The following is a 70,737-nucleotide window of genomic DNA, read 5'->3' as shown; positions in this document are numbered from 1 at the left end:
TTTGGTAATCAGGCGCCCATCTGGAGAACAAGGGAATACAGTTCAAATATTGGCAATCAAGCCCACCTGGGGAATAAGGGAATTCACCTTAGAATGCAATTCAGGTTGGCAACAAAGGAAGCTCACCTGGAGAATACAAGTCAATAGAGCGACAGAAATTGTAAGATCAAGTTTGAAGATATGTAGATAGGATTCTTGTAATTCATAAATTATAGTTTAGTTTAGTTTCGTTGTAATAAGGAGTTCAGCAAGCAGTAGCAGCAACAGCAACAGTGAAATCACAGCTTCCTGGTAGTCTCATCTACTGAAACTTCTCGAACTACACTAACCTGATTCCTTTATAGCCAAGGATATGTAGGCAACCTCGGAAGCAGGGTGCGGTTAAATCTTTCAAAAATGCTTCCCACGGAGTATTCAAACGGGCAAAAATCGCTCGTATCCGCTCACTTTATCTTTGCACGAAAACTCTTCGTGTTTCCGAGCAAAGAGGGGCAGCTGTGAGCACGTGATTTTTTCCCTATAGGAATTACTCCTAGAAAATATAAGAAAATAATTTTTTCCATTTTTTTGCAATGTTATAGGATTTTGTGGAAATTTGTGCTAATTGTTTGCATTTCTGTGCATGTTTAAGTTTTATTTAAATTATGAAAATACCAAAAATACCATGCATTGAATTTAAGTTTTATTTTTACATTTTTAGGATTAATCAGTAATTACTTATTTTATAAAAATTGAAAATTACAAAAATAGATCATTTTTACATTTTTACCTTTAAATCTTTAGGTTATTGATTTTTCTCTTTAATTTAGAACTAAGTGATTTTTATAATTTTTATAACCAGACAATTAGCTTAATTTTGTATTTTAGATTAATTTCGGGATTTAGTTTTGGTATTAAAAAAAAGGAAAAAGAAAAAACAAATAAAGAAGAAAAGGAAAATAAGAAAAGAATTGAAGGATAGGAGATTTGTTTTGAATTTCGGCCAATTCAATACCCAAATCCATTCCCAAAACTGGCCCAGAACACATTTCCTTACCCATTCCAGTCAAGCCCAATCCCTCCAGCCCGGTCCGGCTCCCATTCTCAACCAAACGACCCCGTTTCGAGTCTATGTCATCTCAGCCGTTGGATTTCAATAATCCAATGGCCCGGAACTGGGGCTTCATTTGTATTTAATTATTCTAACATCCCCCCATACCCCATTAACCCCCCCCCCCCAATCTGTCTCTAACCAAACCTAAAGAAAACTCTAGCCGCCTTAATATCCTCTCAACTCACCGGCCGGTGGCGCAACTTTAATCAACCCCAAGTTCATACCACACAATCACTACCCACCCCTGTTTCTAATCCACCACCAAATTTTCCAAAATCCACATCAAATGCTCTCAGAGCCGGATCTAACAAAAACAGAAAGGATCGAGTTTGTGTCTTTTTTAACCGTTTATTGGTTTTACAAGGCTCGTGTTGGCTCGAGATCCATGCTAGTCGATTGTTCTTGGCAAGAACAACCGATTAGCATTGATTTCGGGTCATCCTAGAGTTATTCGAACCCTTTTGTTCGGTCAGTGCTTGTCAAAGCTTTCTTCCACATTTGTTTAGGTAATAACCACTACCCCTTTCTATTTTCCTTATTGTTCGTGCTTTAGCATATCTAGGTTTTGATTTTTTGCTTTTCATGATTCCAGTTTTAAATTGTTCTGTTAATTTTATTGTTTATTTAAGGTTGCTTGAATCTCATCTCAGTAGCTTAACACTTAGTTTAATTGCAGTTGTTGATAAATTATTGTCTTTCGGGTGTTTCTTTTAAAAGTCCATTTTCATTTAAATTCAGAGGATGCTTGCTTAAGTTTTCAATTGAATTCATTCCTCATTATGGTTTGGGATTCAGTTTGGGCTTGTTAATACAGAAGCCCAAAAGGCAGGTTGAGCATGTTTGGCTATATAGCCCAATTGCTGGTACTTTTCTAAAGGGTAAATAACAGAAAGTCAAAGGGTATTTAGGGGATTTGGATTGAAATAATCTTTCATAACTACCTAGGAAAGTTCTAGGAAAGTGGGAAATAGGCTGATTTAACAAATAGGTTTAAAGTTTGGGGTTTGAATTGAACAAAAGGGAATTGAAGAGAGGTAATAATGAATAAATAAAATCAGGTGATGCTGCCCTAGAATCGTTCTATATAAGGCCTATTTTACTCATTCTTTAGGGTAGAGGTCTAGAGTCCAAAAATAGAAACAGCTGAGGATTTTCTTCAAAAATACAGATTTTTAAAGTTCATTCTCTGCAAAAAGTATTGTCCTGAGTCCTTTTTCTAATCTCTCACAAGAAACTAGAAGCAATTTTCTGAAATTTTCAAACTCCAAAAGTGATGATACATGGTTTAGTTCTGGAAAGAAGCTGTGATTGCTTTGTTGTTGCTGTTTTGCTCACAATTTGGCTGAAATCCTCACTTTAATTTTGATTTGGCATCCAAGTATTTCTTGGACCCTAAGTGGCATGGAATGACAAGTTTGAAGTGTGTAATCCAAAATGAGGAAATCTACTGATCATGTTGCCTGTTAATTTTTATCTCCATGTTCTCTAAGTTCATTCATTTTATGTAATAATTCAGCTTTTCTTATATGCACTTTTGTTTGCTCATTTATATACTGATGTTGTATCACATTTGTGAGCTTTGAGTTAATAGTTAGGTTATTATGTTGGGTTGTAATCTGATTTAAAATCTTCTCATTGGGTATATAGAATGCTCCAACTATCTGTATAAGGAAACTGAGTCAGATGATGAATGTTTTTCTTTGGTTTTGTTCAAACATGTTTAAGTCTGCCTGAGTAAGATGTTGATTTCATGTGTTGAGTTGATTCATATTGTAATTTTGTGGGTTTACCTCTTGTTGAAGTATGGTTTTGAGCATCTGGGCCCTTTTAAGAGTCATAATTGAGTGAGAAGGTTTTTGAGCATTCGGAGTGTTGTATTGGGCTTGGGCTTGTGGCCCACTTGAAAATGGGTAGTCGTTTTCCTGGCCACAGTTTGGGGTTCGTATTGAACCCAGTACCTCCTTTCAGCACTATCTTTAGAAGTAGGATAAAAACCAGTCGGCTTTTAATGATTAAAGGGCCGCTTTTTTTATAAGATTTCCTAGACAGTTTAATCAAATATAGTCCTTTACAAATAGATTGAGGTGTTTCATTTTAATTCAATCGCCTATGGCCCTCATACTAATCTCATAACTTAGATATAAGAAAAATGAACTTCGTAGTTTGTTTTAGGCGCGTTAATTATATAATTATCACGGCTATTACTAAAATCTGGGGGTACATTTTATGTGACCCGGTTCTAATTTCCAACAAGGTTAAATAGAATGTGTCGTGACTCACGGGTGCATTTCATGTAGCGTGGCTTACGATGTGTTTTAAATAACCCTGAAATAATTCTTTAAATAAATAAAAATGATTTTAAAGTTAAAAATGCACATAGGTTTAAAAGTGTTTTAAAATCAGATAATTAGGCCAATAATAATAGTTGAGCGACCGTGCTAGAACCACGGAACCCGGGAATGCCTAACACCCTCTCTCAGTTTAACAAAATTCCTTACCCGGATTTTTGTGCTCGCGGACTATAAAACAGAGTCAATCTTCCTCGATTCGAGATTTTAAACTGGTAACTTGGGACACCATAAATTATCCCAAGTGACGACTCTAAATAAATAAATAGTCTTGTTTCGATTGTCACTTAAATTGGAAAAAATTCCCATATGCCCTTCCGGGGGTATAAAAAGGAGGTGTGACATGGAGAAGTGGTGACTATTTTTCCTTAGGTCGTTTTTATGGGGTGGCAAAATTTTAGGCGATTCGGGTCATGTCGCCCCGATGCGTGCAGATGGTGAGGACTATAATACACGAAAATCTGGCAATCGGGCAGAATTCTAATTTTACGGCCCTAAAACACCAAATAACGAGGAACGATCAAGGCGAAGCAGTGAATATTATTCCTTAGGTCGTTTTTGATGTGTCGGTAAAATTTTAGGCAATTCAGGTCCGGTCGCCCGGATGCATGCAGATGGCGTGAGTTATAACACACGAAAATATAGAAATCGCGAAATTTCAGGTTTATGGCCCTATAAGACTAAAAAATGAGGAACAGTCATGGCAAAGCGGTGGCTATTATTTCTTAGGTCGTTTTTGATGGACTGGCAAAATTTTAGGCAAATCGGGTCGCGCGGATGCATGGCAATGGTGTGGGCTATAGCACGGTATTCTAGTTTTATGGCCCTAAAACGCAAAAAAAAAAAAAAAAGAGGAGGAACTGTCATGGTGAAGCAGTGACTATTGTTTCTTAGGTTATTTTTTATAAGCAGATAAATTTTTAGGCAATTCGGGTCCGGACGCATGCAGAGGGTGCAGGCTATAGCACATGAAAATCTGAGAATCGAGCGAAATTCTAACTTTATGGCTCTAAAACACCAAAAAGAAGGAACGGTCATGGCTAAGTGATGATTATTGTTTCTTAGATCGCTTAAATTCTAATCTGTTCGCTAGGATACATGCAGATAGCGTGGGCTATAGCACACGAAAATGTGAAAATCAGGCAAAATTCTAATTTTATGGCCCTAAAATGTCAAAAAATGTGGAACGGTCATGGTGAAACGCTGGCTATTATTTGTTAGTCGTTTTTTATGATTCGGCAAAATATTAGGCGATTGGGGTCTGGTCGCCCGGATGCATGCAGATGGCGTAAGCTATAGCACACAAAAATCTAGGAGTTGGGCGGAATTCCAATTTTATGGCCCTAAAATGCCAAAAAGGAGGAACTGTCATGGCAAAATAATGACTATTGTTCTTTAGGTCGTTTCTTATGGACCGGCAAAATTTTAAGCGATTCGGGTCTGATTGTCTTGATGTATACATATGGCATGGGCTATAGCACACAAAAATATCGAAATCGGTCAAAACTCCAGTTTTATGGCCCTAAAACGCCAAAAAATGAGAAACGGTCATGGCGAAGTGATGACTATTGTTCTTTAGGCCGTTTTGATGGACCGATACAATTTTAGGCGATTCAGATTTGATCGTCAGGATGCATGCAGATGGCGTGTGCTAGCGGAATTCCAGTTTTATGGCTCTAAAATACCAAAAAACGAGAAATGATCATGGCGTAGCGGTGACTATTATTCCAGGCTATTTTCTATGAGCCAGCAAAATTGTAGGCAATTCGGGTCTGGTCGCCCAGGTGAATGAAAATAGTGTGGGTCATAGCATATAAAAATCTAGGAATTGGGGAAATTTTAGTTTTATGGCAATAAAATGCTAATAAATAAGGAACGGTCATAGCGAAGCAGTGAATGTTGTTCCTTATGTCATTTTTGATAGGACGACAAAATTGTAGGTGACTCAGGTCCAGTCGCCCGGATGCATGCAAATGGTGTAAGCCATAGCACACAAAAATCTGAGAATCGGGCGGAATTCTAGTTTTATGGTATTAAAACGCCAATAAATGAGGAATGATCATGTCGAAGTGATGACTATTTTTCCTTAGGTCATTTTTTATGGGCTGGCGAAATTTTAGGTGATTCGGGTTAGTTGCCTAGATGCACGCAGATGGCGTGGGCAATAGCACACGAAAATCTGGGAATCAAGCGGAATTCCAGTTTTATGGTTCTAAAACGCCAAAAAACAAGGAATGGTCATGGCGAAATGGTGACTATTTTTTATTAGATCGTTTTTTATGGGCCGGCAAAATTTTAGACGATTCGGGTTTGGTTGCCCATATGCATGCAGATGGTGTGGGCTTTATAGCATACGAAAATCTGGGAATCGGTCGGTATTCCAGTTTTATGGCCCTAAAATACCAAAAAATAAAGAACGATCATGGTAAAGCGGTGACTATTGTTCCTTAGGTCGTTTTCGATGGGCCTGTAAAATTTTAAGTGATTCGGGTCCGATTGCCCTGATGCATGCAAATAGCGTGTGCTATAGCACACGAAAATCTGGAAATCGAGCATAATTCTACTTTTAAAACCCTAAAACGCAAAAAAACGAGCAACAGTCATGGCGAAACAGTGACTCTTATTCCCTAGGTCGTTCTTGATGGGCCGACAAAATTGTAGGTGATTCAGGTACGGTCGCCCGTGATGCATGCAGATGGCATGGGCCATAGCACACGAAAATCTAGGAATGAGACGTAATTCTAGTTTTAAAGTCCTAAAACGCAAAAAAAATGAGCAACGATCATGGCGAAGTAATGACTATTATTCCTTAGATCTTTTTATGGGCCGAAAAAATTGTAGGCGATTCAGGTCTAGTCGCTCGGATGCATGCAAATGACATGAGCCATATCACACAAAAATATAGGAATCGAGCGGAATTCTAGTTTTATGTCATTAAAACGCCAAAAATGAGGAACAGTCTTGGCGAAGCGATGATTACTGTTCCGTAGGTCTTTTTTTATGGTCCAGCAAAATTTTAAATAATTTAGGTTTGATCGCCCAGATGCATGCAGATGGTATTACTCTGTATAACAACAAGTATATATTTTGTAACATTGTACAAAGAGTAAAAGAAAAATAACACGTAAACCATATCATAATCTAGAGAAGTATTACAAACAACACAAGAACCTCTAATTTGCATGAGTTTAATAACCAAATATTTGCATGCATCAAGAGTCTCAACAAAACATCACAATACATTAATTGAATCTATATCTTTTATTTAATTTTTTCCCCACAAGTCTTAAGTTTTTCAAAGATCAGGGCGTGATGTTCTAAATTGAATACTATATTTGTATCTTTGAGTTATCAACCAAATATTTGAGCATGTATAATACGAGATGAACAAATCGACAATACGAGAAACATATTATGATATACTAGTATTAGTACTCACGATGCGCGAATAATTAAAAAGAATGATCTACACCGTAAAGTTTAATATGTTAGTGTTAATACCATCTTTACAACCAAACATTAAAAATATTTTGAGACTCTAGTAAAACTTTCTTTCCATCTCCTAATAAACGTTCCATAAAAAATAATGAAACTATACAATTTGCTTGATATGAATGTTCCACGAAAAATAATGATGCTATACAATTTGCTTGATATGAAGCATATACTTAATGGAATATTGTAGCAAATGCTCATGAACATATTATAGTGCATTTTCCATAAATTGTCCTTTGTATTGAGGTTTATCACTACAAAAAGACATGGGTAAAAACTCAAGAATTTCTGGTCCTTGGGCGGCCATTTTTTACGGAAATAAGAGACAACATATATTGTATTACTCATGAGATAACGAAGAAGATATGCCAGAATGATCCTTCGGAAGGAAACTTAGTTGGCATCTAAAATTGTTGCATACTTTCCCCATTCAGTATGAGAATTCCACGTTGATAGAAACAATCAGTCTTGGCATTTCCTAAGCAGTTTCTCACAACAATATATTTTATTGCGAATTTAGTAACTCCAGCATCTTTATAATGACAGTCAAAATCATATATCTGCATGAAGAAATAGCATATTATATTCCTTTCAACGTCAAATTGAACAGAATGAATAGCAGTGCAAGTGAAATGGTGGCTCCTGTGTGCAGCAGTAGTCCCATTGCGAAAACAAAAGTATATTGTATATTGAATATAAAAATTTTAATAAAAAATACATATAGAAATATATATTTTACCAAAATAAGGTCAGTTATAAAGCTTGTACTAAATATAGAATTATTATTTCAACTTAAAATTAATGTGTAAGATACAAAACGAAAATTTAATTGATTCTTTCTCAAAAAATGATACCTACCATAACTGAATTATACACAAAATTTTAATTAAAGATACCTACAGTAATGCATATTGTACTAAAATAAGGTCAGTTACAAAGCTTGATCAATTAATTAATTAATTCGTCCCTACCATAATTATACAAAAAAATATTAACTAAATTATACTACTATATGTTATTTATTTTCCAGATTAAAATCTTAATAATATAATAGAGATTTGTATCATAATAAAAAACAATTCTTATTGAACTACTACTTTCATTAATTATGTTTCCATTTATAATTCAAATTTTTAATGTTTTCTTAAAATTTCCAAGTGGCTTCTTTTTAGCTTGTCACTTGGCTTAATGTCATGCTTCACTACTCTTCTTTTAATATAATATAGATTAGTACCCGCGCGATGCGCGAATAATTAAAATGAACGATCTACACCGTAAAGTTTAATATGTTAGTAATAATACCATCTTTACAACCAAACATTAAAAATATTTTAAGACTCCATTAAAACTTTCATTCCATCTCCTAATAAATGTTCCATAAAAAATAATGATATTATACAATTTGTTTGATATGAATATTCCACGAAAATAATGATGTTATACTATTTGCTTGATATGAAGCATGTGCTTAAGGAAATATTTTTGTAGCAAATAATAATATATTTCATATGGGTATAAACAATAAAATACCAACCAGGAAAGAAAAAGTTCTAAGCAGAGAAAGATGGCAAACAGAAAAAGAAATATGACTGGAAAATTTTTTGATCATATCCTGTACCAAACCTTCTTGCTGGTGTTGCAGCGTGTGGTTCCTGTATACAATATTTCATAACTGACATTATTCAAAGTACCAACCTTACTGTTACTCCCTCTTTCCTAATTAAACTGGCATATTCGAGTGAACACAGTGTTTAAGATCTGTTCCCAATATCAAAAATCGCGGAAAACTCTGAAATGACAGTGTTATCCACAGTTATCCCAAAATCCCTCGGAATGAAACTTTGACTAATCAACTCTACATCAAAAAGCTTGGAACTTTGTGGATTAAGCCACAAAAACGACGGAGGACTAATATGCGACTGAATCAACCCAGTGACTCCTTGAGCAAGCTTATCACTCTTTGTAGTGATAAACCTCTAGTGAACTGCCACATAACATAGTTATACCAAATTAAAAATATTAATTAAAAAATGATACATAAGATCAAAGGATCAGAAGACAATAACAATACGTAATAATATAATTAAATGATAAATTATTTAATAACGTATTAAATTAAATTATGGAAAACTTCTTTGTACACTACATTTCTAGCTTCATTTGTTTTTTGTCCATCATCATCGTAAACTAAAATCTTTAACCCTTTTCTACTTGTCACTCGTGAAAGAGCAACATACAACTGTCCATGTGTAAATACTGATTTCTTCAAAAATAACCCAACATGAGACAATGACTGGCCTTGACTTTTATTAATTGTCATGGCAAAAGACACCACAATTGAAAATTGTCGTCGTTGGAACTTAAAAGGTATTCTCGCATCAGACGGAGTCAACGTCATTCTTGGAATAAACACTTTTTCTCCAGCCATATTACCTGATAAATCCTTGGCTTCAATAACTCGATTTCCAAGTCTTGTGATGATCAACCTTGTACCATTGCATAATCCCGATGACTGGTCTATATTTCTCAGTAACATCAGATGAACACCAACCTTTAGAGTCATGGAGTGATTTGGAACTCCAGAACATTTAATATTGTTCAGGAATTCTGGTGTATGTACGTGGTCCAGAGCTGTAAAAGCATGATCAGACATACAAATCGTATCAGAACTCAAATATGTCTTCTCAGGATTATGATTGAGTGAAACAATATAATCATTGATAGATTCCACCATGTCAAGAGTCGGAGCAAGAATTGCTCTTTGCTGGAGGTAATCTATGTCATTGGAATGTTTAAAGAAATCAGGATAAGTACTTTCTACAATTGCAGATATTGTATCATCACAATTATGTATGAGAAGATCATCGGGGATTCGAACCTTTTCAATGCCATCAACAGAACTTCCAATTCTCCCATCACCAATTGCCAAAATCCAGTCTGAAAATTCTTTTAACTCATCTAAATGTGGCCCTAACTGATTTCCTTACAATCTCATATTCCTTGTTAGTTTTAAGATTTCACAGTAGGGCCATAAATATGAAGAGTTTAGAGCAGCATTAATAATATCTTGTCGAGTACCTTTTGTAATGACTGGCAAAATTTGTCTGAAGTCACTACCAAGAACAACTGTTTTACCTCCAAATGGTCGATCTAGACTGGATGTGTCTTTAAATATAAGAATATCTCTAAGAGTTTGATCAAGAGCTTCAAAACAGTATCTATGCATCATCGGTGCCTCATCCCAAATAATCAACTTTGCCTTAACGATCAATTTTGCCAAAGGACTACCTTGTTTTATATTGCATGTTGAATCTTCAATTGGATTGAGAGGAATTGCAAATCTCAGATGTGTTGTTCGACCTCCCGGTAACAAAAGAGATGCAATCCCACTTGATGCAATAGTTAACACAATATCTCCTCGAGATCATATACCTGAAGATAGAGTCTTCCAAATAAATGTCTTGCCAATTCCTCCATAACCATATAAAAACAACAATCCATCTTTGGCCTCATCCACTGCTGCCATAATTTTCTCATAAACTGACTTTTGTTCAGCCGTCAAGTTCCTCAATAATTGTTGATGTTCCTCTAACATTGAGCGCCTATTATAACGCAATTCATCATGGATTAATCTATTGCTATGGTCACCTTCTCCTTCGTTGTAAAGAGGTCCTGGCATTGTTGGAAAATCCTAAAAACTTCTTCCGCAATCTTTCAAAAAAAAATCCAACTTTTATGAGCAACGATTTTTCAATTCATCATCTGTTAGTTCCGCCTCTGAAAAAACATAAATATTGTGGAACTTAAATAGAGTCTTTAAGTTAAAAATTTTAACTTAAATTTATGTTCTAATATTTTTTAATTAAGCATAAATTATGGTCAAACCTTTTTAGAGCAGAATAATCAACACGTTCACATTTCTTGCAGTAAAACTTATTTCTAATTTTATCAAATTTCTTCGAACATTTTTTGCACCCTACATATGACCATCCCCTTTCAAGTTCTAAATTCACTATAGTAGCAACAATCCAGATTTGCCCTTCCTGTACAAAGAAAGTCATTACTACTATTACGTATATACTTCCAACTGATTGTAAATAAAAAAGCTAAAAAATGTGCACCTAACCAAAACTAAATGTAATGTCATTCATTATATTTAATAAGCAAAGAAAATTGTTTACAGAGCTATATTTGCTAGTCATAGTTTATCTAAAGAACATTTTACTTACTTGCAAAAAATCAATTAATTCTCCAATGCTTTTAACTTCCACATTCCCAGCAGCCAGTTCTTCAAAAACAGAATAATTACGTTGAGAAGTTGTTTGACTAAACCTCTCAAGGTTAACTTCACGCCCACTTCATAATCTGCATTAATCCAAATTTGTATTAGTTCTAAATATGCTAAAAAATTATGTAGTACATATATAAAATTTATATTATATATAAAAAAACCTGGATATAAATTCAGCAACTTGTGGAAGATCAGGATTAATCCAAAGCTTCGAGGAATGAAAAGTATTACGCACAGAATATTTGTCTACATATAAAATTAATTTTAATTTACACACAAAAATAGAATTTAAATCTAATATTACGATCCGAGTACCTTGAAATTTGTGAGCTTTTATTAGCTGCATAACCACTATGACACGTTGATTGGGTGATCCATCCACGTGGGACAAGATTTCTTCTACAAATTCTCCCCAAAAATGTTGCTGAAATATTGGTCCTCCTATATGTAAAATACACAAATTAATAATGAGAAAATAATAGTGATTGATTCTATAACTAAGTCAATTCATGGTTGCAAGCGTACTCATGATCCTCGAGCTCCAAGTTCATAAAGGTACTTGTTTTACCACCTTGGTTATACGATTCTACGTTACCATGACCAATAACTTCTCCTATGACATTTGTCACATTTAAATAATAGTTATGATTAAGGTGATAAAACATTCAACAAAAAATAGCGAAAGGTAAAACAATTACCGAATAGTTCATTCTCATCAACCTCAACTTGATTTGTGAGATGCTGAAAAGGCTTAAAGTTGAAAATATTCAAACTAAACTGTGGATCACTAATTTCATCCACACTCGTCCTATGAGGAAATGTCAGTTTCAATTTATGTTTGTTGGTCTTAATTTTCAGATTGTTTGGTCCAACCACAAAGTTTTTCATAACATACAATCTCATTTCATGTATTTTTATTTTGAAAATACGCATAACAACTCTCTCAATAGTTGCATGAATTCGATCGCCCTAAAACAAAAAATGTGAAAAGAAATTTAAGTTAGTAAGGCGCATCAGTTGAAGAAAATACATCACAACTCAAAAAAAATAACAACATATAAAAGAATATGCACTTTTTCATCTTGAATAATTAATTCGATTAAATTGGAATTTTCTGATTTCTCGCGGTCTGGAATGTGCCACAATCTAATAACACGGACTTTCAAATTCCAACTCATTTTGGACATTGCTATTTTGCTGATATAATTATAGTTTGAAGCCATACTTTGCAAAAGTTTGTGTGGGAGCTAAACCATAAGCAATGTAGAGAAGCCAAACCTAAGTAAAAGTTGCTTAAATACAGATTTGTAAGAAAAGACTATAGTAGTAAATCAATTTATAAAGATCTTTGCAGAAGTTTCTAACGTATGATCTTTCTTGTAAGATACAAAATATGGATGTAAGATACAAAATTTATATTTAATTAATTCTTTCTTAGAAAATAATACCTACCATAACTAAATGATACCTATATTAATGTATAATGTTCGCAAATAAGGTCAGATACAAAGCTTCTACTAAATATAGAATTATTATTTCAACTTAACATTAATGTGTAAGGTACAAAACGAAATTTTAGTTGATTCTTTCTCAAAAAAAAAATACCTACCATAATTAAATTAGACACAAATTAAATTAAAGATACTTGCAGAATATTTTTTTGCTTCGTGAAACTGCATTCATTTTTGTGTATTACGTCCAACAGGTTCTCAAAAGAGAACATTTTTTGTTTAAATCTTAAAATATTTGGCTTTGATTATTTTATGATCTTTTTTAGTTTATTTCCTTTAATATAATATAGATGTAAGATACAAAATATTTATTTAGATACAAAATATTTATTTAATTAAGTCTTTCTTAAAAAGAATTCCTACCATAACTAAATTATACACAAAATTTAATTAAAATACTTATAGTAATGTATATGATATCTGTATTAATGTATATTATTTGCAAATAAGGTCAAATACAAAGTGTGTACTAAATATAGAATTAATATTTCAACTTAAAATTAATGTGTAATATACCAAACGAAATTTTAATGATTCTTTCTAAAAAAAAAAAAGGATACCTACAGATTCTGAGAATATTTTTGTTAGCCGAATTGATGCTTAAGAAAGTTTATTTTTTTTCTTTCTAGTGTAATTAAATTTTGTTTATAATTTTTAATTTACAGAAAATCTTGAACTACTACTTTCATTAAATATTTTTCCATTTATAATCCAAATTTTTCTGTTGTCTTAAAATTGCCAAGTGGCTTCATTTTAGCTTGCCACTTGGCTTAACCACATTGCAAAAATTATAAATATTAATAAGAAAAATAAAAGAGAAGAGGTTGGTGAGAATCGAAGAGATATAGGCAGTTGGGGTTTTTTGGTAAGTAGGTGATAGTGGTAGTTTTAATTGAGCTAAATAGTTGCGATACAAAATCCAAGACTTTAGTAGTTGTGCATTTTAATTTGTAGTATCCCACCTAAAGGAATTAATGCAAAATTGATTAGATGAAATTGATGGGCTTATTATTATCCTCATTTTTATGGTGGAATATGGTGGAAAGGTCTCGGGTACGAACTTCAAGAATAAAGTTACATTTGTTATAGACAGCACTTTATCTTCGATGTAAGACTTTTCTATGTGAATTCGTATTTAGTCGGGCTATATGGTCCGAATAAGACATTAGCCTAATAATCTATTACCGAAGAAACAAAAAATTGTTGTCCAAATATATAGGACATAAACCTAATGTATAATTTTCACTTTGACACCTTAAGGTCCGGATAATTGACACTTAGCCCCTTAATGAATTTCCATAACTTTGCAAAATGGAGGAATTAACTTTTCTATAATTTTGGGGTTCATTTAGGGTTAAAAAGGGTAAAAGTAGCACGGGATAGCCAGTTTTCGGATTGGTCATTGAAAAATAGTCAGTGTTTGCAAAGTCATTGAAAAATAATCACTATTTTGCTGCAACACGGAAAGTTCCAGCATAATATACTGGAGATTGGAGCATCTGTGTATAAACTTCCAGCATATTATGTTGGACCGTTATATTATACTGTAATTCCAATATATTATGCTGGAAGTCCAGTATATTATACTGAATCTCCAGTATAATATACTGGAGTTCCAGTACACTTATGTTGGAAACTCCATGCTGGAGTTCCAGTATATTATACTGAAATTTCAATATATGATGCTGGAGTATTTTTTGGATTTTGAACAGTGTTTTTGTTCAGATTTATCTTTACACAAAAAGTTATTAAATTTCGATTACTTTTGAAACTGTGACTATTTTTGAATGACCACTTGCAAATCCGGCTATTTTTTGAATTTCTCTATTAAAAAGGTGGTGGGTTCATGGTTGTTGTCATCCACATATTTTTCTTTTCGTTTTATTTCTATATTTTGTCATTCACATAATTTTTCCTTTTTTCCTTGCTTAGCCAACTTTTTATTACTTCTTTCGTTTCATTTTATTTTCTTGCATTAAATTGACACAAAATTTAAGAATATAAAAAAGACTTTAAATTTTTGTAGGTTTAAATTAAATATCTGTGCATAACATATTAAAAATATTATTTGAATATTGTGATCTTAAATATTTCATGTTACTAATGGCACTGAGACCAAGAATTTATATAAGAGCATTCAAAAGTAGCAATTTTTCAACGTCTTTAACTACCTTACTAGAATTTTCTCTTATGTCAAGTAGATTTAACAGTTTATATATAACTAAAATAATTATTTTTGCTTTATTTGCACTGTATATTTTTGCTTATGTAGGTCTATTATTTGTAAATAATAGATCTTAAATATTATTTGTAAGTGACTATTGTTAAGGGCAACATGAGAATATTAAAATTAAAAACTTAAAGCGGATATTATTTTTAAATCAAATATAATTAAAAGACAAAATAAGAGACATAAATTAAAAGAGAAAGAATATGTGATCTTATTATAATTAGATCTAGGGGTGTCAATGGATATTCGAAAACCGACTAAATCGACCGAACCGTACCGTACCGAACCGATTTTTAGGTTTCTTTTTAAGAAACCATAGGTTTTTATATAAATCTATAACCGCACCGATAATTAGGGAAGATTTTTTATTTTATAAAAATAAACCGAAAAAATACCGAACCGTACCGAATAAATTTTACATGTAGAAAATATATTTATTTAGTAAGTTTAAAAATAATAATGCATTAAATTTTCTTTGAGCCTTGGAATTATGAAAACTATTACAAGCCAACAAGTAATTAAACTCAAAATACTAATTCCTAAAACCTATTATGTTACTTCTACTTAAACTAAGTTATTTCAAGTATCTTTATAGCAAGACACAAAGTATTCTAGCGATTATGAGTAGCAAACTACAATGTATTGAATATATTTCCTTTCATATAATTTAGATTTATCTTTTTGAATATTTAATCTTCTATAGAATTTATTCTTGAGTCGTCCCAGCTTGGTATATTTTTCAACTCGTATGATTAATATTTTATTTGCCTTTGTTTGATTTCTTTTATGATGTTGTAGAATAGTTGATGGATCTATACTTTAGCCATCTTTTTTTTAAAATTCATCACCCTTTAAACAGTAAAAATGTCTAGAGAGTTTTGTTAAGTCCTATAAAAGAACGTATATTATTGCAATTCTACTTCTACTGGTGAATTTACATGATATTAAAAAAATACCGAAAATTAACCGAACCGTACCGATACCGAAGAGAAACCGATATGATTGGGACGGTTTTGAAAAGTCTAATTTTGGTTATACATAATAGAATAACCGAAAAATTAGTATGGTACAAATTTTATAAAATAATCGATCGAACCGAACCATTGACACCCCTAATTAGATCATTGCTCATGTGGTTCCAACTTCTCCAACGTTGTCCTCTTAAGGAACGCACCTTTTATTCTACGTTTTTGACATAAGTTTTATAAAATTATAAAACAATAGAAAAGACAAGAATATTGCAATTAAAAGTATATTGACTAATTGACTATTTTCTGTCTTTTTCTTTTAATTTCTTTTTATTTATAACGAACCTTAGACTTTGACTTTCCGAATAGCTTTTATTTATTATATAGTAGCAGTAATAAAAAAGCAACAACATATACCTTCTTTTAGGACTCCTTTGCTTTCCTGTGTAAGAAAAATAATTTTACAGTAATTACCAAAAAGAAAAATTACAATGAATTTTGTATAACTAAAGTAATACTAATATATTTATTTTTACATATAGAACTTAGCATCATTATATACTTCCTCCGTCTTATTTTTATTTTAGTTTGATTTGACGCGAAATTTATAATTATAAATGTAAAGGAAGTTTTTTGAATCGTATAGTCCTAAAAAAAGATGTATATAATATATTAAAAAAATTATGAATCTTGTAATTTTAAATATGCCATGTCATTCTTATAAGGGAGTATCATCAAGGGGAAAATAGAAATATGAACATGTACTTACTCTTTAGGGGATATAAAATCTATATATGTAGGGGAAAATTTCTATTTGCGCTGTATAAATTTCCGACGAAGATTTTCATTGCATGTAACTCCTGCCTTTTCCACTGATTCCAAGTAAGTTACTCTGATCGATTATATGAATTTTCACTATCTATATCGCTCCATTAAACGCAAAAAAAAAAAAAAAAAAAAAAAAAAGAGGACCACTAATAGGTCATCAAATACTAGAAGACAACAAGGCATCCATAAGAAAAACAATAGCATACTGTAATAATGACCAATCATAATATAATGAAATATTTCAGGCTATAAATATTCCTCCTCATTGAGCCAAAGATTCACCTTCATCTCTCTTTTGTAAGGAAGAGTGTCTAACACTTTTCTCTTTGCCTTAGAAAAAATTCACACGTGGCCATCGCCTTTTACAAAATAAGGAAAAATCTACTATTTCTTGCTCATAGAAACATCCGACTTATACTGTAGTCAAGTCGTTCACCTATTTTTCTGATCGTCTTTCCTTATATTCATCAGATTTTTGGCTTTGATCAGGTGAGAATTTAGATGAAGATCGACATTAAGGAATCTATAATGGTGAAACCATCAAAGCCAACTCCTTCAAAAAGGCTATGGAACTCAAATTTGGATTTAATAGTGGGAAGAATTCATCTTTTGACAGTATATTTCTACAAACCAAATGGAATTTCTCCAAATTTCTTTGATTTTAGAATTATGAAGGAGGCTTTAAGCAATATTTTAGTTTCATTTTATCCAATGGCTGGGAGATTGGCTAAGGATAATAATGAAAAAGGAAGAATTGAGATAAATTGTAATGGAGAAGGGGTTCTTTTTATTGAAGCTGAAATTGATGAATTTATTGATGATTTTGGTGATGATTTTACTCCAAGTTTGGAAATAAAGAAGATGTTAATTCCTAATGTTGATACTTCTGGTGACATCTCTTCTTTTCCACTTGTCATATTTCAGGTACTCTATATTCTATATTACATGCCTTTTTTGAGTTATAATAATTAAATATTTTTGTTCTTTTCTTTATTTTATTTTGCCTTAGATATATAAGATTATTGGTTTCAAGATACACATGGTACAATTGCACAAAAAAAAAGTTTTTTTTTTAATGTTTTATTATATGGTAGAAGGGTAGTCTTGGTGTAACTAGTAAAGTTGCTGCCATGTGATCAGGAGGTCACGGGTTCGACCGTGAAAACAACCCCTTCCCCGGACCCTGCGCATAGTAAGAGCTTAGTGCACATGACTACCCTTTTTTTATTAAATGTGATAGTATTTAACTGGTCGTCAAATTTAAAGAATAAAGTAGTTTTATATATGCTTTTAGCTAACAAATTAATGCAAGTAGTTTCGGTCGACCAATCAACTTTATTTTTTGCCCCATAATTATTTGTTGTTGAATTGACACTTCTAATACGTGTCTTTTTACGTTCCTTATTCTAGAGAGTGGCTGTTATTTGTATTTGTCATCTTGTCTGTATTGTTCATTTCATTTTCAATGTGAAAATAATTAAACAAACCTTTAAAAAAAAAAAAAAAACTAATTTTAATTTTTGCAAAAAACAGCTTTAAAATTTTTATCCGGAAGTAAGTGAGGTAAAGCACTCTCTATCAAAATATTTTTTATTTCTATAGCTCGAACACGAGACTTTTAGTTAAAATATATTACAACCATATCACCGTATCCTCGGGTGGTAATTGAACGAATTCGAACTGTTAATTAACTTTGGTTATTAATTTAATTTTTCTTTAGGTAACTCGTTTCAAGTGTGGTGGAGTCTCTTTAGGGTGTGGCGTTTTCCATACATTATCTGACGGCATTTCATCCCTTCATTTCATCAACACATGGTCGGAAGTTGCTCGAGGCCTCTCCGTCGCCGTCTCGCCGTTCATCGACCGGTCCCTCCTTCGTGCACGGGACCCACCAACCCCCGCTTATAAACACGTCGAGTATCACCCCCCTCCGACCCTAAAATCATCGTCAGAATACGTTCATGATCAAGTTAACGGTCCAAAATCCAGCATCACGGCCATGTTTAAGATCACAAGTGACCAGCTAACCCTACTCAAGACCAAGTCAAAAAAAGAGGGTAGTACTTATGAAGTACTCGCAGCCCATATTTGGCGTTGCACGTGCAAAGCACGTGCCCTAGACAATGACCAATTGACAAAGTTACATGTTGCTACAGATGGTAGGTCAAGACTTTTTCCTCCTTTACCACCAGGTTACTTAGGAAATGTTGTTTTCACAGCTACACCAATTGCCAAATCTGGTGAAATTTTATCAGAGCCATTGATGAACACAGCACAAAGAATTCATAGCGCGTTAGCAAGAATGGACGACGAATACTTAAGATCAGCGATAGATTATCTCGAATTACAGACAGATTTATCTAAATTAATCCGAGGACCGACGTATTTTGCTAGTCCTAATCTTAATATTAACAGTTGGACTAGGTTGCCTGTTCATGATTCAGATTTTGGATGGGGAAAACCAATTCATATGGGACCTGCATGTATTTTGTATGAAGGGACAGTTTATATATTGCCAAGTCCAAGCAATGACAAGAATTTGAGGTTGGCTGTGTGTTTAGATGCTGATCATATGCCACTTTTTGAGAAGTACCTGTATGACTTTTGAAAAACTCAGCCTTGAGTTGTGTGTGGTTGGACTAGATATGTGTCACTTTTTTTTCCTTTTTTTTTTTTTTTTTTTTTGGGGGGGGGGGGGGGGGGGGTTTTGTTGTTAGTTTTTCCAAATTGTTACACTATCCTCACAGGGTAGGGGTAAGGTTTGCCTACACACTACTCCCGGGGTAAGGTCTGCGTACACACTATCCTCCCCAGACCCCACTTGCGAGATTATACTGGGTTGTTATTGTTGTTTCTGAATTGATCATGTAGTTGCAAATGTCTAAGGTTACTCCTTATGTCCTTGTAACAATGCATGTTGTTCAATTGCCTTTTCTGTGTAAAAATGGAAAAAGAATGCAGCATTAAACTTTGAGATGTTGATAAAGCAAACATAAAATAAGAAATGTAAAACAAAAGGAAAAAGAACATGTATATATCCAATCTATTTTTTCTAATGACGGTGGTCCTGGAACTAGCTCGCGCGCACCTGAAATATGAAGCTGAAACTTCATGGTCTTCCTCCTATTTCATTGACCATAGGGCCACAACACCCTCGGGTGCCACTTAGTTATCCAATCTACAAGGTAAGAGCCAGGTTCTTAAATTTTTCAAACTTACATCTTGTTCATAACAAGCTGAAAATACATCATTGGACTCCAATCACAGCATAATGTAGCTCACAAGTCACAAGGATCATTCTCATAAGTACTTTTCCTTTCAAACAACATTTCAAACCAAGATAAATAAGTGAAGTTCATGCAGTTCTTGTGTATAGGAGCAACTGGAAAACAGCCTTGACAATTGGCTTCTACTAAATCCTATTCCTCTAGCTGCAGACGATCTCGTCATTGACCAATATCATTCCAATAAAAGAGTCTTTGTGTAACTGGTAAAGCGAAAACATTCATCGGATTGCTTCTGGATAATTGAAAATTATTCACCAGATACTAGAAGGAAAGTCTTGTCGGAACTGGTAAAATTGTTGTCATGTGACCAAGACGTCACGGGTTTGAGTCGTGAAAACAGCCTCTTGCAGAAATGTAGGCGTCGGAACTAGTAAAATTGTTGTCATGTGACCAGGACGTCTCGGGTTTGAGTCGTGAAAACAGCATTTTGTAGAAATGCAAGGTAAGACTGCGTACAATAGACCCAAGTGATCCGGCCCTTCCTCGAAACCCGCGCATAGCAGGAGCTTAGTTCATCGGGCTGCCCTTCATCTATCTCACATCCCATTCCCCTTTTCCTGCACCCAGTGGTATCAGAACTAATCTCAAGCAACCAACCTGTTTGAAGAACTCGTCTCGACGGTGATGAGAATCCAAAAGGAATATAGTAAACTATTCCAGGTAGCAGAAAGAATAACAAAGAACACCTAAGTTGAGTTCCCATGTCATCAATGTGGAATCCAACAAACAGAGAAGACCAAATCCCTTGCTTGTACAGAAAACTTCTGAACAACATATGCTATTTTATGTAGAGAACGAATTATACTGACTATATCTCGTTGCTCGCGATCAACATATAGTGTGTGCACATATTACATGTATAAGAACTTCCTATACACAAAAAGGAAAAGATTAAGCCTACATGTCAACAGAACAATTGACCTAGTAAGGCCAGTTCAGGTTCAATAACACTCAACGCTCCCTCAAACTTTTCTTACCACATTTAACTGAATAGTGAAAGACAGGTCAAACCCTCAAAGCAACAGGGTCTTGCCATGATAATTTTCGCTTTCCCACCTGGGAAGTGCCTTCTCCAACATTTCTGCAAACCAATAACTTCAAATCGTTGTGCTGATCATCACTGAGGTTTCGGATAAGACTTCTCCTTGGCTCCTCAAACTGCACCTGCTCAAAATTTGCTTGTGTTTCCTCGTCCCCCATCTGTAAAAATTAGAAAGTCTAGAGGTAAATGATGTAAGACGTATAGCTCACAAAATAAATGACAAGTGTACTAGATGTTTATTTTGATACTTACCGAGATTTCATTCAAATCGAAGACTGGAGCACGAGTAGGCAATGCAGCTTCTTTGCCACTATGACCAGTTTCCTGATTTAAATCAAAAGCAGGTGTGCTGCTCCTCCGTAAGACAGCACTGTTCGCTATGTATAATCTCTCGTTTTGCTTCAAATCAACAGCTAAAGCTCCTTTTCGGGGTGGAACTTCCTTTCCGCTATATACTCTTGCTTTAGGGTTCGAACCTAAAACTGCATTATGTAAAACATCATCTTTTCCATCGCCTAATTTGTGCTTTTGCCTCACCTGAATATCAGGTGTCTTCTTGGAAGCGACCTGTATCCTTCCGTTCTGTTTCGGGCCAGGAAGTGGGGTCAGTTTTTTAAGCTCAAACTCCTTTTTGCTGTAGACTTTATCCTTTGACCTGCTTTTGTCGTAAGTTTCTGGATTTGGCATTGGTACTAGCTGTTGCCCTTGTGGACGACTTAAGGACTTCAACTGCAATAAATGCGTGCGCCTCTGGCGTAAGAAACTGCACAATTATGCGGAAAAAACTGAACTTAGATTCAAATACTAGAAAAGAAACTCAAGCGTTTTCGAAACCACTGGAATCAGCATATGCACAGAAGTGCAATTCAGTCAAGGTTACATTATCAATTGAATGAATACTAAGATGCTGAAGATAATACCTCTTAACATCATTACCAGCGAAATTCTTTTTCCTTAATTATATTATCCAATTATATAGTTTCGAAGTCTAAGGCCAAAATTCTGATTTCAAGAAAATCTTTATTTAAATTACATAAAACTATATCAAGTAAATATGAAAACGTTTTTTATAAAGTTAAACAAACTTACAGAACTTCAGCTAGTAATCTTAGTTTCCTCAGTTTTGAATCCTCCAATTTGTGCCTCATGCCATCAGTTTCCTGTAATTGTAGGTTACATGTAAGCAAAATGATTAATCACAAATATACATTACTTTTATTTTACTCGATTCCAAAATCTAAAACAACAGCTTTCTATCATCTTGCAATTCAAAGTATAGCATGAGAATATTGAAACAAGCTAAGAATTGCTCCCCTATCACTTTCATTGGTAAGAGCACAACACGTGATGTGGGGATGCGTGCGAGCTAGGCGCACGTCACGAGTTCGAATCCTCTCGGCAATCCAACTCTAATGAAGGTCCGAGAGGCGGCTCACATCCACTGAGTTTCGAACCGTGTGCTACTGGCCATTAGGAATTCTAAGTCATAAAAAAACAAGCTAAGAATTATTCTAGAGAGAATTCCTAACAACTCTTGAGGACACAAACACAAGTAGATTAAACCAAAGGGAGACACTAAATCATGGTAAAAGCCTCAATAAGGGAGAACTAAAAGGGTAACTTGCATCCAAAATTTCAACAAAGAAACAGCAAATAACAAGCTCATAAATCATTGATAGGAAACATATCAAACACCAACCAAAAGTCATCAAATTTCTATCAAACAAGAACACAAAAAAACTCCAAAATAGAAAAATCAACAGACTATTCAAAGACAGAAAAATACAACAACAACAACAACAAACCCTATAGATTCTCATGGGGTCTGAGGAGGATAATGTGTACGTATACCTTAACCCTGCCCCGGGAAGGAAGAGAAGCTATTTCTGATACACCCTCGGCTGGAGAGTAGATAAAGACACCAAAATACACTAATAAAAAAAATCATAGATCTTCAAACAAAAGGCTCAAACAAACCCCAAAAATAAGTTTTTTCTTTACCTTGTGGAGATCTTGATAATCCTGAAATAGTATCTGACGCTTCAACCTAGCCTTTGAATCTTCAAAAACACCATAAGATGAGGATTCTAAAGACACCCCTTTCATCTTTTTAGACATCAAATCACAAAAAGATCAGATCTTGGAAAATATGAAAAAGAGTCAAGGCGGCAGAAGAGAGAAAAAAGAGAGGAAAGAGAGGCGTGTAAGTGACAAAACAATAATAATACAACAAAGAAAAGAAGTACTAGTAAATAGGGAAAGAAAGGAAAAGAGAGAGGTGGTGAGAAGGTTCTTGACAAAGAAAGACAAACCCCAAAAAGCCCACATAAATGGAGAAGAAAAATACTATAGTAGTAATACATTGCTGTTTTTGTTTTTTTAGAGACAGTGAAGAAGTGATGAAAGATTGGATCTTTTTAGGGGTGTTGCAGAAGGGTATTTATGGAAAGATTGTGTCTTTATGGTTAAATGGTGTGTATATGAGGTGGGTTTTTAGTTAACAAGACATATGAATACTTCTCCTCTTTGGTTATAGTATAAATTTTGGTCCACCTGGGCCATTACAGAGAAAGAAAGAGTTGATTTTTGGTGTGTGTGTGTGTGTGTTTTCTTCTTCTTTCATCATCCTTTGTTTGTGGGCTGATGATTCTTTGCATTGTGACATCTGCTGAAGATAGGAACAGTGAAAAAGATAAATACATTTAATACAGACATAGTACTAATATATATAGTTATAAAACTTATAGCAGACATAGACATAGAAAAAAAGAAGGAAAAGGGTAAGTGTGATGACTCAATGATATGGGTTTTTGGAGAGAGAAAGAGAGTATTTTTCTAGAGAGAGAGAGAGAGAGTGACTGTCTTGTGTTAGCCATGAATTTTTTCTGAAAAAGTAGAGAGAGAGAAAGAGTTTGCAGTTGTTGGTAGTGCCTTGTTTTTAGGCTTTGGGGCTGCTGTTTTGATGGTGATGGGGTTTTTCATTTTATTATATACACCTCCTTATGTGAAAGTACAATTTTGACCTTACCTTTAGAGTCCTCAGCATTTTTTTAACTCTTTCAGGTTTCGAGATACATGACATGTGTGTTGCATATGGACTTCAATCATTTAATTACGGTAAATTATATACATTCTCATCTAATTAAATTAATTAACTATAGTGAGTTAATATAATTTGGTGTAAACACCCGGTGTGGATAATTATTTACCTTTATAAATTATTATCACAAGCCATTGAAAAAAGTTTGGAAGATAACTTTTGGGAGAATTTTTAGTCTCCCTAACTCGAGGAACCCTCAATTTAGTTTTACAAATGTAAAAGTTAGACTCATTGGTTACCTATTAGTTATTTATTTTCTAAATAGATAATATGGTTCTTATCCATATTTGACCCGTTTTTAAAAAGTTCATTATCTAACCCATTTTTTAGTGGATAATATGGGTGATTAACTGTTTTCTTTGAACAATTTTGCCACCACTACTTGTGAAGATTTCTTACTTTAGTCATATATTAAGGACCCGTTTGGCCATAGATTTTGCCAAAATATATTTGGAATTTTTTGACAAATACATATTTGGTAATAGATTTTATTTACATTTTGGCAAATTCCCAAAACCCAAATCCCAGAGTTGGTTTTGGCCCAAAATATCACTATTACATTTTTTAAAAATTGCCCAAAACTTTTATATTTTATAAAAGAGCCCACCATTTATATTTTGTAACAATGTTGTTTCATCTTCTCGGTCATCTGATAGTGTATTATGTAGTTCATTATAAAAATGATAATTTTGTACCAAATTTATTTATGTTCAGGACTATGGTTAGCGTTAATATAATGAATGTTATTAATAAATGTATTGTAGGGTATTTATGATAGTTTTTAAAATCTGTGAGTATAAGTCATGTTTCATGTTTTTTTTTTTAAATGAAATATGTTTTGAAAACTTGTGTTCAAACACATTTTCATCTTCAAATCAAACTTCACACAAATCAGATTTTTTAAAAGAAATTTGGGAACTATGACCAAACGCTAGCTAAATTTGTAAGTTTTATGGCCTCAGCTAGTGATTGTCCTAGATTATTGATTGGCCTTACTATAAGTAATGTTGCTTTTTTTACGGTGATGTTCGCGTCAATTTGCGTGTGTCTTAATTATTACGAAATATTTGTTATCCTTCACCATCACAAGTACATGATAATTTTGTTCATCAAAGCTTTTGGCGGAAGAAATTACCTAGCGGTTTTAGCTTCCGCTCGGATGCTAACCATCAAAAGATGTAGTGGAATAGTACATATTCTTTCACCTTTAATTAGAACTTTCCGTTCAAGCTTTAAAAATAATTATTTTGGCAAAAACACTAAAACATAGTACTATAATAATTTTTTTAAGGCGCGAACTCGAATTAATGGGACAAGTAAATTTTGGAAACTAAATGATTAGGTAAAAAAGAACAATATGCTGACCGGGGGAAGAGTCTATTTTATACCTTTTTTTTTAGTTTTTCATCCGGTGTTCGGTACCCGCATTGGAGCTCGATTATATTCAGATTTACACTGTGTAGGGCCCCATTTGGGGGGGAGCGCTCCCTACCCAAGATTTTTTTATACCTGGCGCTCGAACTCGAAACCTCTGATTAAGAAAAAAATAATTTCATCCACTGTACCATATCCTTTGGCGGTTATTCTATACCTAACTTTTATTATTGTGTGACATCATTCCAACTCCACCTGTTTCAGCTCTCAAAATCAATGCTAGGCCAAGACAGAACAATTATTTTGCTAGATCCCATCTGTGTTTGAAATTTGAATGCAGAAAAGTTAAATTCTTGATTTCACCTTTATCCAAATGTGGGGTATGAGATTACTGAAGTTTGGTTGCCTTCTTCAATAATTCTGTTTGTCACTGACCATTATCTTCCTTACTACATTTTATTGTTATTTTTTGTTATATACAATCAAATCTCTCTATAATAGCTTCGTTTGTTTCGAATATTTTTAGATGTTATAGCGAAATGTTGTTATAGAGAACATATATTATAACATAACATAATAATTGGTTCTGAAAAAGCGTGGCTTTTATAATGAGGTGTTGTTATATAGAGATGTTGTAATAGAGATGTCTGATTGTATATACATGTGGGCAGAAAAGGTGCAAAAACTGGTTGTATACATTGTCGTGTGATAGCCTGTCTTGCCAAGTTGCAAAAATCAGTTTATTTTGAGAAATATTTTTTTTCAAAAGTAATTTTGATGAGAAGCAGTTTGTGTTTAGCTAATTTACTTAAAAAGCACTTCTGAGCCGCAATTAATATTTGATCAAGCTTTTAAAAACTGTTTCTAAGTATATTTTTTTCAAAAGCGTTTTTCAAAATAATGCTTTTGAAGAGAAGTTATTTTTTTCTACTTCTACAAAACGGTTTCTGCTTTTACTCAAAAGTATTTTGTTTCCTTTTAAAAGCTTCACCAAATACTTCAACTTAAAATAACAAAAAAATATACTTTTTCCGAAAAAAGAAAAAAGTGCTTCTAGCTTGAAAAAACTTGATCAAACAGACTATCAGTACGTGAGAGAGAAAGAAAGGAAAGAGGAAAGGTGAACATCAAGTTGCATTCTTGATTAATACATAAAAATAAAAATAAATAAAAAATATTGGACGACAAATAAATTATTCTCATTAAATGTTTATTTTAAATTATATTTACTTAGATTACTTAAAAAGTATATATCATGTAATTCTTATTTTGACATAAACACCGACTATAATAAATATTATAAACAAATATTGGTTGAACACGTGAATAAAAAGCATACAACTTTTTCTTCTCTATCCTTCTTTTTTATTGTTCTTTCTGTTATAAATAGAATTCTATTTATGGTGAATGTCTATATTTAGAGAGATTCTAGAGTTTATTATTTGGTGACTAAGTCAACCTCTCCCTATAAATAGAGGGTTTTATTCCATTATAATTCATCCCAATATCAATAAGAATTCTTTCTCTACTTTGTTCTGCAATACTCTTCTTCTTCTTTTATTGTTTCATAACACGTTATCAGCACGCGACTCTACCGTCTCAAAAAGATTAAGAAACATGTTTTATGTTTTCAATATCCAGTTGCGCCTATGTTGAAAGGTTGTGTACGTAAGTCAACAGTGTTCGTTGTCTTCCCTTACTTCTTAGAGAAGAATTAGCAAACAACAATTGATCAAGACCTAGAAGACCTTTCAACTGTGAATCAAGATTAGAAAACGTTCAACAGTCTTTATTCAATGGATCAAACAAATGTCGATATCTCTCCAGGTAAATTTGGATCAAAGTTCAATTGTAAAAATATTTGTTTAATTGATTCATGTACGACCCATACAATATTCAAAGAGAAGAAATATTTCTCTCATTTAAATATGTGTAAGGCAGATGTTACTACAATTTTTGGTAGTAGTAAATTAATTGAAGGCTCTGGAAGAGCTACTATAACTCTGCCTAAGGGAACAATACTTATCATAGAGAATGCAATGTTCTCCTCCAAGTCCAATAGGAACTTGTTGAGTTTTAAAGATATCCGTCGAAATGGATATCATATTGAGACAATAGATGAGAATAATCTTGAATATCTCATCATTACCAAGAATGTCTCTGGCTAAAAGAGGGTTATTGAGAAGTTCTCATCTTTATCTTGTGGCCTGTATTGGACAAGAATTAGTGCAATTGAGGCACATTCTATTGTAAACCAAAAGGTTACTGATTCCAATACTTTTGTACTTTGGCATGATCGATTGGGACACCCTGGATCGATTATGATGAGAAGAATTATAGAAAACTCAAATGGGCATCCATTAAAGAATTTAAAGATTCCTTTAAATAATGAATTTTCTTGCACTTCTTGTTATCAAGACAAGTTAATTATTAGACCATCACCAACAAAGGTTGGAATTGAGTCCCCTGCATTTTTGGAACGTATACAAGGGGACATTTGTGGACCTATTCACCCATCTAGTGGGTCATTTAAATATTTTATGGTCTTAATAGACGCATCTTCTAGATGGTCCCATGTGTGCCTATTGTCATCTCGCAACCTCGCGTTTGCAAAATTAATGGCACAAATAATTCGATTACGGGCACAATTTTCCGATAATCCAATTAAGTCTGTTATACTTGATAATGCTGCTGAGTTTTCATCCCAAGTATTTAATGATCATTGCTTATCAATTGGGATAAAGTGGAACATCATGTAGCTCATGTTCACACTCAAAATGGTTTTGCAGAGTCTTTAATTAAACGTCTGCAATTGATAGCAAAACCATTACTCATGAAAATGAGGCTGCCCACTTCTGTTTGGGGTCACGCCATATTGCATGCAGCAATGCTAGTTCGTCTCAGACCGATAAATTATCATAAATATTCCCCGTTGCAATTAGTTTTGGGTCATAAACCTAATATATCCCATTTAAGAATTTTTGGATGCGTAGTATATGTGCCTGTAGCACTGCCATATCGCACCAAAATGGGTCCCCAAAGAAGGTTAGGAATATATGTTGGATTTGAATCGCCCTCCATTATTCGCTACATCGAAACATTGACGGGGGATTTGTTTACTGCTCGATTTGCAGACTGTCGATTCGATGAGACACTTTTCCCAAAATTAGGGGGAGAAGTTGGTGAAACCAAACGGGAAATTTTGTGGAAAAATCCATCATTATCTCATCTTGATCCACGTGCCTCTATTTGTAAAAAAGAGGTGCAAAAGATTATCCATTTGCAGAGAATAGCAAATCAAATGCCAGACGCATTTACGGATTTGAAAAGGATAACAAAATCACATATCCCTGCAGAGAATATTCCAATCCGTATTGATGTCCCTATTGGACAATCTTCTAGTGTCATAGCTAATGAGTCAAAAGCACGCCTAAAACGTGGCAGACCATTAGGTTCAAAAGATCGAAACCCTAGAAAAAGGAAAACAAATGATCAAAATGACACTACGAAAGAATCTCATGAAGAAATCCACGATTTAATAAATTCTGAGGTTCATGAGGAATCCACTGAGCCCGAGGCTCAAAAAAATAAGGAACTATCAATAAATCCAATCGATATTGAGACAAATTTGAATCGAGTGGATATAGTGGTGGATTATGTCTTTGCATATAATGTTGCATCTAGCATTATACAAGAAAGTGAGGATCTTGAACCTCAATCTGTTGGAGAATGTCGACAAAGACTTGATTGGCCAAAATGGCAAGAAGCAATCCAATCAGAGTTGAATTCACTTGCAAAACGTAAAGTTTTTGGGCATGCAGTCCAAACACCTAATGGTGTTAAGCCTGTTGGCTATAAATGGGTCTTTGTACGCAAGAGAAATAAGAAAAATGAGGTACAAAGATATAAGGCACGCCTTGTTGCACAAGGATTTTCACAAAGGCCTGGTGTCGATTATGAAGAGCCATATTCACCCGTTATGGATGCTATAACTTTCCGTTATCTCATTAGTTTTGCTATCCATGAAAAGCTTGACATGAATTTAATGGATGTGGTTACCGCCTACCTTTATGGCTCACTTGATAATGAGATATACATGAAAATTCCCGATGGATTTAAAATGCCAAACGCACATAATTCAAAGTCCTAGGAAATGTTTTCAATCAAATTGCAAAGATCTTTGTATGGTCTAAAGCAATCAGGACGAATGTGGTATAATCGTCTTAGCGAGTATTTATTAAAGGAAGGCTATATAAATGATGCTATTTGCCCATGTGTTTTTATAAAGAAAACAACATCGAAATTTGTTGTACCTGCCATATATGTTGATGACATAAACCTTATTAGAACTCCTATAGAACTCCAAAAGGCAATTGATTATTTAAAGAAAGAATTTGAGATGAAAGATCTCGGAAAGACAAAATTATATCTTGGTTTGCAAATTGAATATTTGGCAAACGAAATTTTTGTTCATCAATATGCCTACATAGAAAAGGTATTAAAACGGTTTTACATGGATGGAGCACATCCATTAAGTATTCCGATGGTTGTTCGATCACTTGATGTGAATAAGGATCCATTCCGACCTCAAGAAGAAAATGAAGAGCTACTTGGTCCTGAAGTACCATATCTTAGTGCAATTGGTGCACTAATGTATCTTGCCAATACTATAAGGCCTGACATAACTTTTTTAGTTAATATCTTAGCAAGATATAGCTCTGCTCCCACAAAGAGACATTGGAATAGAATCAAACGCATATTGCGGTATCTAAAAGGGACTACCGATATGGGCTTATTTTATGGCAATAATTGCAGTCCTAATCTTGTTAGTTATGTCGATGCTGGGTATTTATCCGATCCACACAAGGCTCGATCTCAAACAGGTTATGTGTTTACCTGTGGATACACTGCCATATCTTGGCGATCGACTAAGCAATCAATTGTGGCTACTTCATTTAATCATGCTGAGATAATTGCTATTCATGAAGCAAGTCGAGAGTGTGTGTGGTTGAGGTCTATAATACATCTTATTCGAGACAAATGTGGTTTGAAATGTGACAAACTACCCACGATTTTGTATGAAAACAATGCAACATGCATAGCCCAATTGAAGGGAGGATTCATAAAAGGAGATAGGACAAAGCACATTTCACCAAAGTTATTTTTCACACATGATCTTCAAAAGAATGGTGATATCAATATGCAACAGATTCGTTCAAGTGATAATATGGCTGATTTGTTCACAAAATCTCTACCAACGTCAACCTTCAAGAAGCTAGTGTACAAGATCGGGATGCGAAGGCTCAAGGATGTGAATTGATGCTCTCATCAGGGGGAGTTAATGTGCGTTGCACTCTTTTTCCCTTACAAGGTTTTGTCCCACTAGGTTTTCCTTGAAAGGTTTTTAACGAGGCAACCAAAAGGCATATTATTAGAGATGTGTACTCTTTTTCCTTTTCTAGAATTTTTTTTTCCCATTGGGTTTTATTTTAGTTAAGGTTTTAACGAGACACATTACTTATCGAGTAGACATTCAAGGGGGAGTGTTATAAATAGAATTCTATTTATGGTGAATGTCCATATTTAGAGAGATTCTAGGGTTTATTACGTGGTGGCTAAGTCAACCTCTCCCTATAAATAGAGGGTTCTATTCCATTGTAATTCATCCCAATATCAATAAGAATTCCCTCTCTACTTTGCTATGCAATACTCTTCTTCTTCTTTTATTGTTTCATAACACTTTCTTCCTTTTAACCCTTTTTACTTTCACTAAGAATTTTCATATACATTCTTCTGTAGATATAAATATAGAAATAGAATAGAAATAAATTTTTTATTTTTTAATAAATTCTGCAAATAGGTCGATTGGAAAAATAAAATCTCCACCCAGAAACGGATCTAGGATTTTCAGTATATGGGTGCACTACTAAAGAAAAGGAGGAAAAAATATATTAAGTGAAAATTGATCCCTATTCCTCTTGGTAAATAACCCAACCATTAACCAGGTGTGCTATTCAACCCCCTTGTAGCATGGGTGCCAACAGTTAATATTATACTAATTTTAGAAAATATGTACATAAAATATTTAATTTTGAGGAGAGACCATGGGTTCACGTGCCGCATAATATCGCCTATATATCCGCCCCTATCTCCACCTTGGAATAGAAATAATATTTATTTTTTATCAATAAAAAAGTTATTACTTAGTAAATAGAGATTTTTCTAATTATATATATATGGACCTTGAAATCACGAGGAATAGGAGGAAGACGGCGATGTATAGCCAACATAAGATCAAGTGGGGAGCCTTGACGGAAGCTAAAGAGCATGAGTTGTTGGACTATAGGGGCTTGGAGGAGTACCGGGGATGCAAGCGCTATGCGATGCATTAGGGAAGCCGCGAGAGAGGTATTAGGGGTCTCAAAGGGTTACTCTAGCGGTCACAAGGGATATTTGTGTTAAAATAGAGAGGTGCAAGGAAAAGTGAAAACCAAGAAAAGCAGTGTATCTGAAGCTAGTGGAAAGTGTAGACGAGGAGGAGAAGAGGCCGAATTGAGAGAATTATAAGTTGTCTAAGAAAGAGCCAAAGCTAGCAGTTATGGCAACTAAGACTGCAGCTTTTAGTCATTTGTACGAGGAACTCGAGGGCCGAGGAAGGGATAAGAGGTTGTTCTGGTTAGCTAAGGAGCGAGAAAAGAAGGCGCGTGACTTGGAACATGTGAAGTGCTTCAAGGATGAAAAAGGTAGAGTTTTGTTGGATGATAGGCTTATCCGTCGGAGATGGCAGACCTACTTCCATAGTCTCTTGAATGAGGAGGGGGACAAGAGCACTGTACTGGGTAATTTGGAACTCTCCGAGAGTCATTGTAACTTTGGGTATTGTAGGCAGATTAGAGTTAATAAAGTTGATGGTGCTATGTGTAAGATGAGCAGGAGTAAAGTGACCGGGCCGGATGAAATTCCGGTGGAGTTTTGGAAGAGTGCGAGCAAGGTAGGCTTGGAAGGGCTCGCTCGGTTATTTAATATCATTTTTAGAACGAAAAAGATGCCCGAAGATTGGAGGTGGAGAACGATGGTTCCTGTATACAAGAACAAGGATGATATCCAAAATTGCAATAATTATCGGGGTATCAAACTACTTAGCCATACTATGTAAGTCTGGGAAAGAGTGGTAGAGCTAAGGGTGAGGAGGGGTATAGCTATTTTCGAGAACCGATTTGGATTTATGCTGGGGTGTTCGACTACAGATCGTCCATCTTGTTAGGAGATTGATGGAGCAGTATAGGGAGAGAAAGAAGGACTTGCATATGGTGTTCATTGACTAAGAAAATGCGTACGATAATATATCGAGGGAGTTTTTGTGGAGATGTTTAAGGCTAGAGGTGTACCTGTTGCCTACGTTAGGTTGACTAAGGATATATATGATGGAGTAAAGACCCGAGTGAGGACGGTAGGTGGGGACTCAGACCATTTTCCGGTTATGATGGGGTTGCATCGGGGGTCGACACTTAGACCTTTTTTGTTTGCTCTAGTGATGGACGTATTGACGCGCCATATCCAAGGAGAGGTTCCGTAGTGCATTCTATTTGCAGATGATATTGTATTGATTGATGAGACGCAAGACGGTGTGAATGCGCAATTAGAGGTATGGAGACACACCTTGGAATCTAAAAGTTTCAAGTTGAGTAAGACCAAGGTAGAATACTTGAAGTGTCAGTTCAGTGGCGAGACTCAAGAGGGGGAAGGGGAGGTGAGGCTGGACTCGCAGGTCATCCCTAGGTGATGGAGTTTTAAGTACCTTGGGTCTATTATTTAGGGGGATGGGGAGATTGATGAAGATGTCACACATCGTATTGGGGCGGAATGGATGAAATAAAGACTCAATTCCGGTGTTTTGTGTGACAAGAAGGTGCCACCGAAACATAAGGGTAAGTTCTATAGAGTGGTGGTCAGATCAACGATATTGTATGGGGTCGAGTGTTGATCAGTCAAGATCGCTCATGTCCAGAAGATGAAAGTAGCAGAGATGAGGATGTGGAGATAGATGTACGGGCAGGCCAAGTTAGATAGGATTAGAAATGAGGTTATTCGCGACAAGGTGGGTGTGGCCCCTATTGAGGACAAAGTGCGGGAAGCGCGACTTAGATGGTTTGGTCATGTGAGGAGGAGGAGCACAGACGCCCCCGTAAGGAGGTGTGAGAGGTTGACATTGGAGGTCCTATGGAGAGGTAGATGTAGGCCAACGAAGAGGTGGGGAGAGATGATTAGGCAAGATATGACGCAACTTCAGCTGACCGAGGACATGACCTTTGATAGGAAGGTATGAAGGTCGAGGATTAGGATAGTAGAGTAGGTAGTCTAGAGTGTTTATAACAGTAATATTGGCACACAGTCTCATTTTCTATTGGTAGTAGATTTTATGACTAACCGTTGTCTTCTTTCATTGTTAATCACCTTACTATCTTGTTGTTTTTATTCTGCTTGTATATGGATTTTTGGTACTGTCCCTTCTTATCTATATTTTCATTAATGTGATGCTTATGCTTTACTGAGCCGAGGGTCTATTAGAAACAATTTCTCTATCCTCACAAGTTAGGGGTAAAGTCTGCGTACACACTACCCTCCCCAGATCCCACGGTGTGGGATAATACTGGGTATGTTATTGTTGTTGTATGTATCAATCAAAAATAATTTCTTTAACAAAAATTCTTCTAATACTTTTTAAAGGTTATTTCAACAAATAAGTTACTAAACTCTTATTTAGAAGGGTGATAGTATAAGTTATTAAAATATTCGGCATCATGCTAATACTTTCAAAACCTGAGGGGGCAAAGTAACGTTTATCCAGAAGTCCAAACTGCAACCTCGTAAAGATGCATATAGATATTTTTTTCAGAATAAACTGATGCAATATCGATAATTCAAAAAATCATTCAATCTTCTCTGAAACAACACATTTCCCTTTAATTCTTTTTTGTGAAAATGGCGTCAACGAGTGCTCTCTCAGCTGGGATTTCAAACCTCCATAACTTCTCCTCAGTAGCCTTCTGTAAGCTCTTTTTTTTTTCCTATAAGTTATTTTATTCTAATTAAATTTTAGTTATTTTTTTATGTAGAGAACTATTAGTTTGCTATAAAAGACAATTATTTATTATTGGAATGAACATAGAGGATTCATGTAGCTGATTGTTAATTTGTTATTATTGGAATGAACATAGAGGATTCATGTAGCTGATTGGTAATTCGGAAACATCCTCTCTACCGGGTAGGGATAAGGTCTGCGTACACACTACCTCCGCCGATCCCACACGTGAGATATTACTGGATTGTTGTTGATTTGTTGACATACAAGGTGGTAGTAATTCTTTGCAGAACAAACTGGCAATTTAATTAGTACATCCAATTTATTTTACTTTGGTTAGTGATGATGTGTGAAGTGTAAGTAATTTACAAAATGAGATGGCATGACATTGTTTCCTTTTTAGTCTGTTTCATTAACTATAAACATCCAATTTTACCCTTAATAACATGAATTTGTAGATGCACAAATATCATTACATGTTTAAGTCCACAAGCGCCAAAAGTCTTTCTTTCTTAAACTCGTACCCAGTCGAACAAGTTAACATAAAATGAAATGAAGGTACTAGTAGTTCTTTGTTGCTAAGGAGTTTGTGTTGATATTTTACACAAAGCCCTAGAAAAGATAGAGAGAGCTAGTAGGTAGAAGCTATTAGCTTTCTTGATGTAAAGGTAGCAACTTTCTTTGTTGAAAGAGGCCAATTTTGATGGTAATCACAAAATTTTCCAACCTTTGAAAGTTTTTCAACGCGCATGTGCCCTTCCTGCTGAAATGCGCGCACGCGCACATGAGCAGTATTGAAATATAGCAGCCATTGCCACAAAGGAGTAGTTGTATGGTGGCACTTTATACCCCACTGACTTAAAAATCCTATATCCGCCTTTGTCCTGACATTTTTCTTTTGATGTCCCATATGCAGACGAAGATATATTTAGGTAAACCTCTAATAACAATGGGAAAATCCTATCAATTTTTGATGGCGTGTAATTGTTAGTCATTTACAAAAAGAGATGCTGTTATGGCTTATGTTTATGTTTATAGTTTATAGAAGGCCCTAATAAGATAAAGAGAGCCAGTAACTCGAAGCTATTAGCTTTCTTGATGTAAAGCTAGAAATTTTCTGGTATCGACAAAATTTTCCAACTTGTGGAAGTTCCTTAATGTGGATGTGCCCTTTCAACTCAAAGTATTAAACTCAAAGTACACAGACACACTCTCCCGATAACAGGTAAAGCCCGAAGGTTGTTCCTGTCCCAGTCAGTGGAGATGCCAACCTTCTCTCCTTTCTACGAACGCACACACACTCTTATACTAACGATTTTGAAAAAAATATGTTTGTGTAAGCTTGCGACCATTGCCACAAAGGAGTAGTAGTGTGGTGGCACTCTATACCCACTGGCTGATAAATTCTGTAGCCGCCTTTGCCCTGACATTCTATCTTTCCATGCCTATTTGCAGATAAAGATATATCTTAGTAAACCCTTAATAACAATGGGAAACTCCTATTAATCTTTTCAATTTTTCCAGCAACTGCCACCGAATCTGACTGTCTATGCAGATTATGTGTTTTTCATTTCCTTAAATGTGTGATAATGTTTATGAAGGTTTGATTCAGTAATAAATAAGTTGAGGGTGAGTACTTCTGTTTTAAGCTACGAAATATATTAACCTTCCTATTACATGTACCAATGTGCCTTTACTATCGAGAGGAAAAGCTCATGCTTAGCAAAAAGGTTGATGCTTTATCATCATGTTGTGTTCCAGACATTGTTTCAAACTTCTGAATTTAGAGGGAAATGGCTTATATGAGTGTCAATATTTGGTCAAAGTTTCTTTCCATTTAGACATTTCTTTGGCTAAAAGATCAAGCACGTCTCAGAATAATGGTTTTCAATGATTGAATATTATTGTTAAAAGACGTCCATCCTTGATTGATTATTACTGTTAAAAGACGTAAGAGGATGAACGTGGACTTCTGGCTCTGTGCAGTTTGGGTGTTAATTTTTGCTTTCTGTATGTTGTTTCAGCACTGTGAAAATTAAGCACCTAATGAAGTATATGTTATTTCACAATTTTGGTCTTTGCAGACAATCCAAGTCCTAATGTGAATCAAGTTGGCATGTGGACTTTATCAAGATCCGGCTGTCGAAAGGTTTCAGATAATCCCAGACCTATGCAAATACGTGCTCTGTTTGGAGGCAAAAAGGACGACAATGAGAACAATAAGGTATCTGAGTATATTCCCTTCATTGTAGAGGATTTTGTTACTTACATTGACATTGGATCTATCTTGTTCACTGACTTGTTAAAAATTATTTTGAGCTATATATGCGTGCAAAGAACACATTGCAAAATCTTCTTCTGGTAGCTTGCTAATATTATCTCCGCAGTTAAAAGAATCAAGTTCATGGGCCTTTTATTGGTAATAACATTGACAATAAACAGAAGCTCATTCAAGAAACATGGTTGTTTGGGAGTTCCCTGTTTCTTTTTTTGGTATTTTTATGATACCCCGGAGGGTCAATGGCGCACGGTTCGAAACTCGGTGGATAATGGGCCCGCCCCTCTACTCTCTGCTTAAACACCAAGCTTTTGTTAGTGGCATTGTTTGGGAGTTCTAATTTCAAAAATATTTAGCAAGTTTAAAGAAATTCCTTGGGAAAGAATGATTTCAATTCTTGTTCACGTCATTATTACCCTTGATAATGGTTAATGGATTACATGATACAAAGGTGGACGGAGAGCCTTGAATTCATTTCTCTTTGTTCAAATTATCGTGATTTGAAGTGGCCCCTAGGGTTGGCAATAGTTGACCCTTCCATGACCTAACTACAACAACACCAAATCCAGTAAAATCCCCCAAGTGGGGTATGGGGAGGGTAATGTGTATGCAGACCTTACCCCTACCTTGAGGGTAGAGAGGCTGTTTCCGATAGTTCTCCGGCTCAAGGAAAACTTTTTAACAATGAACTGGCTGATGAGCCTTGATTAGCGTCTATTTATGAAACACGAAGGGGTTGGTTAATGGTTACAAACAAAATGAAATACAGAGGGGTGTTCAGACATCCAAGACCATATCTTTCTTGGGTGCTGAAATTTTCGTTCAAGTCTCTTCAGGACTTGAATAGACTTAAATACCCCAACATATTCGTAAGGTTTGTTCATGGACAGAAAATCAGAGGAAATGTCTCTGTTCAGTTTTAAAGCTCGTTAGCCTCAAACCTCGGGTAACCATGAGTGCAAGTGTTGACAATCTAATGAAACAACAAACTCAACTTTGTTATCAACGAAAAAGTAGAGGAATAATCTTTTTTTTTTTTTGGATTTTCAGGTGTTTGACGTGGGAAGATGCTTATTCATTTGACATGTTTTTCCGTTTAACCTTTTTTATCTACGCTTGATGGGTTAGTATGTCACAGAAGTGTCACGTCCATAGGAAGTGTCATGGTTCTAAAAATACCTGGATGTCAAATGCAAGTTTTTTAAAAATCTCTCTTGAAGTCGCACTGAGTTAGCTGAAAAGAACACATAATAGACGCTTAATATCCATGTATGAGGTACCAGCTAGTGGTATTAACACATAGTCATGTTGTTACATTTAAATTAGTTATAGCTTTGGCACATTAGTTGTGATTACTTTGCTAAAAGGCAAATTATTGAGTCCTAATAGAGCGGGATGAATATTGAGGATTCGTATAATGGACCCAACATGTATGAATTTGAGGCATATTTGTTTATTGTTTTACCTTCACGGGGCACTTCGGAAATGGGGTTTGATGTTTTGGTTCAGCTATATAAGTAATGCAGTCATTATCAAATGTATAAGCTGCTGCTCCTCAGCCTAAGCATGCTTGTAGTTCTATCTTTCTTATGCTTCACCTGGTGTTCACTCGTAAAAAGTATTGTATAATTTTGCTTGACCAACCTCAGTTTGTGTATCTTGATCTTAGGCAGGTCTTCTGGGAAACATGCAAAACTTATACGAGACAGTGAAGAAGGCACAAAATGTGGTTCAAGTTGAGGCAGTGCGAGTGCAAAAAGAGCTCGCTTTGTATGTTTCTATATAGTACAGTTTGTAGTATGTTTTTACCTTCTTATAAGCATGCTTTATGAGAATACCGTATATCATTTTTCTACTTATTCTATTTTTGGTGGTTTGTATTTTCAGAGCAGAATTTGATGGTTACTGTGAAGGTGAACTAATCAAGGTATGTTCTTTTCTTGTTTTATTTTGGTGTCATCTAACTGGAGAGATAACTTCTAATTGACCTAACTGAAATACTGATTCAGCTGCCCCTGAAATTAAGATGCAGTCTGGTGGCCGATCTTACTGGGCAACTAAAGTGTTGGGTCTGTTTTTTGGGTTTAGACATAGAATGCTCAGTCTTGGCCAGCATTTCTTGCCAAAAGTTCAAGCTAACATTATTAGATCTTTTATGTCAGAGTCCTTCCGGTACCTCTTATATTGTCTAGTGTCTTCTCCTCTCTTTCACTCGTCTCTCTGGATATGATTAATATAGACATATGTAGACAGAAATGATAACTTGGAAACATTTTCTTATGAGCAACATTAGAGACTTATCCGTATTTACATCATTTGCAGGTAACGCTGTCTGGAAATCAGCAACCTATACGTACTGAAATTACAGAGGCTGCCATGGAATTGGGGCCAGAAGTGAGTATATATTGCATAGAACATCTGAGTTATCTACTTCTATACCTGTCAAAATCTGTTACGTACTTAATACTTGGTGATTTAGAGATGGATTCTCAATTGTTAATCGTCTTTTGCTGTATGATTTAAGCAACCAATTTATCTGCAGTTTACCGGGAAGCTACCTCCGCTTATTGTGCCAATTGAGATCCTTAGATTCTTTAACTTATTCATGCTTGGCCTTTAACATACTATTTCATTGAACCATTATTTTTTTCCCTAAAAATCAAGATGCTTTTACTTGGCCTTAAGCGAGTAAACTATGCAAGTGGCATTTGCTGTATACTCCCTTGTTCTGTCAGAACAAATGAAACTATTCACGAATGCACTATACATTGTCAGTTGGTCTTCTTGAGCAAACGTTTTTCGGAAACAGCCTCTCTACTACCCCGCTCTACTCCCTCGGGATAGGGGTAAGGTCTGCGTACTCACTACCCTCCCCAGACCCCACTTGTGGGATTACACTGGGTTGTTGTTGTTGTTGTTGCACTATACATTGGCACTTTCCCCTTTCAAGGAGCCATGTGGAATATAACAATATAACAATATATGCACAAGAGTCTGAATGTTTTTCTTGTGCAGAAACTTTCACTTTTAATTACAGAGGCATACAAGGATGCACATCAGAAAAGTGTACTAGTAAGAGCCTTAAACTTCTTCCTTTTCATTTTACTCCCTCGTTTCATTTTGTTTGACACTCCTTCCTTTTTAGTCTGTTTCAAAAATAATAACTCCTATCTTCATTTAGATACTATAAATTTTAAATTTTCATTTTACCCTTAGTAACATAAATTTTATAGCTGCAAAAATATCTTCGCATGTTAGAGGCCACAAGTTCCAAACTATTTTCTTTCTTAAATTCTGTGTTTGTAAAACACCATCATGTGAGATGAAACGTAGGGAATATTTTTCGTGCAAGATAAGGCTGCATACGTAAGACCCAATATGGTCCGGTCCTTTTTAGACCTCGCACTAAGCCGGTGCTTAGGCCCTGCACTGCGCATTTTATCCACCCAAAGAGAATCAACAATGGTTCTCTATCTACTCTGTGTGACCCGAACCTTTGGGTTAACAGTTGGAGGTAGAGACGCTTCACCATCAGTGGCATATCTACCAAAGAAGCTGTGGGTTCACCTGAACCCATTGTTTCAACTGACCTGTATATCTGTCAGAAAAACTCATTAGATATGTATAAATAATAGATCTTAAATTGGATGAAATATGGTAGAATTTCAAATCTGAACTCATAAAGTTCAAATCCTGGATCCGCCTCTGTTCACCAATAGTCCATTAGTCCTCGATCGTCATCTCAAACATATAACTAAGCTCTTATGTCTCAGGCAATGAAGGAAAGAATGAGTGATCTTGCACAGAGCTTGGGAATGCCAGCAGGCCTCGGCGAAGGATTTAAACAGTGACATTGTCTCGTGAAGAATCATCCGTCACTGAGTTTCAATTTTGTACTCTAGACGATGTTAGTATATTTGCATCAACCTTATGAATACATGTTTAATTAAATTGTAGTTTATGAGTAAAGATTATGCATTCAAAGATTTGGTTTGAACGTTCAATTTCTTTCACAATGAATAGAGTTGTCAAAGATTTGAATCATCACTTTGAGTGCTCCTTCTTGAGATTTATTGTCAAATATAGTAGAAATGACACCAGGTAGCCACTCTAATGGGTTGTTATTTAGGAATTAGCCAATGCGTCCTGAATTTAAATTTCTCAGTAGAGCTGTCAAAATAGGCTTGGCCCGTGAGGCCAGCCCAACCCAGCTCGCTACTTGGGTAGGGCCGGGTTGGGATTGTTTTAACCCATTTAAAATTGAGGCTTATAAGCCCGGCCCAAGTCAGCTCGCTGGCCCTTGAGGCTTGACCAAGGCTGGGTCTGGGCTAGCCCGTGGGCCAAAAATTAATTAAATTCATATTTAAATATTTAAAAAAAGTAAAAACTAAAAAAATATTAACTATAATCCATATTTTTCACCCTTAGAATTCTCATTTATCCTTCCATATCAACTAGAATTTATATTTTTAATATGCATGTAGTATGACAAGATTAGTTTTTCTTTTGCTTAATTAACAACGAACTAGAAAAGTTTTAAGTGGCCAATAGTAATTTTTTTCAAAAGAAATATTATTTTAAGTGTCCAATGATCAATTTGGTTACTTTAATATATTATTAATTATTAAATTGCTCTTCAGTATAGAAAAATATCAAGTTTTAATACCTAAAGAAAATTGGAAAACACTAGCAAATTTCATGAATTTTAAAAATTTCATGGACTATAATGATGAAATCAACAAATAATGTTAAACCTAAATTAAAAAACCTTAACATATAAACTTATCGAAGCACTACCTGAATCTAAGGAAAGTGTAAGAAAAGTATTAAAAAAAATATTCATGTAATGTTAAAAAAGAAGAGCTAGAGATATAGAGAATTTGCATTTCAATTACGAGATTCCTTATCAAATATCAAGATTCTTGTACACTCTAAATAAACAGAAGTCGTTCATATGATTAAAAGATTATGCCACGAAAAAATATCTAAAAATTTGAAGAAATATTTTTCTAAAAAAGTTGAAGGGCCGACCCGCCCTAGCCCGCGACCCTCTTAAGGCTGGGTTGGGCTGGCCGTTTTAAGGCCCATATAGATGGAGGGCTAGCCCGCCCTAGCCCACCAAATTTAAAAGCCCACGAGGCTTGGGCTGGGCTAGCCCGTTTTGACAGCTCTATTTCTCAGTTCAATTTTTCGGGACAAAAGTGTCCTGAATTGTCCTGAAGTTAAGATTTTTTAGTTTAAAATTTCAGGACAAAATAAGTACGGGCTAATCTCTAAATACCATCCCTGAAAATGGCTATATGTCCACTTGCCCTGACAGTGGAGAATTTTTTTAAAAAAACTGTATTTTACATGTCAATACATAAACATTGTACACTTTATTCTTTTTTCTAATGCCATAAATGTTTTATATAAAAATAAATATAATGATAATACTCTTTTTAGCCACTGCTTAGCCTTTTTTCTTTTCTCATCCAATAACAATTTTATTTGACCAAATGAAATAGAGTAGACATAGAGATTGGTGGCAACTCGAGACCTCTGGTTAAGGGAAGAACAATCTCATCCACTGCAACACATTCTTTAATGGTAGGCTCATTTAGTCTTGAGCATGTGGATCGCCTTATTATTCTTCATTTATAAAGTTTATTGAGCAATTATTTTTGAGGTTATAAGAAACGATATATCACAGCTATTTATATGCATCAAGAATTTCTTTACAGTGAATACTTGCACTTCTAACCAACAACAACAACAACAACCCAGTGTAATCCCACAAGTGGGGTCTGGGGAGGGTAATATGTACGCAGACCTTACCTCTACCCGAGGGGCAGAGAGGCTGTTTCCAGGAGACCCTCGGCTCAAAGAGGCAACAAGAGACACTATATTAGTACTATCAATAGACTCATAATAAAACAACATAAAATACCATTAAATCCATAACATAACATAAATACCATAAAAACAAAGTAACAGCAATATAAGAGATATAAGAAATACGAGAAAGATGTAAGGTATTAATACACAGCAGATAAAGTCCATCATCAGTAGTTGATCAATAGTATCTTAAGACTAACTCCTAACTGACTAGTCTCACTCTAGTACGCTGTAAAAAAGACATCACAATTTTTCTAACCTACAACCTTAATGCTCGATCTCCACAATTCCCTGTTTAGGGCTATGTCCTCACTAACCCTAAGTCGCGTCATATCCTGCCTGATCACCTCTCCCCAATACTTCTTAGGTCTCCCTCTACCTCTCTTCGTACCCACCACCGCCAGTCGTTCACACCTTCTCAGCGGTGCATCAGTGTTCCTCCTCTGAATGTGCCCGAACCATCTGAGTCTTGCTTCCCGCATCTTGTCCTCCATGGGGCCACACCCACCTTCTCTTGAATATCTTCATTTCTAATCTTATCCTTCCTTGTATGCCCGCACATCCACCTCAACATCCTCATCTCTGGAATACTTGCACTTCTAACCAAATATTGAAATTGGAAGCAATATCTTCTTCATGATGAAGATTATAGTAACTAAATAAAATTGACAAACTTAAGAAACTAGATCTGAATTTTAAAGTTAAATAGGTAAAAAAATTTAATACACTTAATGAACTTAACAAAGTTACTATTAGTCAGTGTGAATATAATTTGAAAAAACATTAGTTACATACCAAAATCTTTTAAATTTTTTATAACAACCAAATCGAATTCATCACCTACATGAATAAAATAAATCTAAAATTTTAACTTGAAAAGGAAAATATATTAATGTGCTTATTTAAATTCATGAGTTCTAATTTTAAAGTAAATTATATGGAACTTTCTTTTGTATAATTATTCGGTATCTGAAAAATATTTAGCGAGAATTTTTATAAGTGATCCAAATATATTTAGAATTGAAACATGTTAGTTATTATAATTTTGTAATTATATAATTATTCAGTAATCGAAATCTATTAATTCGGTTAATTCAAATTCATATCGCATAAGACATATTAAAAAGAAAGCGGTTTACTATAGTTATTTTCATTCTCAATGCTTGAATACAATTCAAGAAACCCTATTACACTTTATCAACAAAAAGTTATAGTTGAGCGGTAAATACTCATTTATCATTAATCAAAAGTCTCGGATTCGAACCCTAGGTGTATATTATTTTTATTAGAAAACGTTTTACCCTTAATATGAAACTTTTCAATGTAAATATATTTAATCGGTCCCAATACGAATACCGAACATATTACACTTTTTTTTTTAGATGAAATTCGTTACTCTAAATAGGAAGTTACGCATTAATTTCGTGATAATAGAGGACAATTTGGTCTTCACACGGAGAAAAAAGTCAAAGCTGACGTCTTTTTCATATAAATACTCCAAAATTAGCATCTTTGCCTTAAATTTTTCATTTTCGTTTTTTTTTTCCTTTCAATTCATTCCTTTGCCTTTTCCTCCTGATTTCACAAATTGATAGGTATGAATAATTAACATCCTCTTTCTTCTAATTAAAGTTACTGATATTATTTATTTATTTATTTATTTATAATCCTTGCCTTCTTCTTTCCTAGTTTTTGGGTTAGCTGGATTTATTATGTTGTTTTCGATCTGGGATATTTTTTATTGTTTAAAAGGTGCCTGGATTTGGGGTTTTTGTGGTGCGATCTGAGTTTTTTTTTTTTTTTGTTTAATTGAGGAAATGATTTTTTACTTTTATTTTTTTATAGGTTTTGGTTGTAGTTTGATTGTTTGAATTATGAAAAAGATTTGGTGGGTTTATTGTTTTTTTAACTTGATTTGGTTTGAGGATTTGTGGGATTTTCATAAATTCTGATACTTTTCTCTTTTAAGTCAAAGTTCAGATTTTTAATTCCCTTGTGTATGCGCAGGACGTTAAATTTGATACATGTGCCTTTTCTTAATCTATAAATTTTAGTTTAGGAAACTCTTAATTTGCTTTAAAAGATAAATTATTTACTGGTTTGAGAAAGAAGTGGATCTGAATAGAGCATATTAGATATGCCCCTAGGGCTTTGGTCTAGTGGTAAGAGTGTAGCTTGTGATGTATGGGTTAGGCGTACTTCACGGGTTTGAACGTTGCTGCTGACAACAGCCTGGCATTTAAGTGGAGAAGTGCGGGTCTATTATACATCGAGTTCAGAACTAGTGGCGGAGCTAGGAATTTTACTAAGGGGTATCAAAATATATAGAAGTCAACACAGAAGAAAATAAGAGGAGTGGACATATATTATATATACATAAAATTAAAAAATTTGACTGAGTTAAACAGTGTAATTTTCCTACGATACCCCTTAGTATTAGGTGGCTCCGCCACTGTTTAGAACCATGCACCACTTCCCCGTTCATTTTAGTCGAACTAACAAGTTTGTGATTGTGGTGTAGGTAATTGAATATTATTTTGTGATTTTTTAGCCCTTCTCCCTATCCTTTGATATGTGAGCTTTCAAAGTCTAGAAAATCTTAAAGCATTTTTATTGTTGCCAAGTTATGTTCTTTAAGAATTTTGGTTCTTAGCCGACCCCAACTTGTTTGGGATTGAGGTGTAGTTGTTGTTGTAAGCTTTTTCTTTCTTGATTGCTACACTTTCCTCTTTTAGGCGAAGAAAAGTTCTTAACTTTTCCATACGTTGAATCTGTTATAGGACCTGGATTTTGGTTCTCTTTTCCAGCTACATTCATCAACAATGCAAGTTTTATTTTCACTTGTTTTAAGGGGTTTAATTTGCCAGCTGAGAAGTGACGTTTTTTCTTAAAACTACGTCTTTTGTTTGCAGGGGTATATTTAGAGTCCAAAGATGTTAGAGCAGTTACTGATATTCACTAGAGGAGGCTTGATCCTCTGGACATGTAAAGAGCTTGGAAATGCTCTCAGAGGTTCTCCAATTGACACGTTGATTCGTTCATGTCTTTTGGAGGAACGTTCAGGTGCTGCTTCATATAATTATGATGCACCAGGAGCTGCATACACTCTTAAATGGACGTTTCACAATGAACTGGGGCTTGTGTTTGTTGCTGTGTATCAGCGAATTCTTCATCTTTTGTATGTGGATGAATTGCTTGCTATGGTTAAGCGGGAATTCTCGGAGATTTATGACCCCAAAAAAACTGTTTACAATGAATTTGATGATGTTTTTCAGCAGCTTAGGAAGGAGGCTGAGGCGCGTGCTGAGGAAATGAAGAAGTCGAAGCAGGTCGGCAAGCCTGTCACCAATAATCTAGGTAAGAAGCAAGGACAAGTGCAAAAGGGCATTACGAATGGAGGTAATAAAAAAAAGAGTGGTTCTGAATCAGGAAGTGATGGTGGTGATAGCGATAAAGTAAAAAGTCGTGCCATGGAAAATGGCCATTCTAACAGTAGTAATGGAAATGGAGTAGTACAGGCTAACGGTAAAGAGAATGGAAGTTCTGATTCTGGGGCTTTTGATGTAAATAAGCTACAGAAGCTTAGGGCTAAAGGTGGGAAGAAAACTGATACTGTTATAAAGGGTTCGAAGGCAACCGATACTGTTGTAAAGGGTTCCAAGGCAGAGCCTACAAAAAAGATAAAGAAGAACAGAGTCTGGGATGATTCACCTACCGAGTCAAAATTGGATTTCACGGATCCTATGAGTGAGAATGGGAATGAGAATATAGCAGTTGTGGCAGCAGTTCAAGGTGAGAGTATGATGGACAAAGAGGAGATTGTGAGTAGTGATAGTGAGACCGAGGAGGATGAGGAGCCAGGGAAAGACAGCAAGGTCGAGGGAAAGAAGAAAGGTTGGTTCTCATCCATGTTCCAGAGGTAAAATTCTCATCCTCCCTTGATTTCAGAAAAGGGAAAAAGTCGTTTTACCAGTATTATTATATCTTTCTTTTGTTGATAACTTTATTATATAGTCTTGATCATTTTCCTCTTGTTTGTGAAAAAAGAGGAAAGTTCATCTTTATGGAAATTTAGTCGACGGAATGGCTGATATTTGTATCATAGAGTCCTCACACCATTCGTAATCACTATGAAATTGGTCTAATTTGCTTAGCGGACACTAAAGAAGTACTATAATTTGTTCGGGTTTTATATGAGAAGCTGAAAAATATTCCAGAATGATGGGAAAAGACTGACAGATACAGTTTCTCTTTCAAGATAATGGATCTCTATTTTTGACTGTTGAAATGTTGGACATAACCTGTGTTGCTGTTGTTTCTCCAGTATCGCAGGAAAGGCTAATTTGGAGAAGGCCGACTTAGAACCAGCTTTAAAAGCTCTTAAGGACAGGCTGATGACCAAGAATGTGGTAAGTTTGCCAATTGCTTCTCTCTTCCCTGTCCCCTTCCTATCTCTTTCCTCCTCCCAAAAGATGGAGAAAGATAAGAAAAGAGCAAAATACTTTGATTGGTGACCATATTTGTCTCAGCAGTTCTTATTATATAATTGGTTGACGGGTGTTATGCATGTCTTACAGGCCGAAGAAATTGCTGAAAAGCTTTGTGAATCAGTCGCGGCAAGTCTGGAGGGTAAAAAGCTTGCCTCATTTACAAGAATTTCTTCAACAGTTCAGGTAAGAGAATTGGAACGTTTAATCATGTACAGAGTAGAGTACTTATAGTCATAGCTTTAATATAGTCTAACTTGGAGGAACAATGCCATTTGAGAAGTGTCCAAGGTCTTTGGAACTGTATACAACTGCCCCCCCCCCCACTCACACACACACAGCCCCAAACGAAAAAAGAAGATTAAAATTGGAAGGATGTTTTCAAAATCGAATAATTGCATGCCAAAACTTCAAAAGTCTCATCAGTCTATTTTTTCCTTATTGGTTTAGTTTGGACATACTAATATGGGGTGTTGAATTGATTAAACCACAGGCAGCAATGGAGGAGGCCCTTGTTCGCATCTTAACTCCTAAACGTTCCATTGATATTTTGAGGGATGTTCATGCCGCGAAGGAACAAGGAAAACCATATGTTGTGGTTTTTGTAGGAGTTAATGGAGTTGGAAAATCTACCAATCTTGCTAAGGTAGCTTATTGGCTTCAGCAGCACAACATCAATGTAATGATGGCTGCCTGTGACACATTCAGATCAGGAGCTGTAGAGCAGCTGCGTACTCATGCACGCAGACTTCAGGTACATCATGGTTGGAAAGTTTATGCACGCTTCGTTGGGAGAGAGTTTATACGTATTAGTTTCTGACATTGAGTTGTCTTATCCTCAGATCCCCATATTTGAGAAGGGCTATGAGAAGGATCCTGCTATTGTTGCTAAGGAAGCAATTCAGGAGGCTAATCGAAATGGTTCAGATGTTGTTCTTGTTGATACAGCTGGTCGTATGCAGGTAAGAGTGAATTTTCAATTTATTACCTTGTATCATTACCAATGCGCTTCTCCAAGTCCCTTCTGAGTTCTGGCTACTTATTATGTGACTCCACTTATTGATACGTAAAACAGTAGTAGATTTTCTTGGATGCTGTATATGTTGTATTTGGACAGGAGTTTCCAATTGTTTGTTACAATATTCACCCTTAAAAGCTGAGCTACTCTTTTTTCTTGTTTTAACTTTATGCACAATTGTCTTATTCCACAGGATAATGAGCCGCTGATGCGAGCACTTTCCAAGCTTATATATGTCAATAGTCCAGATCTGATCCTGTTTGTTGGTGAGGCACTTGTCGGAAATGATGCTGTTGATCAGTTGTCAAAGTTCAACCAGGTTTGCCTATAATGGCGATAATAAACATCCTTTTTCTTCAATGTTGTCCCCGCATTAGATTCACCACGTTCTTGTTTTTTTTTTCTTGCAGAAATTAGGTGATCTTTCACCCTCACCAAATCCAAGGTTGATCGATGGAATTCTGCTTACCAAGTTTGACACCATTGATGATAAGGTACATGGTCATTGGTCTTCTGCATAAATAAGTTTGATGCCTGGTTATTACTACACGAGCTTTTAGTGCTAATATCTTCCTACTTATTCGAGTATCATTACAACAACAACAACATACCCAGTGTATTCGAGTATCATTACAACAACAACAACATACCCAGTGTATTCGAGTATCATTACAACAACAACAACAACATACCCAGTGTATTCGAGTATCATTCTGATATTCAACGCTTGATTGAGTATCAGAATATGTTTTAGTCATGTTAGTACGTTTACTTTAGGCCCTAAGCTTTCTAGTCATACTAGAGATTTATATACCAGTACACAATAGAGGGATTTTCTAGAGTTTTGTACTTCTGCGTTACTTTTATATAATATTGGCTTGTTCAAGCTTTAAATGGAGCGACACGATTAGTGAAGGTTCATATAGCCGATCCCAACTTGAGTTTGGCATTAGGGTGTAGTAGTTGTTGTATTCTTATATTCAACGTTTGTCGCAGGTGGGAGCTGCATTGTCCATGGTTTATATATCCGGTGCCCCCGTCATGTTTGTGGGATGTGGTCAATCTTACACAGACTTGAAGAAGCTGAATGTTAAGTCCATCGTGAAAACACTCCTCAAATGAGAGCATACAATCTGTCTTGTCATTTGGTTTGGTTCTAATGTGTTGTTTAAGAAGTGTGAACACTTTGTATCCTTGCTGCTACAGTTTGGTTGTGTACTTTCCCATCTGTAATCTCTCACTATTTTGATTTTGAAGGTGAATCACTTGACTTAATGTAGTGTAACCCCCACCCCCACCCCCACCCGGGCTACACCTTTATTTCATTCTTTCCTTTTTTTATGACAAAGAAATCAGCTAATTATTCGAGTTGTTTCAAAGGATCAAAACGGTCAGTTATTAATGAAATTCCTTGTCGGCCTTTTATAAATTTTCGTTATAGAACATTTAAAGAATGCAAAATAGTTAAGATTGGAAAATTGGAACAAATTTGAACAGATCTACTTTTTGATTTTTTATATCCATTCAAATCTAACTACATACATTCCCCAACTACCATTCCAACTAGATTCAAGTATATTAAAGTCTACATTTTTTTTTCTAAAATTAAAAAAATGTCTATGGAAACCACCGTGTATTGATGCGACATGTTAATAAATGCTATTAGAAGGGATAATACATCTACTTCAATTCATATTAATGGTGAATGTTGACCAAAATCATTTTGAAAACTGATGTTAATCTTGATTTATTATGGAATTTTCAATTATTCACGTTAAACTTTTCAAAACCTTTATATTTTTTTCGTCTTCCAAACTTTTGATTTTTAGTTGTTAAAAAACTAGACTCGAACTGTAGAAATTGACGATCCATAATAAAAAGGGGTATCTAGAATATTTTTGTTCCCGTACATAAAATATGAATAATAAAAGATGAGGAAAAATATACTCTGATAAAATTTGAGATGCTTTTTCCTCGATTGACAACAAAATAGAGAGTTGTGTGTTTACTAGCAAATCCGTTGTAGTCTAGTTGGTCAGGATACTCGGCTCTCACCCGAGAGACCCGGGTTCAAGTCCCGGCAACGGAATTCCAATTTTTCCCAATTGGTGAAAAGATAAATTCTAAACCATCTCTATAAATAGCAATCAAAGACATAATTTTTTTTTTCTCTTTGCAATTAGAGTTGTATTTGTTTTTCTAATTTATGAGCTAGGATTAAACAAAAGGATTCGTAAATAAAAATGCTAATGCTATAAGATGTTCATAAAATGTTAAAACTTCCATAAAAACTAGAGTTGACAATAGATACCTCCTTTTTTTAATCTTATACCTCATGTTATTCGCGAGTACCCTATACAATTTGAGCATTTACGTATTAATACCGACAACAATAAAATTCATAATAAGAGAAAAATCCGTCAACTTTAAAACTCACCACGGTTCAAGTCCCTCTATTATTATTGGGTGAGAGCACAAAAGATTATGTAATGCCTTTCTTTCTTTCTTTCTTTCTTTCTTTCTTTCTTTCTTTCTTTCTTTCTTTCTTTTTTTCTTTATTTCTTTTCTTTCATTGGTGGAGATAGTTGATAAGTGGGGATTTTGAGTGCTTATTAGTGTCTTTTAAGCTTTTGTTTTAGCGTAAATGCATTGAATTGTATTCCCGAAACTGATGAAATTGTGCAAAATTGCAGGAATAATGGAAGTTGATCTCCCGAGATGAAATTCAAGGAGTAATCCGAGGCACACGGAAACAAAACAAAAGCTTAAAAAGTGCGGTCCGCAGAAGAAATTGCGGACCGCAGAAATCTATCTAGGGCCGCAAACCAAGAAGAAGAATCTAGCAGACATTTGTGCAAAGAGCGGACTGCGCATGAATTGTGCGACCATAAAACTGGGCTAAGAGTTGAAGATCAGTAAAAGACCAAGTCCGGAGCCTCTGTAAATTGCGAACCACACAAGATTGTGCGGCCGCAGTCCTAATTGTGTGGACCACAGAAGAGGTGTCTCGCGGCCGCAGATCCCCAGTTCTTGACAAATGAAGAAATCTGCGGACCGCATATGGAATTGTGTGGCTGCAGAACCTCCCAAGGAGCATTTTTTTTCCGAGATTTTTAGCCTTGTATAAATGGACGAGTTTCACAAAATTAGATCAAGTTCGAACATCTAAAAGTACTTTAGCCGTTTCTCTTTGCTGTTTTAGGAAGTTTTAGCTTATTTTGGTGTTTTAACATTGGATTTCTTTATTTTAGTCTTCCAATATGAGTTTTATTAGCTTTTCTTCCTTATTTTCTTCAATACCCACTATGAGCAACTAGATTTTTACTAGGGTTGTGACCCAACCCTAGTGTGTAAACCTTATGGGTGACTAATTCTTGTTTATATTATTTAGCTTAGTTCATGCTTCAATTGTAGAATTGATGGTTGCAAACATTGATCCATGCCTATTTGACTTAGTCTCTATTTGAGAAAGAGGGACCTAGTCTAGGATAACTTAGCTAATAAGGAATTGAGTCAATTGAGAGATTGATTAACCCAATTAAAGGGTTCAACCTAGAGATAGTAACAAGCCAACTTGAGCTCTTGTCATCTGTTTTGATTGATACCCATTTGATCTTGAGAAAGCTAAATTGGGCAAAATCACTTTCTGACCGATAGGTATTGAGTGGGTAATATAGAGTTGTGAGCTATATATACCCCAATCAAGTCTTCATCCCATTAGGTAAATACCTAGGCCATGGTCACAGCCCTAGGCCTTTTATATATTTAGAAAAACCACAAAAATAATTATCTCGAGTCTTCTGTCTTTATTTTGTAATCCTTAGATTAGCATTAGAAATAGAAACAAAAACTTCATTGTAGAAGTGAAATCTAGATACTTCACTTACTTATTCCGAATATATACTCCTAGCTCCCATGTTAACTCCATGCGGATTCGACTCTGACGTTTCGTTAGGTTTTATTATTGCATACGACCATGTCATATCTCCTTTGAGGTGTGCATTTGGACGTGATCAATTTTTAGCACCATTGTAGGGGAGCATTAGAGGGCAACTCAGCCTCTGTTCATGAGTAGTCGGTTGTCCGGTCAAAGCCGCCAGAGAGATATCAACTCAGGGACGAGTGTAAGCACGTGATTTTTGCTTCACGGACAATCGCTCCAAAAGAAAATAAAAATAGTGACAAATGGCTTCGCTATACAATTTTTCGATCTTTCCGTAACATGTGTTGTTGGTCATTTGTGGGTCTGTCCATTTTGCATCTAGTCATTATCAAACAAAAATACAAAAATGCCTGTCGTTAAAAGAAAATTCAAAAAAAATATATATGTATTATGTGCATCGTTCGTTCTAGGCTTTTAGTTCACTTACTTAAATATTTTGTGATAATTGTGTTAAAATGTTGCATTGTTGTTTAGTTTTAATTTCGTTATTTTTATTTATTTTTGTTATTTTTATTTTTATTTTTGTTTTAAAAGAAAAATGAAATTAGAAAACAAAGAGGGAAGGAAATCGGTTGGGCCCAAAAGAAATGAAACGAAAACAGGCCCAACCAGCACTGATCCAGTCCAAAACCGGCTGCCTAAGCAGCAATTCAAACGACGCCGTATGAGGGCGTTCGATCTAAGCCATCCGTCCAGGCCGATCCAACGGCTCAGGACCCCCTTCAGCAACCCGTGTTCAAACCCGACCCAATAACCAGTCTGACCCAACCCTTTACTTAAACCAAACGGCCCCGTTTAACTACCAAACGACCCCGTCTCATTTCTCAGCATCATATCTAAGCCGTTGAGATCATCTGATCTAACGGCTCAGATCCAATCAGCCTCCCCGTATATAAGCCTCCTATCATACCCCGCACCCCCTATACCAACCCCACCCTTCATCGTCCCCAAACTCAAACCTGAAACCCCCGAACCCTAGCAGCCGCCCTAGTCTCCTTCGCCATTAAAGCCGGCGGCACGAACGCCGGTGGCCACCTCCTGAACACCCTAAGACCACTTCACTGTCCTAAACAAGGATCTGCTATCCATTTGCCTCGAATCATCTTCTTTCGTCTCGAATCTTCATTTGAAGATTTGAGTCGAACCCGGAACTATGCCAAACCACCCCATCCTCATACCAGACACTCCCCTGACCTTCCTCGTGACCAAACCAAGCTTGGTTTGGTCCGAATCTACCCACAACTCCTAAAAATCCAGATCTGAAAATCCAGACCTTAGAACACATGCACCTGGGGAAGCCGGCCGGTCTGGACAAGGGTTTGAGGTCTAATAGACCTTAATCAAGGTGTTCTCATGTGAGAACACCCTGATTAAAGTTTGTTCGGCCTCAAAAGTTCGAAGTTGAATCAGATTTGGGTCATTTTGATTTCAAACTTTGTCGGTAAGTTTTTCTTTCCCTTTTCGTTTATATTAACTGCTGATTAAGTCATTAGCATGCTTTGTGGTAATTGTTTGTTATTTTCTGATAGTTTCTTAATTTTCTTTCATCTCTGTAAAGACCTTTTATTTGGTCGATTGATTTTCTATGTGTATGTTCTGAATGTACTCTGTGATAAACATGATCGTCGATTAGTTTAATCGTCAGATAAGCTAACTCATATAGGCTCCAGTAATTGAACAAAAATTGTCTGATGCCCTTTAGGTCCCTAAACGTATTGTTTATATGAGCGACTGATTATTACCTGTTATAATTAGTATAGTCGACTCGATAAATGTCGTCGATTAGTTTTCTATAACTAATGAATCGAATGAGCTAATAACGTCACATGACTAATTGAACTTTGCCACTGACCGAATGCCCCAACATTGTTTGAAATGGTTTGTTTGCAGTGTAAAAATGACTGAAAAGGGTTCAGTCCAGGCAGTCTTGAATTTGAACTTTCATCAGTTCAAAAATGCCCTGATGCTGCAATGGGCAGGGCAGTAATAATTCAAGGTTAAGCAGGGGTATTCTGGGGTGTTAAAAAGGGCAGAAAGATTAGTTTAAATGAGCTGACAAGTAGGGTACTAATTTGGGATTAAATTAATGCCAATGGGGGACCAGACCTAAGAGTATGGGAATTAATTGAATACTTAACTAAACCCATAACCCTTGATTAGAGTAATAAGACAGGGCATGGGGGCTGATTAAGGATTCCAAGAAAGATGCCTTTAGGCATGGGGAGTTAAGGGGTATGGGTATTCTGCCAATTGGCAGGGCAGGCAGCTTAGCTGCACTGGTTCATTTGGCTTATAAATAGGCCATTTGAGAACTTAAAAGGGGCTGGACTTTTAGTCTTCAGAAAAAAAGGAAAAATTTTGAGTCTTGAGGCTGGAATCTTTAAGTCTTAAGAAAGTTTTGTAAGTTAAAAGAAAAGACTGAAAACATAAGAGAGTTCCAGTAGGACATTGCAACCAAACACTGCCTGAAAGTTGTATAAGAGTGCATTTTGGTCAAGTTGTCTTGGTCAAGTTCTGTTGTTTGCATTGACTGAGCTGTTTCTGGTTGTTGAATTGGTAGTGTTGCTGTATTGAATACTCTGTTGTTGCTTCATCATTCTTTTCTGGGTTCACTGGTTTGGTACTCGACTATTTGCTAGTTCTCGTTGGTTCTGGGAAACATTGTTGTTTGTCCGTGGACTGTGGACACCACTGGGATTGTCCATTTGTTGTTCGACTCTTTGCTGAGCTTCATCATTATTGGCTGGTTGTTTGTTGCTGTGTTATTGCTGTGAATCTGCTGATTGTTGTTGTTTGCTGTGTGCTACTCAGCTTATCCCTTTCCTTCTTCTTCTGTTCCTCTATACCAGGTACACACCTAAGACACTGTCAGGTGTAGCTGGAAATTTGAGCATGAATGTAAATGAAAGACCTGAAGATTTTTTTTATAGATATAGATTGTTACATTAAATATTCATGCAATGTGTAATAGTTTTACATTTTTGCTCTGGGTACAAGAGGTAGTCTTCATGCCTATAAATGTCAATGCATGGTAGTTGAATGCTAGAATGTGCATATAGGTTGGTAATGAGAGTATGCCCAAGGCAGTAGTTTGTATCTCATATTTAGTTCAAAGGCGTAGTATAAGCCTGTAATGTATGCCAAGCATGAAATTCGTACACTGTAAATAAGTTCTTTCCTTTCCAATAAATTGCTACATATAACTCTTAAAACCATGTTTTAAGATCAGGAACACAAATTCAGGGTCTCAACCTCACAAAGGTCGAGTTTAGGCCAAAACAGGCCAAGCCGGCCTGCTTCGAACAAGCAGTGGCCCAGGTCTGGCCAATCACGCTTGGGCTGGATTTGGGCCCGTGATTACTTGTTCGGACAGCCTCGTTTCTGATTTTAGGCATTTCTGAATGTTGTTACAAACAACTTGCAAGCATGTAATTAATTAGGACTATCTACTGTTTTCAATTGATAAGGACAAACAAGACAAGAAACGTAGTTGCTATAGGATATCCTTTTTAAAATAAGAACGAGATGAGCCTCGATGAAAATAAACAAAATGTGCAGATGCGGGGCCCTTGTTTAAATGTATATTATCGAAGCATTTAGGTTCCAGGACGGGTTGTTTAGCAAATCTCACAACCCTCCTAAAATAACAATACGTTAGACTCTTTAGGACGCGCCTTAATAAATCTTACCTTCTTAAACTCGGGTGCGCATTTATGTGACCCAAATCCAATTCTCAACGGAGTCGAAATGTGTTTCTAATCACGGGTACATTGATTGTGACGTGGTTCGAGATGCATGTCCATGACGTTGCAAATTCATTAAAAAATAAGAACGAGATGAGCCTCGCCAAATAAAAATACAAATTGCGGGGCCCTCAGTAAATATTTGCTTTAAAATTATTTGGACTTCGGGATGGACCGTTTAGTAAAATTCCACGGTCTTACCCAAAATAAATACGCTAGTCGCTTTAGGCGCGTCTTTAATAATTTAATTTCCTTAAACTCGGGTGCGCATTGATGTGACCCAAATCCAAATCTCAACGGAGTCAAAGTGTGTCGACGACCACGGGTACATTGATTGTAACGCGGTTCGAGATACATTTTCACAACGTTGCAATTCCTGATAAAAACAGTAAAATGATAAAAGCGGTTAAAAGTTAAATTTTGCACATAAGTTCACACTTGTATAAAATCAGATAATCAAGCCGAATATGATAGTTAAGCGACCGTGCTAGAACCACGGAACTCGGGAATGCCTAACACCTTCTCCCGGGTTAACAGAATTCCTTATCCGGATTTCTGGTACGCAGACTGTAATATAGAGTCATTATTTTCCTCGATTCGGGATTAAAACTGGTGACTTGGGACACCCTAAATCTCCCAAGTGGCGACTCTGAAATAAATAAACAAATCCTGTTTCGATTGTCCTTTAATTGGAAAAACTCCCCTTGCCCCTCGGGTGCGGAAAAAGGAGGTGTGACAGCTTTGGCGACTCTGCTGGGGACCTGCATAACCCAGAACCACTGGTTCAGGGTTAAGAATTTGAGCTTAGAATAATTGTTGTTATTTGGCTTTATTTATTATCTGATTTTTACATGATATATGCTTAATGTGCTAAATGATGCTTTTACCGCTTTAATATTATCTGAATTGTGTATATAAAACTGCTACGAAACCCTTCTTTCTGAGTCTTCTGAATTTATGGTGTACACGTGCGCGTGACCCACCTTTCTGTTAAAGTCATACCAAATAAGACGAAGTTGGGACAAGTAACTAGGCCGGGCAGACTTTCGTGCTCCCGGTACGTTGCCCCCGCTTCGGCTCAAACTGTCCGTTTGGGTAAGCCAGGTTTAGAACAATCAACCTCAGGGTTACACTTAGAATAACTCAGCCATGTACCGGATCCCTAGTAGGAACGTTTATTTGCATCACGTGCACTTGACTTAGGGGACTCAACACAGGGGTTGGGTCTGTCTAAGACAGGTGAACCCGAAATAAAAAGACCATCCTGATGCATCCTACTTGCTATACGTACATTCATTTGCCTCGAACATGCTTGCTGACCGGCTTAAATGAAATCATGGTAAGAGCTGAGGAGTAAAATGGGTCATAATAAATATATATATATATATATATATATATATGTAATAAAAATAAAATATAGTTTTCAAATCTTGAAATAAAGGTATTTAATCTTGAAAGGTATTTAGTTTTGAAAATAGTTGGAAAAATTCAAAAAAAAAAATAGTTTTAAATCTTGAAATAGTTTTAACTGAAAACGATTGGAGTATGTTTTCAAAATGAGTCTTGACTTTATTAAATTAAATTTCAGATACAAAATGAGCACCACACAAAACCCCTCCTCCGCAAATACAGAAGAGTTTCTATTCCAGCTTCAAATGTGGTGGGGTGAATTAGGCGAAGATGGTCAAAAATGGGTCATCAAGCATTTGGGAAATCTCCCGGACATTATGAAAGTTAAACCCCGTGAGGATCTGATTGCGGCATTAGTGACTTTTTGGGACCCTGTTCACAATGTCTTTCGTTTCTCTGACTTCGAGCTCACTCCTACATTAGAAGAGGTAGCTGGATATGTTGGTTTTGACGGAAGTTTAAGGAATCAAAGCTTGATATTCACGAAGGCTCCCTCGGTACATCGATTCTTCGGTCTTTTGAACATCAGCAGTCAAATCAGGAAAAGCAACGTCGTCAACGGATGTTGTTCTTTCAACTTTTTGTATTCAAGGTTCGGAAAGTCAGATGGGTTCGAAATTCATGAGAAAGGCCTTACTAACAAACAAGACAAAGACGCATGGCAGGTTCACCGTCGTTTCGCCTTCATGGTGGCTTTTCTAGGAATCATGGTCTTCCCGAACAAAGAACGAACAATCGATATTCGCACCGCAAAAGTTGTGCAAATCCTCACCTCCAAGGAAAACCACACCCTTGTCCCCATCATTCTCTCGGACATTTATCGGGTTTTGACCTTATGTAAAGCGGGAGCGAAAGTCTTCGAGGGATGTGAAATTTTGTTGCAAATGTGGCTGATTGAACATCTCCAACAACAGCCCAAGATCATACAGTACAGGCCAAACAACGATAATTACATCGAGGGTTATGAGGAAAGAGTGAAAAATTATCAGGTTCCAGAAGGGACAGAAGCATGGGTATCTCGGCTAAGGGCTCTAACGGCAAATCAAATTGAATGGACTTTGGGATGGCTATCAATGAGGGAAGTAATACATATGTCAAACTCAAATAGTTATCTGCTACTATTGGGATTGAGAAGCATCCAGCCATACGCGCCATTGAGAGTCCTAAGACAACTAGGAAGATATCAAGTAGTTCCTGATGATGAAGATTTGAGTGCGCAAGAAATCGAACTACACCCAGAGGCCACTATTCCTGAGGCGTTACTTCAGCAGATGTGGAATGGATGTCGATACTTAAAAAGCGATACTCAAGTCCCAGACACTACAAAGGGTGAGATAAATCCTGGATATGCAAGGTGGTTCGAGAAACGGTCTCGCGTGGATGAGGAACCAGAACCTAAGCTGAGAAGGCCAACTAAAAGACCCCATATTCAAAACTTTAATGATAAAATCCAAGAGCGGTTGATCTGGGGAGAAAATGAGAAGGGGTACAAAGCAACTATCCACGCCCTAAAGGAAAATCTAAGGAACCTCAGTCTGGAGAAGGATTTGCAAGCACAAGAAGCTGAAGGCGAGAAGAAGAGTCTAGCCTGTGAGAATGAAAGTCTTCATGCTCGATTTCTGAAAATGAAAAAGGCTTCTGAAACGCCAATGAGGAATTGGAAGGATCAAAAAACCATCGCCAATCTTTTTGAAAGAATGCAGGATTATGATTCCATTCTTGCTGCAAAAGAAAGGGCGTTGAGCAAAGCAAAAGAAAGGATCCAACAATTAAACGAAGAAGCCAGATCTGATAAGGAACGCCAAAATAGGCAATCCGAGAAAGACAGGGCACAATTCAAGAAGGAAAAAGACCATTGGATACGATCAGAAGACCAACTTCGTGCACAACTAGAAGAGGCAAGAAGGTACAGAGAGCATCAACAAGCGGACACTGATAGAGAAAGAGCGCAGATGAGATTAGAGCAGGCCAGACTCCGAGCTCTATTAGAGTCAGCCCTAGATCGTGAAGGCCGTATCCGAGATATAGCCACCACTCGCCAGCAGCAATTGCAGGATCAAGGCCAACATCTCCAAAATTTCAGGGCACAGATCCACGACCTGGCGGTCTACACCTCTCAAAGTTATGTAAACTGCCAAGGAATGGATTATGAAAGGTTTACCGAGCATGCACCCACCTTTGCCCGTCATCTAGCAGTGGAGTTGGAAAGGATGTATCGAACATTGGGAGGACATCCGGGTCAAGCCCCGCCTTGAGCAAATGATCTAATAACTTACAACACAAGTGGAAAGCGGGGCACGTTATGAGATGTTAAGAATTGTATCTTTTATTTCAATTTGAATGTGTGTATTTCAAGACATTGTTTTTACAAAGTTTTCAAATGTAATGTTTGTTCATTTTCTTTTTGTATTTCTTTACTTTGAGGCAGAACTACGCCTGGTCTGATTCACGCGGGGACGTGATACGTAGGCAATCCCCATAAGATTCGACCGCTTTTAATAAAGAAAGAAAATAAAGTACATAATAAAATAAAACACAGAGTTTCCAAAATACTTTAAAAGGACGAATGAGCAAACCGGGATGACGCATGTTGTTTGAAGCAAAGCATGTAGAAACGGTTAACTGCCTAGGTGCATTGCATCCTCTATGTGTTATGATCAAATCTGTTAAGCTCTAACACTAACAAAGTTTGTTGTTGTCTGATATCAGACAGTTAGTTGTTAAAGAATTCTGGCAACACATTCATACCAAACCAGATCCAAAGGACCGGTAGCAACAAGCATGACTACTTCGGAGAATAGCAATGAGGAAGAAAGGCCGATGAGCCAGTTGTTAAAAGAAGCGATGGAAAAGATTGAAAGGATGGGACTAGAAATGAATGCAATGCAACTAGCCCTAGCCAAAACACAAAAGAGTCCTGAAACACTGGGACACATGCCGGAGTACCCTCACTCTGGCCCTTCCACAAGCCGCCCAAATCCCCTCTATCATCAAGAAAGAAGCCCTCATGATTCCCAAGCTCCACCACCCCATCAACCTCTCCCAACACCCAATATTCCCATTTTTGTGGGACCTGCATCAGCCCCTTTGCAGCGAACGACCAGTGAGCCATTGTTTCAGGCTCACGATACACAATACTATCCCCCCGAGCCTACATTCCATGCACCCGAACCATAGGCTTACAATCCCCATTTGGAAGTACCGGCAGAGGTTGAGAATCCGGTTAAGGCCCCTGAACAGGATGAAGTGTTGAGAAAGTTCAAAAGCCTGGAGCAATCCTTCAGGAACTTGCACGGGCTGGGCAATCAAGTCAGCGTGGCATACAAAGATCTGTGCCCTTTCCCGGATGTCCAACTCCCGGCTGGGTTCAAGATGCCCAAGTTTGATTTATATGAAGGGCACGGTGATCCCATGGCACATTTGCGGGGATTCTGTAGTAAAATGAGAGGGGCAGGAGGCAAGGATGAGCTCTTGATAGCTTATTTCGGCCAAAGTCTGAGCGGATCTGCACTGGAATGGTATACCAGGCAGGATTTCAGCAGGTGGTACACGTGGGATGACCTGGCGCAGGCTTTTGCAGGTCATTTCCAGTACAATCTGGAGATAGTCCCTGACCGTCTCACGTTATTGAGAACTGGGAAGAAACCCGGGGAAAGTTTTCGCGAGTTCGGGTTCCGCTGGAGAGAACAAGCAGCTAGAGTCGATCCTCCCATGAGAGAGGGAGAGATGGTGGACTATTTTTTGCAGACATTGGATCCAACCTACTTTGGTCACTTGGTGACAACGGTTGGAAAATCTTTCAACGAGGTGGTCAAAATAGGGGTCATGATAGAAGAAGGTTTGAGGTCGGACAAGATCTTGAACTATTCGGCACTCAAGGCCACAACCCAGGCTATTCAAAGCGGCACGGGAGGTGCGCTGAGAAGAAAGAAAGAAGAGGTTGCCACGATCGAGGCAGGCAGTTGGTCCAGGGCTGGCAGGCCGCACTACAACCAACCCAGGCCTCACAGGTCAAACTACCCATACAACCCACCACAAAATTTCTATCCACCTCGAGAACCACATTGTTCCGTACACCAAGCCCAGGTATACACTCAGCCTCCGGTTCGCCCACAATGGCGCGCACCGGCTCCCCAGAACATATATGCACCACCACAAAACACCTACCCTCCACCCAGGGCATATAGAAACCCTTCAGGGGCAGGCTTCCGGGGAAATCCAGATGCTAGGAATGACAGGTTGCGGAAGCAAAGAACCTTCACGGAGCTGGGAGAAACCTACACCGCTTTGTTCCACAAGCTGCGGCAATTGGGTTTGGTTAGTCCTGTCCAGACTCGAGAACCAAATCCCCCACCTCAGAATGTAGATCGATCAATCAGTTGTGAATACTGTTCAGGGATGCTCGGGCACGATACCGAGAAGTGCTGGAAGTTAAGGCATGCCATACAGGATCTTATTGACACCAATAAGATCGAGGTCCAGACACCGGAGGCTCCTAACATCAACCAAAACCCACTGCCAGCGCACCACGAAACTCACATGATTGAGTTGGTGTGTGAGGGAGGAGAATTGAGAAAACCCTCACAAACAGTGATGATGATCCAAGCCGCCCCGAAAGAAGTCTCAACCAGTGGAGGAACGAGTGTACAGTCGCAGGGAGAAGGCGTCAAGCCAGTAGTGATATTAGGAAAGAGCCCGTCCGCTATAACAAGCAAACCCGAGCCAAGCAAGTTGGTAGTACCAGGGATCCCGCCCACACCGGCGGTCGTGTTGAAAGGGGTATGTAGAGAACGGGTGACCATAAAGCCTGTGGTCCAGTTGCCGATGATTGACAGCAGGGCAGTGCCTTGGAAATATGAGAAGGCGGTGGTGTTGTACAAAGGAAAACAGGTGGAAGAAGTCAGTTGTGAAGCGCAAGGGCTGACTCGATCAGGTCGATGTTTTGCTCCGGTGGAGCTAAGAAGGACCAACCCAGTTGCAACCAAGAAACCTGTGTCCGAAGAAGAGGCTGAAGAGTTCCTGAGGAAGATGAAAGTACATGACTATTCTGTGGTCGAACAGCTGAGAAAAACACCGGCCCAGATCTCATTGCTGTCGTTACTGATCCATTCTGAGGAGCATCGTCGGGCCCTGCTAAAGATATTGAACGAAGCTCATGTACCCAGTGAGATTGCTGTAAACCACCTGGAAACCATTGTCAGCAAGATTTTCGAGGTAAACAGGGTAACATTCTCAGATGATAACCTACCGGTGGAGGGTACGGAGCATAATAAGGCTCTATACCTAGCTGTCAAATGCGAAGACTCGGTGGTAACTCGAGTATTGGTGGATAATGGCTCAAGCACCAATATTTGTCCATTATCCACTCTGGACCAGTTAAAGATCGACCGCGGAAGAATCCGAAAGAATAGCATCTGTGTTCGGGGGTTTGACGGAAACGGAACAGCCACTGTAGAGGATGTTGTACTTGAATTGACCATTGGTCCAGTCCTGTTTACCATGGAATTCCAGGTGTTAGATGCCACAGTTTCTTATAACCTGCTGTTAGGACGACCCTGGATTCATGCAGCCAAAGCGGTGCCTTCCACTCTACATCAGACGGTGAAGTTCGAGTGGGAAAGACAAGAGGTCCTGTTACACGGCAAGGATACAACGTGCACCATGGGCGGAACCATTGTACCTTTCATAGAGACTGCTGATGACAAAGGTCCTTGGGTCTACCAGATTTTCGATACAGGGTCGGCCAGCAAAATTTCTGAAGGAGAAATCATCCCGCACCCTAGGGTAGCTGCCGCGACAGTCATGATGGTCTCGGAAATGCTGGGTAACGGATTTGTGCCAGGAAAAGGCCTGGGAGTCGAGCTTCAAGGGATTGTCCAACCTGTCTCCCTTCCTAAAAATTTGGAAACTTTCGGATTGGGGTTCAAACCGACCGCAGCAGATAGGAAGCAAGCGCGAAAAATGAAGAAAAGGGTTTGGTCTCTGCCTAAACCAGTGCCACGCCTCGCAAAGTCTTTTGTCAAAGCAAGTGCCAAGGGGTCGCCGGTCCCAAAGATTCGAGGGCCTTTGATCGGTACAAATGAAGACCTGAATCAGAGTTTTGAGAGACTATTCGCGGATGTCAGTATGGTGGAAGCTGGAGAAAGTTCTAGCAGAGCAGAGATACAGTTTGTGGGGCCTGAGGCCAAGACCAACAATTGGACAGTTACTCCTCTTCCTGTCCGAGGGGAGTCTTGGTAGTAGGCTTGGATTTATGTTTTGTGTGTTTTGTTTTGTCCGGATTATTCAAGGGTGTAATCCAAATTTTACTTTCGTTTTTGTAAAAGTGTGAACCCTTTTATCCCGCAAGTTTAATGAAGTTCTTTTCTTTTGTCCCATTTTAATTTTGTTTTGTTCTTTTTCTTTCTGAACAGTTCTCTTTTTACTGGTTCTAATGACATGGCATGCACAGCGGATCTTCGACCTAGTCTAATAAATCAATCTGAAACCGACTCAATGATGCAAGAGGTCGTTTGTGACGATGAATCTGAATGTGACGAAGGGGAAGCCTTCGAAGAGATAAACCGAGAACTGTGCCAATTTGAAGAGAAACCCAAGCCTAACCTAAATGACACCGAGGCTGTGAATCTAGGAGACGCTGATAACGTCCAAGAGACCAAAATTAGTATCCACATTGAGCCGAATGTCAGAGAAGAATTGATCAAAACCCTCATGGAATTCAAAGATGTTTTTGCATGGTCATATGACGATATGCCTGGATTAAGCACCAATTTAGTGGTTCACAAATTGCCCACTGACCCGGCATACCCTCCGGTCAAGCAAAAACTAAGGAAATTTAAAACAGAAATGAGTGTAAAAATCAAAGAAGAGGTGATTAAGCAGTTGCAGGCAAAGGTCATTCGGGTCACTCGATATCCCGAGTGGTTGGCCAATGTGGTACCAGTCCCAAAGAAGGATGGAAAAATCAGGGTGTGCGTCGACTACCGCAACCTCAACAAAGCAAGTCCCAAGGACAATTTTCCGTTACCCAACATTCATATCCTGATCGATAATTGCGCTGGGCGCGAGATCGGATCCTTTGTGGATTGCTATGCGGGTTATCATCAGATCCTAATGGACGAAGAGGATGCTGAGAAGACAGCGTTTATTACGCCATGGGGAACCTACTGCTATCGGGTAATGCCGTTCGGGTTAAAGAACGCCGGGGCAACGTACATGCGAGCAATGACTGCGGTGTTTCATGACATGATACACAAGGAAATTGAGGTGTACGTCGATGATGTGATCATCAAATCTTGGCGTCAGGAGGACCATGTAGCAGACCTAAGGAGATTTTTCCAAAGACTCCGGAGGTATGATATCAAGCTTAACCCGGCCAAATGCGCATTCGGGGTTCCATCAGGAAAGTTGCTAGGATTCATCGTCAGTCGATGGGGGATTGAGTTAGACCCATCCAAAATTGAATCCATCCGAGATTTTCCACCGCCAAAGAACAAAACAGAGGTAATGAGTTTGCTGGGTAGACTCAATTACATCAGCAGGTTCATCGCTCAACTCACAGCAACTTGTGAGCCCATATTTCGGCTGCTAAAAAAGGATGCTGCAGTAAGTTGGACGGCAGAATGTCAGGAGGCTTTCGACCAAATCAAAGGGTATCTGTCTAATCCACCCGTATTGGTCCCGCCTAAGCCCGGGAAGCCCTTAATTCTTTACCTGACGGTCTTGGAAAATTCATTTGGTTGTGTACTGGGGCAACATGATGACACAGGAAGGAAAGAGCAGGCCATCTACTATCTTAGCAAGAAATTCACAGTGCATGAGGTCAAGTACACTCAACTCGAGAAAACATGCTGCGCCCTAACTTGGGTAGCTCAGAAATTGAAGCACTACCTGTCTTCATATACTACGTATCTCATATCCCGTTTGGACCCATTGAAATATATATTTCAGAAACCTATGCCCACGGGAAGGTTGGCAAAATGGCAAATTCTGCTCACCGAGTTTGATATCGTCTATGTGACGAGGACAGCCATGAAAGCCCAGGCACTGGCAGACCATTTGGCAGAGAATCCCGTTGATGAAAAATACGAGCCCTTAAGAACGTATTTTCCTGACGAAGAGGTGATGCATACGAATGAGTTGGAATTACCTGAGGAACCGGGTTGGAAGCTTTTCTTCGATGGAGCTGCAAACGCAAAAGGGGTTGGAATAGGAGCAGTACTCATTTCTGAAACAGGACGGCATTATCCTGTTACGGCTCAACTACGCTTCTATTGCACCAACAATATGGCCGAGTATGAGGCTTGCATTCTGGGTCTGCGCTTGGCTGCTGACATGGATGTCCAAGACGTCTTGGTCTTGGGAGACTCGGACCTCTTGGTACATCAAATTCAGGGTGAATGGGAAACACGAGATCTAAAGCTCATACCATACCGACAATGCTTGCATGATCTGAGCAAGCAATTTCGATCGGTGAAGTTCAAACACATCCCGAGAGTTCACAATGAGGTTGCGGATGCCTTGGCCACCTTAGCATCAATGCTGCACCACCCTGACAAAATGTATGTTGATCCTCTACACATCCAGGTCCGTGATCAGCACGCCTACTGCAATGCCATAGAAGAAGAAGCAGATGGCGAACCCTGGTTTCATGATATCAAGGAATACCTCAGAATGGGGATATATCCAGAACATGCCTCTGGAGACCAAAAAAGAGCCCTTCGGCGTTTGTCGAATGGTTTCTTCCTCAGTGGAGGAGTATTGTACAAAAGAACCCCGGATTTGGGATTGTTGAGATGCATAGATGCCAGTCAAGCAACGTCGGTTATGGTAGAGGTACATGCGAGAGTTTGCGGACCGCACATGAGCGGATATGTATTGGCAAGAAAGATCCTTCGAACAGGGTGTTACTGGCTAACCATGGAACACGACTGTATCACTTTCGTGAGGAAATGCCATCAGTGCCAGATACATGGAGATTTGATTCATTCTCCGCCAACAGAGTTACATACGATGTCAGCACCCTGGCCATTTGTGGCATGGGGCATGGATGTCATTGGGCCCATCGAGCCAGCAGCGTCCAACGGTCATAGGTTCATCCTAGTGACCATTGATTACTTCACCAAATGGGTTGAGGCTAAAACCTTCAAATCAGTAACCAAGAAGGCAGTGGTGGACTTTGTTCACTCCCATATCATCTGCAGATTTGGGATCCCAAAAGTGATCATTACGGATAACGGTGCGAATCTTAATAGCAGCCTGATGAGAGAGGTATGCCAACAATTCAAGATTACACACCGCAATTCCACCCCATATCGTCCCAAGGCGAATGGAGCAGTCGAAGCAGCCAATAAGAATATCAAGAAGATACTGCGAAAAATGGTGGAAGGGTCCAGACAATGGCACGAGAAATTACCCTTTGCTTTGTTGGGTTACCGCACTACCGTCCGAACTTCCACAGGCGCAACTCCTTATTTGTTGGTGTATGGAACTGAGGCCGTAATACCAGCGGAGGTCGAAATTCCGTCCCTCCGAATTGTCGCCGAAGCCGGGATTGATGATGATGAATGGGTCAAAGCTCGATTGGAACAGTTGAGCCTGATAGATGAGAAAAGATTGGCAGCAGTGTGCCATGGTCAGCTGTACCAGAAGAGAATGGCAAGAGCGTATAATAAGAAGGTGCGCCCCAGGAAGTTTGAAGTAGGGCAGCTGGTATTAAAGAAGATCCTCCCACATCAGGTCGAGGCAAAAGGCAAATTCGCCCCAAATTGGCAAGGGCCTTATATCGTGACCAGAGTATTGTCCAACGGTGCTTTGTGTTTGACAGATGTCGAAGGTAGATGTGTCGACATGGCTATCAATTCAGATGCAGTCAAGAGATATTATGCGTAATTTCTTTAATTATGGCAATTTTTGGTTTATTTGTTTGTATTTGGCATTTATTGGATAATGAGATGACGGAGGCAATTCTTTCTTCTATCCAAACACTTTTAACCCTTGCTTCCCCCTTTGAGCCTTAAGTTATTCTTTCATACCCCTCTTTTGGAATCACTAATGGAAAAGACATGGAAAAAAATAGAAAAGAAAAGAAAAAGAAAAATGAAAAGAAGGAAAAAGAAAAAGGAAGATAAAATCATAAGAAATACAAAACCGTGGGAACTACGTTTGACCTGATTCCTCAAAGAGGATACGTAGGCGCCTCACGGCTCAGTCATAGTATGCATCATAGTGAATATAGGATGCATAATGTACATAGTGTGCGTAATAGACACAACATGCGTAACGCACATAGCGCAACATAAGTGTAAAAAAATAAATTCCCCAAGCAAGAAAACTGGGGCAGAGGTTATGTTTTAAATTCCAACAAAGGTTTGATTCCAAAAGTTGTAGCACATCACCCATCAAATTATTTTCATTTTTCATAGCCTTTCTTTAACTCCACACCAAAACCAACATCAATGTCCAAAAGACCTCCCGATCAATGTTCAAGAGATGTCGAGTCAAGCAATGAGGCCGAGAATAATACGCCGATCCCCAACAAAGAAGAGGATCACAAGACTGGGGATGAATTGATGGTCAAAGGAATCTCCAGAAGAGAGGGTCGTATCTACAACGCCCCGATTCCTCGAAAGAAATAAAATGAGAGAGTCTCATCGGTGAAAACCTTCGCAGGCACCGAGAGGCGATGTAAGATGAGGGATATGAAATGAGAGAGTCTTATTGGTGAAAACCTTCACAGGCACCATAAGGCGCCGGGAGATGAGAGAAAAGAGAGAGTCTCATTAGTGAAAACCCCTCGAAGGGCACTATGAGGCGACAAGACGAATCAACAAAAGCTACCACATTTGCAACAGCATGGACAGTCATTTATCATCCCCAGCAAGTCAGACCATCCGGCAAATCGATTGATACAAATAGACTGGGTCGGGAATCTATGGTGCACGTCATGATCACAGGGACCAGTCATGTCCTCCAGATAAGTTCTTTTGATTGTCTCCTCCCACAAAAAATATTGGTTCAGAAAGATTTTCTCCTTTCCATATCTTTTATTTTCCTTAAAATGTGTCTTGAAAGGATTTTTCAAAAGCTTACTACCAGAAACCGAAGGGGAATTCATCCAATGCAGGATAATACAAACAGTCTTAAAGGCCGGTCCCGGGAATTGCAGTGATTGTGCCCGGAAATTTTGGAAGAAGTAAGCTCCAAAAGGGAGTGATTTCGGGAGTTAGAAGCAGACTCCCACATCATGTGTTTAAAAGAGAAAGCAGAAAAGGGGATAAATTGAAAACCAATCCCCAGCAGGCTAGAGACCCCCAACAGGCAACTTTGCCCGCCAACCAATTATGGGAACAAAGAGCAAGAAAAGGGGAAGAAAGGAAAATCATCCGCCGGAAAGGCACCCTCTACCACCACGAAAAAACTAATTAAATCCCTTTATCTGCTGCAGGAAAACAAAGGATTGATGATGACAGCGAGAGGCAACGCCAGGGAAGTCACCAAAAACCGGGGCAGAAAATCTTCTGCCGATTGTCGAAAATTTTCTCGGAAGAACGGGGAAGCAATTTTAATACATTTAAGTTCTAGGTCGCCCACCAGTATAATGCGGGAATACTTTTAAGTTCTAGGTCGCCCACCAGTATAATGCGGGAATACTTTTAAGTTCTAGGTCGCCCACCAGTATAATGCGGGAATACATTTAAGTTCTAGGTCGCCCACCAGTATAATGCGGGAATACATTTAAGTTCTAGGTCGCCCACCAGTATAATGCGGGAATACTTTTAAGTTCTAGGTCGCCCACCAGTATAATGCGGGAATACATTTAAGTTCTAGGTCGCCCACCAGTATAATGCGGGAATACATTTAAGTTCTAGGTCGCCCACCAGTATAATGCGGGAATACTTTTAAGTTCTAGGTCGCCCACCAGTATAATGCGGGAATACATTTAAGTTCTAGGTCGCCCACCAGTATAATGCGGGAATACTTTTAAGTTCTAGGTCGCCCACCAGTATAATGCGGGAATACTTTTAAGTTCTAGGTCGCCCACCAGTATAATGCGGGAATACTTTTAAGTTCTAGGTCACCCACCAGTATAATGCGGGAATACATTTAAGTTCTAGGTCGCCCACCAGTATAATGCGGGAATACTTTTAAGTTCTAGGTCGCCCACCAGTATAATGCGGGAATACATTTAAGTTCTAGGTCGCCCACCAGTATAATGCGGGAATACTTTTAAGTTCTAGGTCGCCCACCAGTATAATGCGGGAATACATTTAAGTTCTAGGTCGCCCACCAGTATAATGCGGGAATACATTTAAGTTCTAGGTCGCCCACCAGTATAATGCGGGAATACATTTAAGTTCTAGGTCGCCCACCAGTATAATGCGGGAATACTTTTAAGTTCTAGGTCGCCCACCAGTATAATGCGGGAATACTTTTAAGTTCTAGGTCGCCCACCAGTATAATGCGGGAATACTTTTAAGTTCTAGGTCGCCCACCAGTATAATGCGGGAATACATTTAAGTTCTAGGTCGCCCACCAGTATAATGCGGGAATACATTTAAGTTCTAGGTCGCCCACCAGTATAATGCGGGAATACTTTTAAGTTCTAGGTCGCCCACCAGTATAATGCGGGAATACTTTTAAGTTCTAGGTCGCCCACCAGTATAATGCGGGAATACATTTAAGTTCTAGGTCGCCCACCAGTATAATGCGGGAATACATTTAAGTTCTAGGTCGCCCACCAGTATAATGCGGGAATACATTTAAGTTCTAGGTCGCCCACCAGTATAATGCGGGAATACTTTTTAGCTCTAGATTTTGGAATCAGTCACCCCACCTGAAGACGGAAGGGTACAACAAAGATCCCCAAGCAGGAAACAATAAAATCCCCAGCACCGAGAAGCAGACAACTGCAGAGGCAAGCGCTCAATTCAAAAGGAAAAAGGAACGCGTCTCAGAAGAAGCAGTTCGGAAACATTATAGCATGCCCAACATAACAATTTTGATGAAAAGTCATACCACCAAAGAAACAATGGAAAGGCTTGAAGAAGAGGGCATGTTCCCAGCGGATCAAGCAAAGTGATGAAAACTGGCATTCAAATGTCAGCAAAGGACCAGCATCCTCTCCCAAAGTCACAAGATAAAGGCATCGGAGGAAAGCGTTAGCCGACGAGAAAGCAAGACAACAAGAACAAATTGGAGATAGATGAGATCTCATACTCTAGCTTAACTTCTTGTTTTTCCTTTCAAGATCAATGTAACAAGTAGATCAGTGAGCGGTAGCATCCTACAGTAGCATACAACAGCGCACAACAGCAGCAAGCACTACAGTCA

The 70,737-nt window shown here is 37.3% G+C and overlaps 6 protein-coding genes, 1 non-coding gene and 1 pseudogene across 8 annotated transcripts; 5 read left to right on the top strand and 3 right to left on the bottom strand.

Moving 5' to 3' along the window:
- Nucleotides 1-10,694: 10,694 nt before the first annotated feature.
- On the bottom strand, nt 10,695-12,130 carry LOC138870111 (uncharacterized). Its single transcript, XM_070147741.1, has 7 exons — nt 11,926-12,130; nt 11,787-11,840; nt 11,543-11,668; nt 11,389-11,473; nt 11,166-11,292; nt 10,822-10,979; nt 10,695-10,713 (listed from the first exon to the last, which is right to left on the bottom strand). Exons 1-7 carry the CDS (start codon nt 12,128-12,130, stop codon nt 10,695-10,697), a joined length of 774 nt encoding a protein of 257 aa, XP_070003842.1.
- Nucleotides 12,131-17,041: 4,911 nt separating this feature from the next.
- Nucleotides 17,042-19,738, top strand: LOC104244757 (shikimate O-hydroxycinnamoyltransferase-like). Its single transcript, XM_009800234.2, has 2 exons — nt 17,042-17,688; nt 18,485-19,738. The coding sequence occupies exons 1-2, from the start codon at nt 17,266-17,268 to the stop codon at nt 19,370-19,372; spliced, it is 1,311 nt and encodes a 436-aa protein (XP_009798536.1). The 5' UTR covers nt 17,042-17,265; the 3' UTR covers nt 19,373-19,738.
- A 1,075-nt stretch (nt 19,739-20,813) lies between these two features.
- On the bottom strand, nt 20,814-24,036 carry LOC104244759 (uncharacterized). Of its 2 annotated transcripts, XM_009800236.2 has the most exons (5): nt 23,095-24,036; nt 22,183-22,253; nt 21,346-21,856; nt 21,029-21,251; nt 20,814-20,921 (listed from the first exon to the last, which is right to left on the bottom strand). In XM_009800236.2, exons 1-4 carry the CDS (start codon nt 23,209-23,211, stop codon nt 21,057-21,059), a joined length of 894 nt encoding a protein of 297 aa, XP_009798538.1. In that variant the 5' UTR covers nt 23,212-24,036; the 3' UTR covers nt 20,814-20,921; nt 21,029-21,056. The 2 variants fall into 2 exon arrangements, with proteins under 2 accessions (XP_009798538.1, XP_009798537.1); XM_009800235.2 differs by having other exon boundaries at nt 20,814-21,251.
- Nucleotides 24,037-32,165: 8,129 nt separating this feature from the next.
- Nucleotides 32,166-32,892, top strand: LOC138870109 (uncharacterized). Its single transcript, XM_070147740.1, has 2 exons — nt 32,166-32,558; nt 32,815-32,892. Exons 1-2 carry the CDS (start codon nt 32,166-32,168, stop codon nt 32,890-32,892), a joined length of 471 nt encoding a protein of 156 aa, XP_070003841.1.
- A 1,568-nt stretch (nt 32,893-34,460) lies between these two features.
- LOC104244760 (nucleoid-associated protein At4g30620, chloroplastic-like) lies at nt 34,461-40,971 on the top strand. The gene is made up of 7 exons (XM_009800238.2): nt 34,461-34,616; nt 36,734-36,873; nt 38,597-38,697; nt 38,815-38,854; nt 39,250-39,321; nt 39,943-39,999; nt 40,701-40,971. The coding sequence occupies exons 1-7, from the start codon at nt 34,550-34,552 to the stop codon at nt 40,776-40,778; spliced, it is 555 nt and encodes a 184-aa protein (XP_009798540.1). The 5' UTR covers nt 34,461-34,549; the 3' UTR covers nt 40,779-40,971.
- Nucleotides 35,828-35,942, bottom strand: LOC138872279 (U6atac minor spliceosomal RNA; annotated as a pseudogene).
- Nucleotides 40,972-44,314: 3,343 nt separating the features above from the next.
- On the top strand, nt 44,315-49,584 carry LOC104244761 (uncharacterized). Its single transcript, XM_009800239.2, has 9 exons — nt 44,315-44,399; nt 45,717-46,723; nt 47,129-47,213; nt 47,382-47,477; nt 47,785-48,045; nt 48,134-48,253; nt 48,503-48,628; nt 48,720-48,803; nt 49,306-49,584. Exons 2-9 carry the CDS (start codon nt 45,738-45,740, stop codon nt 49,429-49,431), a joined length of 1,884 nt encoding a protein of 627 aa, XP_009798541.1. The 5' UTR covers nt 44,315-44,399; nt 45,717-45,737; the 3' UTR covers nt 49,432-49,584.
- A 741-nt stretch (nt 49,585-50,325) lies between these two features.
- TRNAE-CUC (transfer RNA glutamic acid (anticodon CUC)) lies at nt 50,326-50,398 on the top strand. Its single transcript has one exon. It is a non-coding gene; the product is annotated as a tRNA-Glu (tRNA).
- Nucleotides 50,399-70,737: the final 20,339 nt, after the last annotated feature.

The sequence above is a fragment of the Nicotiana sylvestris genome, chromosome 6 (assembly GCF_000393655.2).
Source record: "Nicotiana sylvestris chromosome 6, ASM39365v2, whole genome shotgun sequence".
Classification (NCBI taxonomy): Eukaryota; Viridiplantae; Streptophyta; class Magnoliopsida; order Solanales; family Solanaceae; genus Nicotiana; species Nicotiana sylvestris.
The sequence above is the reverse complement of the archived record's forward strand: the minus strand, read 5'-3'. Positions and strand labels throughout refer to the sequence as shown.

Excerpts from the sequence above, each read along its gene's own strand:
- LOC138870111 (XM_070147741.1), bottom strand. The coding sequence starts at position 12,130 with ATGAGATTGTATGTTATGAAAAACTTTGTGGTTGGACCAAACAATCTG. Across the intron at positions 11,293-11,388 it reads GTTGCTGAATTTATATCCAG|TGGGCGTGAAGTTAACCTTG; the intron begins GTTTTTTTATAT and ends CAGATTATGAAG. Across the intron at positions 10,980-11,165 it reads AATTAATTGATTTTTTGCAA|GAAGGGCAAATCTGGATTGT; the intron begins GTAAGTAAAATG and ends TTCTTTGTACAG.
- LOC104244757 (XM_009800234.2), top strand. The coding sequence starts at position 17,266 with ATGAAGATCGACATTAAGGAATCTATAATGGTGAAACCATCAAAGCCA. Across the intron at positions 17,689-18,484 it reads TTCCACTTGTCATATTTCAG|GTAACTCGTTTCAAGTGTGG; the intron begins GTACTCTATATT and ends ATTTTTCTTTAG.
- LOC104244759 (XM_009800235.2), bottom strand. The coding sequence starts at position 23,211 with ATGTCTAAAAAGATGAAAGGGGTGTCTTTAGAATCCTCATCTTATGGT. Across the intron at positions 22,254-23,094 it reads ATTATCAAGATCTCCACAAG|GAAACTGATGGCATGAGGCA; the intron begins GTAAAGAAAAAA and ends CTACAATTACAG. Across the intron at positions 21,857-22,182 it reads AGATTACTAGCTGAAGTTCT|TTTCTTACGCCAGAGGCGCA; the intron begins GTAAGTTTGTTT and ends ATAATTGTGCAG.
- LOC138870109 (XM_070147740.1), top strand. The coding sequence starts at position 32,166 with ATGGCAACTAAGACTGCAGCTTTTAGTCATTTGTACGAGGAACTCGAG. Across the intron at positions 32,559-32,814 it reads TTTGGAAGAGTGCGAGCAAG|ATCGTCCATCTTGTTAGGAG; the intron begins GTAGGCTTGGAA and ends GTTCGACTACAG.
- LOC104244760 (XM_009800238.2), top strand. The coding sequence starts at position 34,550 with ATGGCGTCAACGAGTGCTCTCTCAGCTGGGATTTCAAACCTCCATAAC. Across the intron at positions 39,322-39,942 it reads CCATGGAATTGGGGCCAGAA|AAACTTTCACTTTTAATTAC; the intron begins GTGAGTATATAT and ends TTTCTTGTGCAG. Across the intron at positions 40,000-40,700 it reads CACATCAGAAAAGTGTACTA|GCAATGAAGGAAAGAATGAG; the intron begins GTAAGAGCCTTA and ends CTTATGTCTCAG.
- LOC104244761 (XM_009800239.2), top strand. The coding sequence starts at position 45,738 with ATGTTAGAGCAGTTACTGATATTCACTAGAGGAGGCTTGATCCTCTGG. Across the intron at positions 48,046-48,133 it reads CTCATGCACGCAGACTTCAG|ATCCCCATATTTGAGAAGGG; the intron begins GTACATCATGGT and ends TCTTATCCTCAG. Across the intron at positions 48,629-48,719 it reads AGTTGTCAAAGTTCAACCAG|AAATTAGGTGATCTTTCACC; the intron begins GTTTGCCTATAA and ends TTTTTCTTGCAG.